This window comes from Bos grunniens, chromosome 29 (genome assembly GCF_055505025.1).
Source record: "Bos grunniens cultivar Pamir isolate PY7600 chromosome 29, Bosgru_T2T1.0, whole genome shotgun sequence".
NCBI lineage: Eukaryota > Metazoa > Chordata > Mammalia > Artiodactyla > Bovidae > Bos > Bos grunniens.
In genome coordinates, this window is record NC_141193.1 from 23,633,903 (window position 1) to 23,705,991 (window position 72,089).

A 72,089-nucleotide genomic window follows, 5' to 3' on the forward strand; every position below is an offset into this window, starting at 1 on the left:
CTGGGATGCAATCTCAAAAACAACTGAATAGAGATCATTCCAAGGCAAACCATTCAATATCACGGTAATCCAAGCCTATGCCCCAACCAGTAACACTGAAGAAGCTGAAGTTGAATGGTTCTATGAAGACCTACAAGACCTTTTAGAACTAACACCAAAAAAGGTGTCCTTTTCATTACAGAGGACTGGAGTGCAACAGTAGGAAGTCAAAAAACACCTGGAGTAACAGGCAAATTTGGCCTTGGAATACAGAATGAAGCAGGGCAAAGACTAATAGAATTTTGCCAAGAGAACGTGATGGTCATAGCAAACACACTCTTCCAACAACACAAGAGAAGCCTCTACACATGGGCATGACCAGATGGTCAACACTGAAATCAGATTGATTATATTCTTTACAGGCAAAGATGGATAAGCTCTATACAGTCAGCAAGAACAAGACCAGAAGCTGACTGTGGCTCAGATCATGAATTTCTTATTGCCAAATTCAAACTTAAATTGAAGAAAGTGGGGAAAATCACTAGACCATTCAGGCCTGACCTAAATCAAATCCCTTATGATTATACAGTGGAAGTGAGAAATAGATTTATGGGACTAGATCTGATAGATAGAGTGCCTGATGAACTATGGACGGAGGTTCGTGACACTGTACAGGAGACAGGGATCAAGACGATCCCCATGGAAAAGAAATGCAAAAAAGCAAAATGGCTGTCTGGGGGAGGCCTTACAAATAGCTGTGAAAAGAAGAGAAGTGAAAAGCAAAGGAGAAAAGGAAATATATAAGCATCTGAATGCAGAGTACCAAAGAATAGCAAGGAGAGATAAGAAAGCCTTCCTCAGTGATCAGTGCAAAGTAACAGAGGAAAACAACAGAATGGAAAAGACTAGAGATCTCTTCAAGAAAATTAGAGATACTAAGCGAACTTTGAATTTCATGCAAAGATGGGCTTGATAAAGGACAGAAATTGTATGGACCTAACAGAAGCAGAAGATATTAAGAGGAGGTGGCAAGAATACACAGAAGAACTGTATAAAAAAGATCTTCACGACCAAGCTAATCACAATGGTGTGATTACTCACCTACAGCCAGACATCCTGGAATGTGAAGTCAAGTGCGCCTTAGAAAGCATCACTACGAACAAAGCTAGTGTAGGTGATGGTATTCCAGTTGAGCTCTTTCAAATCCTGAAAGATGATGCTGTGAAAGTGCTGCACTCAATATGCCAGCAAATTTGGAAAAGTCAGCAGTGGCCTATGGCCACTGGAAAAGTGGACTGGACTGGAAAAGATCAGTTTTCATTCCAATCCCAAAGAAAGGGAATGCCAAAGAATGTTCAAACTACTGCACAATTGCACTCATCTCTGACCCGGGAGCAGTGCACTAAGAGTGGTTTAGGCAATTTAGGCTTCATGGTTGAAGTATTGGCAGTCAGATAATTATTCATATTTCCAAAATATAATAATGGCTTTTGAAGACAAACTGTAAGGGTATTTATGATTTTTTTTTAATAATCATGTGTTTTGCATATGTTCTCCATAGAATTCAAAGACAATGGGGATATGAATTAGTAGAATATATGCAAAATACAAGTAGAAATTGTAGTAAACATGAGTCAACAGTTACATTAAATAGTTGATGTAATTTTATAAAGACCAATGTGTTGCATTAACTAGCAACAGTTACATTAACTAGTTAGTGTATTTTTTTTAAAAGACCAATGTGTTTTTAGTTTAAATTTATGAAGAAGTTTTAGTTCAGTTCAGTCACTCAGTCATGTCTGACTCTTTGTGACCCCATGGACTGCAGCACACTGGGATTCCTTGTCCATCACCAACTCCTGGAGCTTACTCAAACTCATGTCCATTGAGTCAGTGATGCAAGATTAGTAGGATCACAAAAAATGGAAACTCATGTTCTTACTTAATGCTCAAGCAATAATTGGATTAGTGTGCTCAATCTGAGGTACAATACTTTATGTGATGAAGAAAAACTAGACAGCTTCATAAAAATGATATAGAAATACGCATTTTAGAATGACTGAAATAGCTGAAGACATTTTTTAGCAGAGCAAATCCGCACATGGCACATAACACTCATCTCAATGTTAAATGAATTGACTTATTTTAGAGGTATGTCTTTGTATGTCTTAAGAGATTAAAGTAACATTAACTGCTTGAAACTGTAGGGAGAAATATTTGGTTTCACAACAAAGGTTTAACATTCCAATCATCAGGTAGACCATGATCTTATAGGCAAGATGTTTGTGGTTGTTCTGAGTGGTCAATTGCATAGCAAATATTGTTTAAAGATAAGAACACCTGGTTGAATTCAATTACATTTAGCATTTATTCCAGTTCCCAAATATCATGATTTCATAATTCTTATTGGTTATGATACTAGTACTCTTGCCTGGAAAATCCCATGGATGGAGGAGCCTGGTAGGCTGCAGTCCATGGGGTCTCTAAGGGTCAGACACGACTGAGCGACTTCACTTTCACTTTTCACTTTCATGCATTGGAGAAAGCAATGGCAACCCACTCCAGTGTTCTTGCCTGGAGAATCCCAGGGATGGGGGAGCCTGGTGGGCTGCCGTCTACGGGGTCGAACAGAGTCGGACACGACTGAAGTGACTTAGCAGCAGCAGCAGCAGCATGATACTAAGTTACACAGTATTGAATTGAAATTTTAATTCAACATCATACTTACTGTCTGACCTGGGGATAATCCCTTCTACTCTTCAATTCTCTGAAAAACAAAAACTTAAATATCTGCTTTGTTTGAAAACTAAATTAAATGTTGCTTACTTGTTGCTTTTTTTCCTGATGATCCAATGGATGTTGGCAATTTGATCTCTTGTTCCTCTGCCTGTTCTAAATACAGCTTGAACATCTGGAAGTACATGGTTCAGGTTCTGTTGAAGCCAGGCTTGGAGAATTTTTTAGTGTTACTTTGCTAGCATGAGATTAGTGCAATTGTGTGGTAGTTTGAGCATTCTTTGGCATTGCCTTTCTTTGGGATTGGAATGAAAACTGACCATTTCCAGTCCAGTGGCCAGTGCTGAGTTTTCCAAACTTGCTGGCATATTGAGTGCAGCACTTTCACAGCATCATCTTTTAAGATTTGAAAGAGCTCAACTGGAATTCCATCATGTTCACTAGCTTTCAGTAGCTTTCTTCATAGTGATGCTTCCTAAGGCCCACTTGATTTCGCATTCCAGGATGTCTGGCTCTAGGTGAGTGATCACACCATCGTGGTTATCTGGGTCACAAAGATCTTTTTTTGTATAGTTCTTTTGTGTATTCTTGCCACCACTTCTTAATATCTTCTGTTTCTGTTAGGTTCATACCATTTTTGTCTTTCATTGTGCCCATCTTTGCATGAAATGTTCCCTTGGTATCTCTAATTTTCTTGAAGAAATCTCCAGTCTTTCCCATTCTATTGTTTTCCTCTAATTCTTTGCATTGATCACTGAGGAAGGCTTTCTTATTTCTCCTTGCTATTCTCTGGAACTCTGCATTCAAATGGGTATGTCTTTCCTATTCTCCTTTGCCTTTTGCTTCTCTTCTTTCCTGAGCTATTGTAAGGCCTTCTCAGACAACCATTTTGCCTCTTTTCATTTCTTTTTCTTGGGGATGGTCTTGAACACTGCCTCCTGTACAATGTCACGAACCTCTGTCCACAGTTCTACAGGCACTCTGTCTATCAGATCTAATCCCTTGAATCTATTTGCCACTTCCACTGTATAATCATAAGGGATTTGATATAGGTCATACCTCAATGCTTTAGCAGTTTTCTCTACTTTCTTTAAGTCAGAATTTGGCAATAAGCAGTTCAAAATCTGAGCCACAGTCAGCTCTCAAACTTTTTTTTTTTTTTTTTTCTGACTGTATAGTGCTTCTCTTGGAGAAGGCAATGGCAACCCACTCCAGGACTCTTGCCTGGAAAATCCCATGGGTGGAGGAGCCTGGTAGGCTGCCGTCCATGGGGTCGCTAAGAGTTAGACACAACTGAGCGACTTCACTTTCACTTTTCACTTTCATGCATTGGAGAAGAAAATGGCAACTCACTCCAGTGTTCTTGCCTGGAGAATCCCAGGGATGGCAGAGCCTGGTGGGCTGCTGTCAATGGGGTCGCACAGAGTTGGACATAACTGAGGTGACTTAGCAGCAGCAGCAGCAGCATAGTGCTTCTCTATCTTTGGCTGCGAAGACTACAGTCAATCTGATTTCAGCATTGACCATCTGGTGATGTCCACATGCAGAGTCTTCTCTTGTGTTGTTGGAAGAGGGTGTTTGCTATGACCAGTGCGGTCTCTTTTCAAAACTCTATAAGCCTTTGCCCCACTCATTCTGAACTCCAAGGCCACATTTGCCTGCTTTATTGACTATGTCAGAGACTTTGACTGTGTGGATCACAACAAACTGTGAAAATTCTTAAAGAGATGGGAATACCAGACCACCTCACCTGCCTCCTGAGAAATCTGTATGCAGGTCAAGAAGCAAAGTTAGAACTAGACATGGAAGAACAGACAGGTTCCAAATTGGGAAAGGAGTACATCAAGTCTGTATATTGTCATTCTGCTTATTTAACTTCTATGCAGAGTATATCATGAGAAATGCTGGGCTGGAAGAAGCACAAGATGGAATCAAGATAGCCAGGAGAAATATCAATAGCCTCAGATATGCAGATGAGACCACCCTTATGACAGAAAGTGAAGAGACACTAAAAAGCCTCTTGATGAAAGTGAAAGAGGAGAGTGAAAAAGTTGGCTTAAAGCTCAACATTCAGAAAACGAAGATCATGGCATCTGGTCCCATCACTTCATGGGAAATAGATGGGGAAACAGTGGAAACAGTGAGAGACTTTATTTTTGGGGGCTCCAAAATCACTGCAGGTGGTGGTTGCAGCCATGAAATTAAGACGCTACTCCTTGGAAGGAAAGTTATGACCAACGTAGACAGCATGTTAAAAGCAGAGACATTACTTTGCCAACAAAGGTCCATCTAGTCAAGGCTATGGTTCTTCCAGCAGTCATGTATGGATGTGAGCGTTGGACTGTGAAGAAAACTGAACACTGAAGAATTGATGCTTTTGAACTGTGGTGTTGGAGAAGACTCTTGAGAATCCCTTGGACTGCAAGGAGATTCAACAAATCCATCCTAAAGGAGATCAGTCCTGGGTGTTCATTGGAAGGACTGATGCTGAAGCTGAAACTCCAATACTTTGGCTACCTCATGCAAAGAGTTGTCTCATTGGAAAAGGCCCTGATGCTGGGAGGCATTGGGGGCAGAAGGAGAAGGGGCAACAGAGGATGAGATGGCTGGATGGCATCACCGACTCGATGGACATGAGTTTGGGTGAACTCCAGGAGTTGGTGATGGACAGGGAGGCCTGGCGTGCTGTGGCTCATGGGGTCGCAAAGTGTTGGACACGACTGAGCAATTGAACGAGCTGAACTGAGGCCCGTCATTGTTCTTTCCTTAAGTGGTGTCCTGCTCTTTTGACCCCATGGACTGTAGCGTAACAGGCTTCCCTGTCCTGCACTATCTCCTGGAGTTTGCTCAAACAAATGTCTATTAAGTCAATGATACTATCTAACCATCTCATCCTCTGCAGCTCCCTTCTCCTCCTGCCCTCAGTCTTTCCCCACATCAGGGTCTTTTCCAATGAGTCGGCTCTTCACATCAGGTGACCAAAGTATTGGAGTTTCAGCTTCAGCATCAGTCCTTCCAATGAATATTCAGGGTTGATTTATTTTGGGATTGACTGTTTTGATCTTTGTTTTCCAGTGGACTCTCAAGAGTATTCTCCAGCATCACAATTTGAGAAAATATATTTTCCAGACTCAGCCTTCTTGATGGTCCTACTGTCACATCGATACATGACTACTGGAAAAAACGTTACTTGGCTATGCGGACCTTTGTTGGCAATGTGACATCTCTGCTTTTTAATATGCTCTCTAGGTTTGTCATAGCTTTTTTTCCTAGGAGCAAGTTTCTTTTAATTTTGTGGCTGCAGTCACTGTCCAAAGGGATTCTGGAGCCCAGGCAAATAAAATCTGTCACTGTTTCCTCTTATTCCCCACCGATTTTCCATGGAGTGATGGCACCAGATGACAAGATCTTAGTTTTTTGAATGTTGAGTTTAGAAAGTATTTTACCACTCAATGAGATTTAAACTAGAATATAAAAATTACAAAATTACAGTTACTGACCTCATGAAATTTGAAACTTCATATTAAGGAGGTCTAATATCTATCATAATGAAACACAATATGAAAATAAAACTCGAGTGAAATCAGAGAGACATACTGTGGCCACCTGATGTGAACAGCCAACTCATTGGAAAATACCATGATGCTGGGAGAGATTGAAGGCAGGAAAAGTAGGAGAAAACAGAGGATGAGATGGTAGGATGGCATCACCAATTCAAGCGACATGTGTTTGAGCAAAGTCCGGGAGATAGAGAAGGACAGGGAAGCCTCACGTGCTGAGTTCATGTGGTCACAAACAGTTGGACATGACTGAGTGACTGAACAACAACAGAGAGAAATAGAAATTTGAAAGGGTCTCCTAATGGATTCAGAATAGAGAACATTAGTTGCAACATCTTGGAATTTTTATTAATTTCAAATAATATTCTCTATTACTTATTAGTTCTGACCTAATCTCCAAAGAATCCATCTCTCAGAGTCTGATTAATATATTTGTTGGAAAACAAGTTACTGAGACCTATTATGAAAGGATCAATTAAGGTTAGAGGTTTCTCTATTAAATATATTGTAGATAATTAAGAATTGGGGAATTCCTTGGCAGTCCAAATAACTGATATGCCATCATAATATTGACTCTGTTCATATATGTTTTTCACAGTCTAAACTTTTTTTTCAGGGCAAATTTGACATCCCTATTCCGTAGGCTATAGATCAGGGGATTTAGCATGGGCACAATGATGGTATAAAACACAGAGGACACTTTCCCTTGGTCCGTGGAGCTGACTGATGATGGCTGTAGGTACATGAATGCAGCAGATCCATAAAAAATAGCAACAGCAGCAATGTGAGAACTGCAGGTGCTGAAGGCTTTGGACCTGCCCTCCATGGAGTGGATTTGGAGGATGCTGGAAATGATGAAGATGTAGGAAGCAAGAATAACTAGAGCAGGAGTCAAAATGTTGAATGCACTCAAAACTATAACCAATAATTCATTGACATAGATGCTGGAACAGGATAGCTCCAAGAGTGGAAAGAGATCACAGAAATAATGGTTAACGATATTGGTCTTGCAGAAAAAGAGTCTCAACATAAATCCTGTATGGATTGTGGATCCAGTGATGCCCAAAATATAAACTCCCACTGTGAGGCAGAAGCAGATGTAATAAGACATGGTGATGTTGTAAAGCAAGGGGTTGCAGATGGCAACATAGCGGTCATATGCCATTGCAGCCAACATGTGACTTTCTGCAATAGCAAAAATGATGAAGAAATAAAGTTGAGTCATGCATTCAGGATAGGAGATAATATTCTTCTCTGTCACAAAGTTCACCAGCATTTTGGGGGTAATGATAGTCGACTGACAGAGATCAATAAAGGACAAGTTGGTGAGGAAATAGTACATGGGGGTGTGCAGGTGAGAACTGAGCCCAATCAGTGTGATCATGCCCAGGTTCCCCACCACCGTGACCACATAGATTCCTAGGAAGAGGAGGAAAAGGTGCAGCTGGAGTTGTGGCTGTTCTGTGAGCCCAGCGAGGATAAACTCAGTCACTGAGGATTGATTTCCGGGGTCCATTTTCTTCTCAGTCCCTTCTATATTTAAAGAGAAAATGAGAATATTTTATGCCTGTGTGTGCATGTGTGTGAGTGTCTGTGTGCACGTGTGTACGTGTGAGTGGGTGTTGGGGAGAGTAATTCTGGGTAAGTCATTGTTCAGTCTCTCACCAAAGAAGACTCATAATGCAGTGATCTCCTGAGACAATGATGTTAGTTGAACCAGAGAAAAAAATAAAATTAAAATTAATTATTTTGTAATTAAGATACTTCATAAAATTTTAAGAGAAAATACCAATTTCTAGATTTTTAACATCAGAGTGAATATTACTATTGTTACTTCTGAAGACTTTTTCTTTCTTTCCATATTCTTTACATATGTATTAATAATACTCATGTAAAATGCATAGTATTTTTATTTCACTCAGAATATATAAGTAGTGTGTGCTTTCTCTAGTAAATTAACATATAATTCATAAATATGAAAAGTAATTGTATTAATTTCAGATATTTTCTGCACTAGAATCATAACTCAAAATATCTGAAGGACCGGGGAACTATCTGTATCATTTCACCTGAGGTCTATTTCTTTAATGTCCCAACGTCCTTCTCCCTGGACTATGACCCCAGGGGGAAGAAACATAACTGCATGGCAGACATCATCCTTATACCTCAATAGGTTTTCCAGACTCAAGAACCTTCCTCCTTTATTCTAATTTTGATAACTGGGAGTCAGAATATAATGACCCCAATATAGGTCATGTATGCCACCACTGTGACCAGGGGATCAGTGTACAAAGTTTAGTTCCTGGAATTTGCACTTCATGGTTGATGGAAAAGATGAGAATACTATAATCCCACTCCCCCCACCCCAAATATGAGAAGCATTTTTGAACACAAATACTAGGTCCTGTTTATTCTGGTCTTTTTTATTAATATAATCCTATATTTTGCAGATGCTCTCTATGGAATTCAAAGATGATAGAGATGTGGATTAGTAGAGCACATGCAAAATACAATTAGAAATTTTAATGTAAACTCAGTAATTGTCAACTGTGGAATATGTTCTTTGTTTAAAGACCAACTCACTTTTAGTTTACATTTGTATAGATAATGAGTAGATTCTAGAAAATGGAAATTCATAATCTTACTTAAAACTCAAACAATAGTTTTTCATTAAAGATGCAATACTTTATCTGATAGAGAAAAACTGGAAAACTAATAAACTAGTAAAATGACCTAAACTCTGCCATATTAGAATGGTTAGACTAAGCATGTTTTTCTAGCAAAATTAAAACCCGTGTGACACCTGACAGGTATCGTTCAACATGTTGGTTTTTCCAAGAGTTATTGGGCTCATTTTATATGTCACCAATAGAATGAAGTAAAAATAATTGCTTAAAACTACTGGAGAAATATTTGGTTTCACAACAAAACAAACACTCCAACTACCAAAATACCCAGGTCTTTCAGGGAAAATGTTGATTTCATCTTAAATAAATAATTACTTAGCAGGAATTATTAATAACAGTAAGCACCTGATGCTTGGATTAAATAATCTTTAACATCTCAGTTTCACTGTTTCATAATTTTATAATTCTTAAAAAATCTGCCTGCAATGCAGGAGACAGAGGAGAATCCCTCTGTCTCAAATCACAGGTTTGATCCCTGTGTTGGGAAGATTCCCCTGGAGGAGGAAATGGCAACCCACTCCAGTATTCTTACCTGGAGAATCCCATGGACAGAGGAGTCTGGCGGGTTATTGTCTATGAGGTCACAAAGAGTTGGACATGACTTAGTGACTAAACACTCACACATAAGCCCTGATAGCAAGTTAGAATTAGTGGACTGAAGCGTCCATGAACTTCATACTTACCACAAGACCTTGAGATAATCAGATCTGCTCTCCAATTCTGAAAAAGCAAAAATCCGTTTCATGTGAAAATTAAGTAAAATGATTCTCACAAGGAGCTTAGCCCAGTCCCTGGCTCTTGGTAAGAAAATGTCAGTGTTATTTTACTGTTAACCTATTCAGCTTCTCCCTATAATATGCTTTATTTGACCAGCATTTTTATTCTTTAATCATGGCCAGAATTTTAAGTTTTCTTATCCTTAGAACATCTTCTTGTTGCTCCTTTCTACATTAATACATATAGTAATATAGAGATTTGAAATATTTTACTGAATATTAACTTCTTAAATTATGAAAATTTTCCATGGTCTCCAAAAAAGTCAAGCCAAATTATTTGTCATTTCTAGATTCACATCATCTGACAAGAAAAATTTTCTTTTTGATGTTCCAACAGGTATCACAAGTTTTATTTCACAAAAGAACATAATAAGCTCTCATTTTTGACTCATCAAATTCCTTTAACTCGTCTCACTCTATGCCCTTTATCTTATAAAATGTACTTGATTTTGAAGACCCTTTAGTTAAGGACTTTAACAGTGGAAGCCCAAGTTAATAATAAAATTTTCTATGTGCCCATGAATATATTTTTATATTATATTTAGTACATAAATAAATCTGCATCAATTATTATGGCTTATTTATTGATTTTTCTTCAGCACTAGAGTGTTTTGTTTACTCAATACAATGTTTGGCATGGTGCCTTACATACAGCAAGCATCAATAAACATGAGCTTTTAATAAAAATCATTTGAAAGATGCTTAGCTACATGTTAATATAGACTCCACATAAGTGAACAAAATTCTCACACCATCTCTGTCAAAGTGAGTAGAGAAGGAAGTGTTGGTCACGATTTTATTCAGCCAGGGACAGGAAAGTGTCCTTGCTCGTAAGGTAGTCTTTGCTCATTTGCTCTTGTTTAGTCACTCGGTCATGTCTGATTCTTTGCAAGGACTGCAGCATGGACTGTACATGCCAGGTTTGTACAGTCCGTAGACTGTAGCACGCTAGGCTTCCCTGTCCTTCACCATCTCCCAGAGTTGCACAAACTCATGTCCATTGAATCAGTGATGCTGTTCAACCATCTCCTCCTCTCCTTGCTCATAATGTAGTGTGAATATTAGAGTGAGGACAGATAGCTATTTAAAAAAGGAAGAAAGAACACCTTTCCGCATTTGTAATTGCACTTGGAGGCAGCCCTAGAGGGCTTCCCAGGTGGTGCTAGTGGTAAGGAACCTGCCTGCCAACGCAGGTAGATGTAAGAGATGCAGGTTCTATCCCTGGGTTGGGAAGATCCCCTAGAGGAGGGCATGGCAGCCCACTCCAGTATTCTTGTCTGGAGAATCCCATGGGCAGAGGAGCCTGGTGGGCTACAGTCCATGGGGTCACAAAATGTTGGACACAACTGAAGTGATTTAGCACAGAGCCACAGTTGAAGATCTAAAATCATAAAAGTCAGGGCTGGGATTCAGACACACAGTCCTTGTTCCCTGAAATTTCAGAGTTATGTGTTTCTCCCCAATGTCTCTGAAGGGCGAGGGGGATCTGATGATGTTGGTGGATAGTTCTGAATACTAACCTTGCAGGGCTGTTAGGTGTTGAGGTGTCACAGCCTAATAGCCTCCATGGTAATGATATGTCACTGGTCCTGACCTCTGATGAAAGTAATGGCTCTCAGTAAAGATTGGTTGATATGAATGATAATTTTATACTCTGCATATTGATTCTTAGAGTCTAATTAGGAAAAATGAGAGTGAACTCCCATTAGGTTCATATCCCATAAGTATCAGCTCTTGGGAAAAGAAGCAATTAGAATTTTGCTTTTCCCCCTTTGGCCCTCATGTGTTTAATAGTGTCATGTAGCTGTGATTCAGTGCTCTTGTTGGATTCTGTATTGTAAACAGGATGTGACAGACTGAGTTTGTTAGAGCTTGTAACAATTTCATGTTAGAGCTCAGTAAATTTCATGTCCACCTATCAATGAAGTAATTTCCCACTAGGTGAAAATGAGAAAATCGAGGGAAACAAACTTTATAAGTAAGATGTGAAAGCCTTTTTTTTTTTCTTTTTCATGTACAATACTAATTGTGCTTAAATATTATGATGTATTCAGAAAGCAAAAATACTTGTATTATTTTAGTATCCGTGAGGAACTGGGAGTGTACCTGATAATAGAGTGCTCAGAAATACATGGAGAATTAAATACTGGTATTTAGTTTAGAAAGGTGTGTAAGACTGAAAAAGGAGAATGGAGTCAAGAAGTCATTTCAGGATGGAAAAGCAGCATGCCACGGTCATAGGGATGAACCCAGCAATGTTGAGATCTTACAGAACTACCTGGAACAACTTAAGAGCTTTGTAGTAGATACTAACAGTTATGAAAATAGTAGTATATTTTGATTATACCCTATACGTTTTATTTTAACCAATTTCATATGTCATCCTCATCAGACGCACTGTTAACTTCAAATGTTGACTCTAGATGGAACAACATACAGTTGTTTAGGGCTAAATGTAAATATTGAAAGAGTGCAGGAGATTGCTGGTTATTCCTAATTTTCCTTCTCCCATTTTTCCTCAATAATAAATTCCCCGAATCTTAGTTGGGTGCATGGCTATCTAGACACCTTGGTATTTTCTTTTAAAAAAAATAATTTATTTATTTTAATTGGAGGCTAATTACTTTACAATATTGTGTTGGTTTTTGCCAAACATCGACATGAATCAGCCAGGGGCGCACATGTGTTCCCCATCCTGAACCCCGCTCCCACCTTCCTCCCCATCCCATCCCTCTGGGTCATCCCAGTGCACCAGCCCTGAGCACCCTGTCTCATGCATTGAACCTGGACTGGTGATCTATTTCACATATGGTAATATACATGTTTCAATGCTATTCTCTCAAAGCATCCCACCCTCACCTTCTCCCACAGAGTCCAAAAGACTGTTCTTTATAGCTGTGTCTCTTCTGTCTCGCATACAGGGCTATCGTTACCATCTTTCTAAATTCCATATATATGCATTAGTATACTGTATTGGTGTTTTTCTTTCTGACTTGCTTCACTCTGTTTAATAGGTATTTTCTTAACCTCTCTTCCAGCTAAGCTTGATCGCCTGGCCAAATTGCACCAAAGGGAAACAGGAAAAGGTAAGTTCTGTCACTTCAAGTGGTGGTCTTCAAGTTAGGGGATGTTTCCTTCCCTTCTACATCTTTTCTTCTGATGGCTGAGGGATGAAGATGCAAGATCTGCCTGGAGCTATTGTCTGAGACCAAGAGATGGATGGAAGCTAGATGTTGTAGCAGATCACAATTTAAAAGAAGTTTATGTGCCGCAGTGAGCCACTGAACCAGTCCTGAAGATCTTTAAGGCATCATGGTGCATGTGTGTGTGTGGGAGTGTGTGTGATGTACAGTGAAACCTAATTGCAGCTAAGTTTAATTGCAATTAATTTTGAAAATAAAAGAAATGCAAACTAAAGATCCTGGAGCATGCTAATTGTACATCAAGAACAGGTTTTTTTTTTTCCCTTACTTTTTTAAAGAAATTAATATAGGGTTGAATCCAAGTTAATGAGAATAAATTCTGTATGGAACATTAAGTCCATCAGAGTGCCTACTTTAGAATGCATTTACTCAGTCATGCTGTTTTCAATTACTAAAACATTTGAAAATATCTCCTGCCATAATAATGTTTAACAAATCTTACGTATTCATTAAAATCTTTCTCATTTGTAGTAGATCTCCAAGTCCTTGATTTCTATTTTTTGTGTTTTGGAAATACTCTGATATCTATTCTAATATGTTAATACCACATCTTCCACTAGTTCTCAGATTGAGATCCATAACCCTGCAGATCCATAGAAAATTCCTAAGGAGGCTTTAAATTTTTACCTTTCTTGGTACTTTTAAAGTTTGTGTGTGCTGGGACTTCCCTGATGACTCAGACAGTAAAGAATCTCCTGCAAAGCAGGAACCCCAGGTTCAATCTCTGGGTCAGGAACATCCCCTGGAGAAGGAAATGGCAACCCACTCCAGTATTCTTGCCTGGAGAATTCCATGGACAGAAGACCTGGTGGGCTACAGTCCACGGGGTCACAAAGAGTTGGACAGGACCGAGTGACACACACATTCACATTTTAAATTTTGTAACACTTTTTAAAGTTTTAAATATTTATAAATGTTTGAAAACACAAAAAATTTTCATAGTCATTTTCATATATCAAACACCAATGTAAGAAATTTACTAGCTGTTTTTTGATTAATGTGTAGTGTACTAAAATAGAAATACATGTGGGTGCTCTGGTTCAAAGAAATAACATACGGAACTCACATTCTCCCATGGATACAATGAATTTAGAGCTACATAGAAAATAATTTCCTGTGGGGTGGTTTTTTGGGGAGAGGAGGACTAGTTGATCAATTTTTACACATTGGGCAAACAAGAAAAGGCCACACTGAAGTGGATTTGAGAGGCTGAGACACAATCTTGTCATAAACCACAGCTCGCTGCAACAAACCACAGTCAGCATACTCAGAACCCTGAGCTTCTGCTTGACGAGCTAACAGCTTGAACCCCACATCTGGCACTACAACTGTTGAGACCTGAACCAAATAGAGAAGTCCACAAAACGTTTAGCAGGAAAGTGAGCAGGGCTTGTGATCATGAGACCCACAGTGCTATAGTGACACGAGAAACAGTTCTTTAAAAAGAAGTTCAATTTTTTGGTCTGCTGGGCCTTCAGTGTTGCCTGCAGGTTCAGTCGTTGTGGTGCACAGGTTTCTCTAGCTGCAGCATTTGGGCTTTGTTGCCCTATGACACGTGGGAATCTTAGGTCCCTGAGTAGGGATTGAATCCGTGTCCCCTGCATTGGAAGGCAGATCCTGAACCACTGGACCACCAGGAACATCCCCGAGAAACCACTCTTAAAACTCACATTCAGGCAGACTGAGCCACCCCAGAGCTCAGCTCAAGGCAACTCACTTTTAGAAAAGCACCTGGGCTTTTTGTGAAAGAGGCTTTTTTGCTTATTTTTAAGCATAGGCAAGAGGAATAGGCATCTGAGGAGACACACATTGAGAGCTTATTGATATACTCTCTGGGATATAGGCAAGAGGGCAGAAGGTCTGCACTCTCCCTGTCCCTCACTCGAGCTTCCAGTTATCTCCTGGAAGGGAGATCATACTCTTGTCTGGAACCCTGACTTTTGTGGCTGGGGCTCAGAGGACTGTTCATTGGAAGGACTGATGTTGAAACTGAAACTCCAATACTCTGGCCGCCTGATGCAAAGAGCCTACTCATTGGAAAAGACTCTGAGGCTGGGATTAAAGGCAAGAGGAGAATGGGACAACAGAGGATGAAATGATTGGATGGCATCACCGACTCAATGGACATGAGTTTGAGCAAACTCAGGGCCATAGTGAAGGACAGGGAAGCCCGGTGTGCTGTAGTTCATGGAGTTGCAAAGAGTCAGACATGTCTTAGCAACTGAACAATAACAATTCAGAGGACACCGCTAGGTCACCTGGCTGTGGTCATCAACCAGGCTCTTATGGTTGAATCTCAGGATTAAACTGATAGAGAAAGAGCTCAGAAATGGGAAGAATTTAACCAGGTCTTTAATAAATAATTTATAAAAAAATACTAAGAGATCATAAGAGCCATTGTTTTCATTCTATCAGTGCATCTGTACTTGTTATATCAGATAAGATAGCACACTAGCCAAAGAGCATCAATCTGGCAAATAAGATGATTTGAATTGGGAAGAGACAGAAAACACTGAGTATTTAGAATATCATGCAAATTCATAGGTACAAGATGTTAAATGAGACACAATAAAACAACGTAGGAGAAAAGATATTTCAAAGAAACAACTGACATGAAATGGTGATTATTTGTAAGTTATAGGAGGAAAGAGCATTAACCATATGACAGTGATACAGCTTAGCTGGGATGTTGGCTTTCATGAGCATCTGCTTTCATAAATAGCTATTTCTTGTCTAAAGATAAGACAATATTGTTGAGGCTGTTTTATAAAATTACTGCTACATATTGCTTTATTATATCAAGTATAACAATTGAATCTCTAATGTGTGCTCAGTTGCTCAGTCGTGTCAATTGAATCTCTAATGTGTGCTCAGTTGCTCAGTCGTGTCCAACTCTTTGCAGCCCCAAGGACTCTAACCTGCCAGACTCCTCTCTCCACGGAATTTTGCAAGCAAGAATACTGGAGTGGGTTGCCATTTCCTACTCCCGGGGATCTCCCCTAACCAGGGATCAAAACTTCATATCTGTGTCTCCTGCATTGGCAGGCATATTCTTTACCAATAGCATCACCTGGAAAGCCCCACATCTCTGAGACTCAAATGACTCTTTTTCTTTTTCTTTGATGAAGTCAGGTTTGAATATTTTTGATTATTTTCATGATATCAGAAGAAATAAATAGGAAAAAAGTATGAAAGAGATCTGGAGGAAAGAAACTCAGTCTTATAGGGAACTGAGGTGGCTTTATGTATAGAAGAAAATTCCTAGGGAGGCTTTAGATCTGCCCACAATTACCTGGGGCCAAAATATAACTCTGAGTACAATCATGGGTTCTGGAGCCAAACCCTCCACATCCTATCATTTGTTACTTTTGGGACCATGACATTTACTCATGGTCCCAAACTAAATGCCTTTCAATTTCATTTTCCTCCTAAGAGAAATAATAGTCTGATGTGCTTATATAATACTGTGAATATCAAATAAAGTTATCCATTTAAATTCTGGATATTGTGTTTTATACAAAATTATATGGATTACTACGATTAATGTCAAAATCTTCATCTTCTTCCTCTGTTTTTCTGCTGGTTTGGATTATCACTAAAAATAAAACTAAGACCACTTTATCTTCTGGAGTTTTTTTACTTTATTCATAATCACAGCCTATGATTTTACATATAAATATTACAATATAGGTTCAAGGAGTGGCCTGGATAAAATCTTGGAGATGTGTTATATAGGCAAGTATGATTGCTTTTTTCATACCCAATAAGCTTAATACATAATATACCTTAGTGAATCAAATGACTGATACGACATCATCATATTGTTTCTATTCATATACACTTTCCACTGTCTACAATTTTTTTCAGGGCGAATTTGACATCCCTATTTCGTAGACTATAGATCAGAGGGTTTAGCATGGGCACGATGATACTGTAAAACACAGAGGACACTTTCCCTTGGTCCATGGAGCTCACAGATGAAGGCTGCAGGTACATGAATGCTGCAGATCCATAGAAAACAGCAACAGCTGAGATGTGGGAACTGCAGGTGCTGAAGGCTTTGGACCTGCCCTCAGTGGAACGAATATGCAGGATGCTGGAGATGATGAAGACATATGAAGTGAGAATAGCTAAGGCAGGAGTCAGGATGTTAAATGCACTCAAGAATATAACCAATAATTCATTGACATAGATGCTGGAGCAGGAGAGCTCCAAAAGTGGGAAGAGATCACAGAAATAATGGTTAACCACCTTGTTTTTGCAGAAAAGGAGTCTCAACAAAAATCCTGTGTGAACTGTGGATCCAATGATTCCTAAAATATAAACTCCCATTGTGAGGAAGAGGCAGATGTGATAAGACATGGTGATGTTGTAAAGCAAGGGGTTGCAGATGGCAACATAGCGGTCATATGCCATTACAGCCAACATGTGACACTCTGCAATAGCAAAAGTGAGGAAGAAATAGAGCTGTGTCATGCATTCAGGGTAGGAGATGATGTTCTTCTCTGTCACAAAGTTCATCAGCATTTTGGGGGTAGTGACAGTGGAATGACAGAGATCAATAAAGGACAAATTGATGAGGAAGTAGTACATGGGGGTGTGCAGGTGAGAACTGAGCCCTATCAGTGTGATCATGCCCAGGTTCCCCACCACAGTGACCACGTAGATTCCTAGGAAGAGGAGGAAAAGGGGCAGCTGGAGTCGTGGTTGTTCTGTGAGCCCAGCAAGAATGAACTCAGTCACTGAGGAGTGATTTCCAGGGTCCATTGTCCTCTCCAAGGTTCTAAGTTTAAAAACAAGAAAATGAGTGTATATGTGTAAGAAGACATGGTCATGTGAGTGTATTTTATGAGGGGGAGGGACGGATTCTGTGGAGCTCATTATTTGATCCCTCATCAGATGACATACATAAAGCAGAAATCTCTTGTGTCTCTCCTGCTACTTGGGGACAAACGATGATTCTCGTTGAACCAGAGAAGGAAATATAAACTTCACAACCCTTAGAATTCAAACACTTCCTCACTTTTGAAGAGAAAACACCATTTATGGATTTTAAAAATCAGTCAGAATGAACATTGCTATTTTTATTTCTGAGGACCTTTTCTTTCTTCCCATATTCTATATGTGTATGTTATTCATACTCATTTAAATTAGCATAAGATTTTTATCTCACTTGAAATAAGTAATAATGGTGTATACTTTCTATAATTAACAGAAGATTCACTCCCCATGTGATCTTGTGTTTATTACATCTACTCTCCAACACTCTTAAAAACAAAAACACCAATATGCATTTTATGTGAAAATTAAGTTAAACGATTCCCACAGGGAGTTTAGTGCAGTTACTTGCTCTTTGTAAGCAAATGTCATTTTGTTTTAACCTATTGAGTTTGTCCCTGTTATATCTTTCATTTGACTGATATTTTCATTTCTAAATGATGACCAGAGTTTTAAATTTTCTTTTCCTTAGCACATCTTCTTATTGCTCCTTTCTATATACATTAACACATACAGTAAAAATAGAGATTTTAATTATTTTATTTGCTATTAGCTTTCTAAATTATCAGTATTATTTATCAATTAACAGTATTTTCCATTGTCTCTAAATATATTCAAGTCAATTTGTTATTTAAAGATGTATGTCATCTGACATACATTAGGACCTTTTTTTAAGGTCCTAATAGCTGTCACATGGTTTAATTATTTAACAAAAAAGCATGGTGCACTGTCATTTTTGACTCATTAGATTCCTTTAGCTTTTTTCTCTTTATCCCCTTTATCCTGTGAACTAAGAGTCAATATCCTTAAGTTAAGAACTTAAATAGTGGAAGGCCCAGTTAATAAAACCATTTTCTATGTGCCCCAAAATACATTTTTTATCTGGTAAAGAATTAACCTACCAATGCAGGAGACACGGGTTCGATCACTGGGTCGGGAAGATCCCCAGGAGAAGGAAATGGCAACCCAGTTCAGTATTCTTGCCTGGGAAATCCCAAGGACAGAGAAGCCTGGAGGGCTATAGTCCATTGAATTACAAAGAGTCAGACACAACTGAGTGACAACAACTCAGACACAACAACTAGACAACAACAACATGTTACATTTAATGCCTACACATCTGTATTTATTATTGAGAGTTATTTACTGGTTATTCTTCTGTACTAGATAATATTTGGCACCATGACTTACATAGAGTGAGAAGTTAACATAGACTTCATGGAAAAGGAAATGGCAACCCACTCCAGTATTCTTGCCTGCAAAATCCCATGGACAGAGGAACCTGGCATGCTGCTGTCCATCGGTCACAAAGAGTCGGACATGATAGCACCTAACCACCACCACCTCCTCCCCAAAACTTTAGAGCTATGGGTTTCTCCCCCAACTCTGAAGGTAAAAATGATTCTGATGATGGTGGTGGATAGTTCTGAGTACTAACCTTTCAGGATTTCTTGGTGTTGAGGGTCATAATCTAAAAGTCTCTGTTTTTGTGATTTTGCATCACTGGTCCTGACCTCTGGTGAAGCTGATGATCCTTAGCAAAGATGGTTGATATTAACGGTGATTTTATATTCTCAGTATTGACGCTAAGAGTCTGATGTGTAATAAGTAATGATTCTTACTTCCCTTTGGAACCTTATTCCACAAGTATCAACTCTTGGGAAAATTAGACAATTAGAATTTCTCTCTTTTCTCCATTGCATCTCAAGTGTTTAATATGGTCACATGGATGTGGTTCATTGCTCTTGTTAGATTACACATTGTAAGCAAGGATGTGATAGTTTTTAGAGCTCCAGTGAATTTCATGTCAAGTTAATTGAAAGTTCAAAATTTCAGGAAATTACAAAGACATACACTAAAGGAGTTTTCTAAAGTGATTTTTCACAAGGGAAATAATAGATAATGAGATAGCAACTTTTACATGTAAGCTTTAAAAGTTTCTGTTTTCATTTTCTCTATTAACTGTATTTATCTATCATGATACACCCATAAAACAAAAATGCTTTTAACATTTTAACTTGGGGACTGAATGCATCTGTTAGATAGTGCCATAATCCCATGAGTCCTAACAAGTCTAACAAGGAAAAATAATGACTTATTTTTCTCTGATATTATAAGAAGTATGTTGAGAAACAATATAGAGATACATGTGTTATCGAGATTATTTTAATTCTACATAAATTCTGAATTGTATTTGCTAGGAAATAAAAATTGTATATAATGTCTTTATTCAAAATACTTGTTAAATGTTATATCATTTTGAGGGAAAATTTAGTATGAAATGTGTTGATAAAGTTTACTTTTTCAGCTTTGAGATATAATTGACATGTAACATTGTATAAGCTTACTATATACAATTGATTTGATACAATTTAATATTGCAAATTGATTTCCACTATGGTTTTAGCCAGCACATCCATCATGTCACATAGTCACCATTTCCATTTTATGGTAAAAATATTTAAGATTTACTCTACTAGAAACATATAAAATGGACTTCCCTGGTGATCCAGTGGTTAAGACTCTGCACTTCCACTTCAAGGGGCTCAAGTTTAATCCCTAGTTAGGGAACTAAGATCTCACATGCCATATGGCCAAAAAAATTTAAAAAAAATTAAATAAAAAAAAGAAACATATAATACAATATATTAACTGTAGTCATTATTCTCTATATTAGATCCCCAGAGCTATTTATCTTACAACTGGAAGTTTGTGCTTTTTGACCTGCATCTCCTTATACTCCAATTGACCATCTGGTAAAAACCATTCTACTTTTGGTTTCTATGAGACCAGATTTGTCAGATTCCACATACAAGTGATATTATATGGTATTTGTCTTACTTTGTTTAACTTATTTCACTTAACCTAATGTCTCTGGGTCATTCCATGTTGTTTCAAATGACAGGATTGATTTCTTTCTCATGGCTCAATAATATTCCATTGTGTATATATCCCACATACCTTAGGCTATTTCTGTATATTGGCTAATCAAAGTTTGAAAGGCTTTAAATTATTTTTGGGTATCAAATTTTAATCTGATTTTTAAGGTATTTTTGCAAATTTCTGTGAAAAAAGGGTAGCATAAACATAGGATAGAATAATCCATAAAAACATAGGAAAATGTTGCTCATCAATAATTATCAGACCTTAGAACAATAAATATGGTACAATGTAACATAAAAAATTTTCCTTAACTTTCTGATAACTTTTATAGAATACTCACAAGCATTCTTTAATGATAAGGAGTACCATAAAAGACATCATTATTGCAGTATGTGTGAGGAACCAGAAATGTGCTAGATAATAGTGTGGAGTGGTCAGAAATACATGGACAATTGAAAACTTGCATTCATTATTGAAAGGTGTTTATAACTGAAAGGTGTGAAAAACTGGAAAAGAAGAATGGATTCAAGAAGCTATGTCAGGACTGGAAAGCAGCAAGAATGAAGTGGCAAGAATAAACTGCATTGCTGAGATATTATAGGAACTATTCCACCCAGCAGGACAAACAGTTTTCTGGCAGATCCTAATAGCTATGAAATATTAATATATTTTGCATGTTATGCATGCCATTTTAATCACAGTTCACATTATTATTCTTTTAGATACAAAGCCAAATTCAAATGTTAACTCTAGAGAGAACAACACACAGCTTTCTAGGACTAAATACAAATGCTGAAAAGAGTGGAAGACACTATTAGTTATTCCTAATTTTCTCTTTCTTCCTCAATAATAAATGCCTTGATTCTTTGTTGGGCAGGTGGCTACATAGATACCATGGTATTGCTTAGCCCTGCTTATAGCCACCTTGGACTATATGACTGGGTCACACCAAAGGGAAATAGGGGGTGAGGTCTGTCACTTCAGGCAGTTGTCTTCAAGTTGGGGGACATCCTCTCCTTCCCTGTCTTTAGTTCTGATGGCTGAGGGTTAGAGATGAAGGATGAATCTGGAACTATTGTCTGAGGCCAAATGATGGATGGAAGCTAGATGTTGAAGCAGAGCAGCAATTGGTAAGCAGCTTATGTCCCCAGTGAGCCACTGAAGCTGTCCTGAGTCACCCCTAGGTGTACGTACCATAGTATGTATGTGCTTCTGTGTGTGTGATGAACAGTCACACCTAACTGTGACTAAAACAGAAGATATAAAGTAATTTTCTGAAACCCACTCCTGTGACATCCTTGAAAATGCTAATTGTACATGAGGAATTGTACAGTTTTTAGAAATTAATATATGCTTGTATGAGAATTAATGAAAGACAAACTCTGTATGAGAGCTTTATCCAAGCTTATCATAGTGCCTAGTGTTAGAATATATTTATTGTATCATGTTCTTTCGATTATTAAAACAGTGTGCACATCTGTACTGGTATCTAAAAAATCCTATGTATTTGTTAATTTTTGTCTCATCTGTAGTAGTTCTTCTTCGAATTCTTTACCTCTCATTTTTGTGGTAAAGTTTCATTTTCACTTTGGAATCTGTGTGAAATCTACTCCAATATTTTAATAGCATATCTTCTACCAGTTCTCAAATCACTAGAGTCAGTGCAGACATGTTTTATCTTTCTTTAATCTTTTTATCTCTTTAATGCACAAATAGAGCTTCCCAGGTGGCAGTAATGGTAGAGAATCTTCCTGCCAATGGAGGAGATGTACAAGACACAGGTTTGATCTCTGAGTTGGAAAGATCCCCTGGAGGAGGAAATGGCAACCCACTCCAGTATTCTTGCCTGGAGAATCCCATGGACAAAGGTCACAGAGACTGTAGCCTAACGGTCTACAGTCCATGGGGTCACAGAGAGTCAGACATGACTGAGCATTGATCAGCAGAAATACATAAATGCATGCTCAGAAACAAACAAACAAAAATTCTCAGAAATATTCCTTCCCATCTTTCAGCCATCCATGTGAAAAAGTGTATTCAATATTGCTTGTTTAATGCATAGAGTAATAAAATAATTATTACACACATAAGCCTTATAAAACATCCTAGCAATAAAAATGGAGATTGATTTATAATATATAAAATTCATATTGGTTACACATAAACATAGACATATATACATACACATATGTATACATATGGATAGATACACATGTATACAGAGAGTTTTTATAGGATCAAAAAGTGGAGTATGAATTTGAGGAATGATTGGTATGTAGAAAGTCAAGAGGGAATTTTCCTCTAATTCTCAAAGAGAGGCATAAGATTGCCTTGCACATTATGAATTTAGGTTTTATGAAGTAAGATAAAACACTCTCTCACAGAAGTGTTACTATTACATGTCTGAAGGCAAGCTGACTTCCAAGAAAACACTACTTTAGAATTTTTAGATGAGACACATGATGTTTAAAACACAGTTTGAAAGGAAAAGTGAAAGTATTAGTCACTCAGTCGTGCCTGAATCTTTGTGACTCCAAGGACTGTAGCCCGCTTTGCTTCTCTGTCCGTGGACTTTTCCAGGCAAGAATACTAGAGTGGGTTGCCATTTCCACCACCAGGGGGTCTTCCAGGTCCAAGGATTGAATCCGTGTCTCCTGCATTGGCAGGCAGACTCTTTACTATCTGAGCCACCAGGGATTTTTACCACGTATAACATCTCATGCTGAGTCGAAGGGTAAAGAGGGTATTTATTGTTTATGTATACCTTTTTCCTCTTCAAAATAACTCAGTTGCTTTTCTATCAGATACTTTGGGGATAAGATGGGTACTTACCATTAAACAGAAAATAATTTTTCAATTTTAAATGCCTATGTGAATGAACCATCCATATGGTTATAATAATAAAAGAATATCACTTCTAAATCTAAGATTCTATAATGTGAATGGCAACAAAAAGATATATTTTTTAGAGACAAGAGAAAATAAGTACAGCATTATCAGAGAAATGGAGATGGTAGAATTATCTCAGAAATGTGGAGTAAAGAAAGCTGCACAAAGATATAAGTCAAAATACACATAATTCTTCAGGGCCATTTATAGCTGTCAATCTCTTCCACAATAGTGTGGACCATATGTATGTTCTATGACATAGAAATTATGTCTTATCACCCATCATATGCCCTTGTACTTCCTAATACATTTTATGCATAAAATAAGAATTAAAGATTGAGTTTTATAGATCGTAAATTGTTAAACATTGTTTACTTTAGAGATCTCATTTTTGGAGATATTTTTCTTATTAGTAAACAGCACCAGGCATACAAGATATTGAGAAAGTCAAAAGATACAGATCAGATGGATTTATTCCTTGAATTAAGATAAATAAATTTTGGAATTTCCCTGGCAATCCAGTGATTAGGACTCAACACTTTCACTGCAGTAGACCTGAGTTCAGTTCTTGGTTGGGGGAACTAAGATCCTGCAAGTCACACATTGCATCCAAAAAATAAAAAATTAAAAATAAAAAAATAATTTTTAAAAGATGAATAAGTCTTGACTAAAAAAATTCCATATTCCACGTGTATAATAATCCACATGAAGGCCTTTGGATATTGTTTTAATGTTTAGAGATAATACAGAATTTTATGGACATGTGGACACTGGCACATCCTCAAACAGTGCTGCTCTCCATATGATAACACTATGAGTCCAGTCCTCTCCCTGCCACATCCATCCCAAATAATCAAGTTTTAATAGTAGCAATGATCTCACTATTTGTGGACAAAAATTCCTGTGTCTGGACTATTTCCTTACCAAACTTTCTCAGGAAATCATAAATTTCTTCCAAGGTAAAATACTCTTTTTCACAGGAAACTTAATTTTCAAAGATTTTATTAAAGGCAATTTAGACATTGTTATTCCTCAGGCTGTAGATCAGGGCATTCAGCATGGGCACAATAATGGTCTAAAACACAGAGGACACTTTCCCTTGTTCCATGGAGCTGACTGATGAAGGCTGCAGGTGCATGAACGCTGCAGATCCATAGAAAATAGTGACAGCTGAGATGTGGGAGCTGCATGTGCTGAAGGCTTTGGACCTGCCCTCCTTGGAGTGGATTTGGAGGATGCTTGAGATGATGAAGATGTAGGAGCTGAGGATGGTCAGGATTGGAGTGAGGATATTAAATGCACTGAAACACAAAATAACAACTCATTGATGTAAGTACTGGAACAGGAGAGCTCCAGTAGAGGAAAAAGATCACAGAGGTAATGGTTGATCACATCAGCCTGGCAGAAAAGCACTCTTAGCATGCAGCCTGTGTGAGCTGTGGCACCAGCCAAGCCCATGATATAAACCCCGACTACCATGCAAGAACAGAGCTGAAAAGACATGGTGACATTGTAAAGCAAGGGGTTACAGATGGCAACATAGCGATCATATGCCAGTACAGCCAACATATGACATTCTGATACAACAAAACGAGGAAGAAGAAGAGTTGAGTCACACATGCTGGGTAGGAGATAGTATTCCTCTCTGTCACAAAGCTCACCAGCATTTGGGGGTAATGACAGTGGACTGACAGAGGTCAATGAAGGACAAGCTGCTGAGGAAATAGTACATGGGGGTGTGCAGGCGAGAACTGAGCCCAGTCAGTGTGATCATGACCAGGTTTCCCACCACCGTGACCACATAGATTCCTAGGAAGAGGAGGAAAAGGGGCAGCTGGAGTCCTGGATGCTCTGTTAGCCCAGCAAGGATGAACTCAGTCACTGAGGAGTGATTTCCTGCTGCCATTTTCCTCTGGGAATTTATTGAAGAACTGAAGAATTGAAGTGGATATTTATTGTCTTATAACACAATAATGTGTAATATAAAACCAAGACTTTTCAAGCAGATAGCTCCAGTTCTCTGTCTGTTCCTGATCTACATTAGTGGTCAAAGTGCATCTCAGTAACATAGGACATGTAAATATTAATAAATATAAGATAGAATGCTCCTTTGTTTGTTCTATGTTATCAAACCAAAGCACTCTCCCTGTGGGTCTCGGTATTGACCAGTCCCTAGACAGCCAAAGAAATTTTCTGTTAACTTTATTATAAGAACTTTCCATGATTTGTTTTCATTCCTCTCAACTCTTCTACAGAGCAAATACTAGTATGCCTATTTTACATGCTGGATAACTAATATAGTGGTTAGATATGTTCCCACAGTTAGGCATATAAAAAGTACATGATCAAGCATACAAAATAAGGCCTTTCTGTCTCACTTTCCATCTCTTCTTTTAGCTACTCATATCTGCCCTTCTATTTCTATCTCTTTGTCATATCAGAGCAACCATTTACTAATGTAAGTGGGAAAATTAATATAAAGTACTGACAGTAGTGTATCAATAACTGATCCTTTGCAGTGAATACCTTCACTATGGTCACCTTTTCAAAAATAATGAGAATTCAGAAGTGTGAAATATTAAAGCCTAAACTCATCCACCCTAAAATCTCTTATGGAATATTCACCATGTGCTAAATACTTTGTATGACCTCTTATGGTCCTGGGCTTAGGTTCTGGGAAACCAGAGCTTCAGAATGTCAATCTTTCATGATCCTTAGGCTATAACAACAGTATGGGTGTGGTCTTGGTGTCTTTGTACTCACCTTCAAATTCACCTTCAAACCAAAACACTCCCCCATAGGCACAAGAGACCAAAGCAGAAAGAATATTTGCATCTTTGTATCTTTGGGATATGGGGGAAGAAGGCTGATGATTCCATGCACAGCACAGTGTGATGACTTCAAAAGAAAGAGACCCAAGAAGTATCATCAGAGGTTATCGGTGTATCAAAACTGATTACTATTTATTCAGTGCATACTATGTGTTGTGAAAGGCTTTTTAAAAATGGTGTCCCAGAAATCTTATGAGTGTATTATCCCCATTATATAGATGAAGATGCCATTAATAAATTCAGAGCCTTAAGTGATTTGTTAGCCATGACTGGTTTTTCAATGTAAATGTGGATAATGATTTCCTAAGAGTACAGATAAAAAAAAGAAATTGACATAGCCATAAGAAACAGAAGTGGTAATTAAGGACTTGTGCTAATACTGATGTCTTCTGGAAATACTATTTCAAAGTCAAAACATGCATAAAACCTGTCCTAGATGCAAAGAGCTTAAAGCTAGAAAAATTTATAATCATAATACCAACATTTATTTTCTGCCACCCTCTTGTTATTGACACTTTTCATCCATAGACAGAAATTTCAGTTACGATTATGAAGATCATCATTTCAGAGTAAGGTCCTCTTAATCTTTAGCTAGCAAGACACTGCAAAATTGTGATTTTTATAAAAGTTACTTTTGTAGAATTTAGTGATAACAGCAGGTAAAACTGTTCACCTTTTTAAATACAAATTTACTTTTTTTAAAAAAGTGGAACTTGCACTTTAAGATATTATTTTGAGAATTATTCCATGGTACTGTACACTTAGACTTGTACTGAAAAAATATTATGCAAATATGTCTTATGGTACCATAAAAGAAATCATTATGAAATTTGTAGATGATATTAACATAGAGACTAACAGACACTTTTATGATGATAATGATTCTAAGAAGATACTATTAGCCTGTGGATCTGATAGCCTTTGATATTATAAAGAATTTAACAGTCTGTAAGTACAGTTTGCTGTGGACACTTAGGATAGAGAGATGAATAAGATAGAATCCCTACACTTCAGAATTTTACAGTCTAGAGAGAGTAGAGGGGCCAGACTAGACAATGTGATAAATGATTGAACAGATCCTCCAGAACATGGTGACTATGGTGCTAACCCAGGGTAGGGGTCAATGAAGGCTTCCAAAAGAAAGCTGAATCTGGAAGGATATAAGTAGGAATAAGTGAGGTCTGCAAAAAACATTCAAAATTGGAAAGCGCTGGCCTAACGAATCTGTGTTCAAAACATCTGGATGAAGAGAAAACACATCACTGCCAATGATTTCATTAAAAAGAACATAGCACTCGAAATTAAGGTAGTGATAATCACACAAGAAAAAAAATACATCTGGTGAATTGTGCTTAGTTCTGGGAGCTATAATTTACAATGGTGAATTTTAGATTATAATTATCCAAGACAACAATATTTGGATCAAAATACTTTACTCCAAGTACCTACACAACTAATAACATGAATTGGAATTAGATTTATTGTTTGTTACCTCAAAGGACAGAGCTGCAGTCCATAAAATACGTGTTTCAATAGCAAGACTGTCTTACCATTATATGGGTCTGAATATAATAAGGGCTGAATTATGAAAAAGATAGTTTTCTGCATTCAGAGGTTTTACATTGAGAAGTGAGTAACCATTTTTAGATAGCAATCATTTTTAGGAAGTCTCTGTAATTGTGTGTGAAGTGGTTCAGTCAGTTCAGTTCAGTTGCTCAGTCGTGTCCGATTCTTTGTGACCCTATGAATCACAGCACGCCAGGCCTCCCTGTCCATCACCAACTCCCGGAGATCACTCAAACTCATGTCCATTGAGTCGGTGATGCCATCCAGCCATCTCATCCTCTGTCGTCCCCTTCTCCTCCTGCCCCCAATCCCTCCCAGCATCAGGATCTTTTCCAATGAGTCAACTCTTCGCATCAGGTGGCCAAAGTACTGGAGTTTCAGCTTTAACATCAGTCCTTTCAATGAGCACCCAGGACTGATCTCCTTCAGAATGGACTGGTTGGATCTCCTTGCAGTCCAAGGGACTCTCAAGAGTCTTCTCCAACACCACAGTTCAAAAGCATCAATTCTTTGGCACTCAGCTTGCTTCACAGTCCAACTCTCACATCCATACATGACCACTGGAAAAACCATAGCCTTGACTAGATGGACCTTTGTTGGCCAAGTAATGTCTCTGCTTTTGAATATGCTATCTAGGTTGGTCATAGCTTTCCTTCCAAGGAGTAAGCATTTTTTAATTTCATGGCTGCATTCACCATCTGCAGTGATTTTGGAGCCCCCCCAAATAAAGCCTGACTTGTTTCCACTGTTTCCCCATCTATTTCCCAGGAAGTGATGGGGCCAGATGCCATGATCTTAGTTTTCTGAATGTTGAGCTTTAAGCCAGCTTTTCCACTCTCCTCTTTCACTTTCATCAAGAGGCTTTTTAGGGCCTCTTCACTTTCTGCCATAAGGGTGGTGTCATCTGGATATCTGAGGTTATTGATATTTCTCCTGGCAATCTTGATTTTTCTGAGATTAAAAAATTCTGGAACAGGTGAAGTTCAGATACTCACCCTTTACTTGGAAACCTTAGGTTGGGTTGAATGTCTGCTTTAGAGCAAGTGCTGTCTAGGGAAATCTTGATGATGGTAGGGACTGTTCAAGATAGAAATTCCTATGCTGCCTTTCACTGGGTGTTCAAATTCAGATCTTGATTAGCATTGTTTGTAGAGATACTATGAATCAAGGGTCATGACTCCTTATTGTAGCTTCCTCATAATGCTACCAGAGATGCTTGTCAAAGTGACATGCTTTTATTTAAGATTTCAATATATAAGAGGTATTAATATTATCAAAAACATGTAGGATGCTATTGGAAACTCCCTTAAGATTTCCTTTCACCAGAGATGAGCTATTGTAGTATAGGAGCAATTAAAATTTGCTTTTTCTGTTCTTTGTTGATAATATCATTAGCTCTCTTGTGTGTAATACTCTAAGTGTTGAGCCAGTAGACAGTCATTAGTTTAAGTGCTGAATTAAAGCCTGCAGACATTTCTCTAGATGGTCTTTGGAAACAACTTCCTATATGAATATAATTTCTGAAATATTTTAAACCATGAATTCAATCTTTTTCTGTTTATTTGAGGTTTGGGGAATATTTAATTGTATCTAATTATTAGTAGTAAACACCTCATTAGCACAGTAGGTAATGTGTTGGTTTTGTTAGTTGTAGCTACTTTATATAGTTTTCAAACATTTTATTTTTATGTACATAAGTCAATTATTTATAACCAGGATTTACTGAGCACTTACTATGCACTACATCTAATATTAATCTTGTTATATTTGTTAACTCATTCAATTCTCACTATAGCTCAGCGTGGAAGATGATATTAGGTTGAAAAGTGAAGCATTAGTTGTTAAGTCATTTCCAACTATTTGTGACCCCATGGACTGTAGCCTGACAGATTCCTCTGTCCAAGTGATTCTCCAAGCAAGAACACTGGAATGGGTAGCCATTCCCCTCTCCAGGGGATCTTTCTGACCCAGGGATTGAACCCAAGTCTCCTGCATCACAGGCAGATTCTTTACCATAAGAGCAGATTCTTTCCCTAATATTCAGGGAAGTCATGAATATTAGGTTGAATCAGGTAGCAAATTGATGTGATTAAACCTAATACATATGGAATACTTAAAAAATAAAGAAGCTGAGACACAGAAAGATTAGCTAATTTTCCCAACCTTATCAGGTTAGTAAGTTGTAGTTTGGTTTATTCATAAATAATTATGTTTTTTATATTACATATATTTTAAAGCAGTCAATAATTTATTAATTCAGGAGACATGCAACACACCATAGTAGGTGTTAGGAGAAAAACTCAGAGATGCAAACTGTATGTTTTTAAATATGTCTACAATAGTACTTCATGCATTATATACAGCAAACAATCATATAGCACTCGTGCTGTGCTTGTGCTGCCCTTAGTCACTCAGTTTTGTCTAACTCTTTGCTGCCCCATGGACTGTAGCCCACCAGGCTTCTCTGCCCATGGGGATTCTCCATACAAGAATACTGGAGTGGGTTGCCATGCCCTCCTCTATGGGATCTTCCCAACCCAGGGATCAAAACCAGATCTCCCACATGGCAGGCAGATTCTTTACCATCTGAGCCACAAGAGAAGCTCAAGAATACTGGAGTGGGTAGCTATCCCTTTTCCAGGGGAACTTCCTGACCCAGGAATCTAACTGGGGTCTCCTACATTGCAGGCATATTCTTCACCAGCTGAGCTACCCAGGAAGCCCACATCACTTGGTTTGTGTCAAATAGCTTTTTAAGTACTCTTCTTTATCCTCATTTGTTTTGTATATACTAGAATTATTCTCATCTTGTAGATAAGGAAACTGAATAGAAAGTTTTATGAAGACATTATAAATAATATTGGGCTGGGATTATAATGATGAACAAATTAAATATATAAGGATTGCTGTTTAATGCTCTTCTGAACACCTCAATATGGTAGCCACTATTCTTGTAAGCCATTCAAAATGTAACTAAAGTACATCAAATTTAAAATTCATTGTTTTTCTGTTATATTGACATATTTTAAGTACTCAGTAGTCACATGTAGCCAATGGTTAGTGTATTGGAGAAGGCAAATATTGATCATCAGACCTATTTCCAAAAATTCTATTGGATAGTATTGGTTCAGTAGAAGAGGGAGAAATTGATGAAAAGATTCATCAAATTTAAAACCATAAAAATGATAAGGATGATAGGTCCACAGTGCTATGAGTCTGTCATTGATGGCTTCAAGCATCTAAGCATTTGCCTGCATAGAGGTGACCACTCAGGTGATAGTCTTGGACCCAGAAGGTCAGTTCCAAGGGCAAGTTATATTCATCTTGAGAGTGAAGTGGGAAAAATGTGGAGGAGTTCTGAGACAGCATATGAAACTAAAATGTCTTCTTGCCTAAATGCAATGGACTGACTGATGGTTTCTGTTTTGTGCTTCTAATAGATGTTGTTACATTTGTACATTGGAAATTTTCCAGCATTCCTGCTCTATAGTCTTTCCCACATGCATTCAACATTTGACTCACTGGATAAAAGTATAGTTGACCCTTGCACAATGGCAGAAGTTAAAGGGATACTGATTCACAAGCCATTGAAAATACAGGCGTGACTTCTCAGTCCTCCATTCTCATAAAGCAGCCTGGGGTCATATAGTAACTTAGTAAATGATTGCTGGAAGAAAAAAATTGCATATAAGTGGACATAGGCAGTTCGGACCTGTGCTTTTTAAGAGTCAAGTGTATAAGAACATATTTATCTTGATTTGTATTATAAAATTGTTTTTACAGAGGGTGGAAAAAATTTTTAAGCCAGTATATTCAGCCTGTGAATAAATCGAGCTGCTTTATCTATATCTCTGTGCTTTTGCTAATTCTGCTCCCTTAATCCCTTAATTGTTTTGATTTCAGAACTAATTCTTATTTCTCTGCTTAACATCTCATTTAATGTTTTTTTCTGCACTGGAAATTGTCCCTGACATCTTGCTCATTTTGCAATAAATATCCCTCTTCAGTTCAGTTCAGTCAGTTCAGTCGCTCAGTCATGTCTGACTCTCTATGACCACATGGACTGCAGCATGCCAGGTTTCCTGTCCAGTACCAACTTCCAGAGTATGCTCAAACTCATGTCCATTGAGTCATCTCGTCCTCTGTCATCCCCTTTTCCTCATGCCTTCAATCTTCCCTAGCATCAGGGTCTTTTCCAATGTCAGTTCTTCGCAACAGATGGCCAAAGTATTGGAGTTTCAGCTTCAGAATCAGTCCTTTCAATGAATATTCAGGACTGATTTCCTTTAGGATTGACTGTTTGCTCTCCTTGCAGTACAAAGGACTCAGAAGAGTCTTCTCCAGCATCTCCAGTTAAAAAACATCAATTATTTAGTGCCCAGCTTTCTTTATAGTCCAACTCTCACATCCATACATGACTGCTAGAAAAAATCACAGCTTTGACTTGATGGACCTTTGTTAGCTTCAGTGGTCTCTTAAACTCCTGTGTATTTGTGTGTCATTGCAATAAACTTGTTTGGGGCAGGATCAATGTCTTATCTGACTCATAAGTCCAGTTCCCGTCATATGCAGAATATAGAAATGATACTCAAAAAACACTTGTTGAAGGAATCAATAGAGTTTACCTGTATGTGAATTGACAAAAATTACTTACCAAAAGCAGCAGAATTAAAATGTAGTTTGTTAATATGTAGTTTAATTATTTAATATTATTTTATTAATTGACTAGAATAGCTGTGAAAAGAAGAGAAGCGAAAAGCAAAGGAGAAAAGAAGAGATATAAGCATTTGAATGCAGAGTTCCAAAGAATAGCAAGGAGAGATAAGACAGCCTTCCTCAGCTATCAATGCAAAGAAATAGAGGAAAACAACAGAATGGGAAAGACTAGAGATCTCTTCAAGAAAATTAGAGATACCAAGGGAACATTTCATGCAAAGATAGGCTCGATAAAGGACAGAAATGGTATGGACCTAACAGAAGCAGAAGATATTAAGAAGAGGTGGCAAGAATACACAGAAGAACTGTACAAAAAAGATCTTCACAACTGAGATAATCACCATGGTGTGATCACTCACCTAGAGCCAGACATCCTGGAATGTGAAGTCAAGTGGGCCTTAGGAAGCATCACTAGGAACAAAGCTAGTGGAGGTGATGGCATTCCAGTTGAGCTATTTCAAATCCTGAAAGAGGATGCTGTGAAAGTGCTGCACTCAATATGACAAATTGGAAAACTCAGTAGTGGCCACAGGACTGGAAAAGGTCAGTTCTTATTCCAATCCCAAAGAAAGGCAATGCCGAAGAATGCTCAAACTACCACGAAATTGTACTCATCTCACATGCTAGTAAAGTAATGCTCCAAATTCTCCAAGCCAGGCTTCAGCAATATGTGAACCGTGAACTTGCAGATGTTCAAGCTGGTTTTAGAAAAGTCAGAGGAACCAGAGATCAAATTGCCAACATCCGCTGGATCATGGAAAAAGCAAGAGAGTTCCAGAAAAATATCTATTTCTGCTTTATTGACTATGCCAAAGCCTTTGATTGTGTGCATCACAATCAATTGTGGAAAATTCTGAAAGACATAGGAATACCAGACCACCTGACCTGCCTCTTGAGAAACCTATATGCAGGTCAGGAAGCCACAGTTAGAACTGGATATGGAACAACAGACTGGTTCCAAGTAGGAAAAGGAGTACGTCAAGGCTGTATATTGTCAACGTGCTTATTTAACTTATATGCAGAGTACATCATGAGAAACGCTGGGCTGGAAGAAGCATAGGCTGGAATCAAGATTGCTGGGAGAAATATCAATCACCGCAGATATGCAGATGACACAACCCTTATGGTAGAAAGTGAAAAGGAACTAAAAAGCCTCTTGATGAAAGTGAAAGTGGAGAGTGAAAAAGTTGGCTTAAAGCTCAGTATTCAGAAAACGAAGATCATGGCATCTGGTTGCATCACTTCATGGGAAATAGATGGGGAAACAGTGGAAACCGTGTCAGACTTTATTTTTTGGGCTCCAAAATCACTGCAGATGATGACTGCAGCCATGAAATTAAATGACACTTACTCCTTGGAAGGAAAGCTATGACCAATCTAAATAGCATATTCAAAAGCAGAGACATTACTTTGCCAACAAAGGTCCGTCTAGTCAAGGCTATGGTTTTTCCAGTGGTCATGTATGGATGTGAGAGTTGGACTGTGAAGCAAGCTGAGCACCAAAGAATTGATGCTTTTGCACTGTGCTGTTGGAGAAGACTCTTGAGGCCCTTGGATGGCAAGGAAATCCAACCAGTCCATTCTAAAGGAGATCAGTCCTGGGTGTTCTTTGGAAGGAATGATGCTAAAGCTGAAGCTCCAGTACTTTGGCCACCTCACGCTATGAGTTGACTCATTGGGCAAGACTCTGATGCCTGGAGGGATTGGGGGCAGGAGGAGAAAGGGACGACAGAGGATGAGACGGCTGGATGGCATCACCGACTCGATGGACATGAGTCTGAATGGACTCCTGGAGTTAGTGATGGACAGGGAGGTCTGGCATGCTGCAATTCATGGGGTCACAGAGTCGGACACGACTGAGTGACTGAACTGAACTGAAAACAGTATCATAATGTCACAGTGCTATATTAAAAAGTGAATAGGTTAACCATCTATGTTTATTAGTTTTGTTTCTTCTTGTGTGAACTTTCAAAATATTTCATTATATATTTGAAATGATCATATTTGTGTGATGTTTCTTATTCTACTCAGTTTTACCCTCTCTGTAATTTTTACTTTAACCATGTGAAAATTTTGAAATACCCTAATTCATGTCAACATCTATAGTATTTGTTCTTGTGGGTGCAATTCTTCCTTCAATTGCTAAGTTCCTTCTGTGAACCCAGCACATATGAAATATACACAGAAATCAGAAACACAGCCATAGCACCCAAGGAGCTTAGAAGACACAATGTAGTGTAATCTGTATAACATTAGGGTTTTATGATCTAAAGTTAGAGAACAAAGGAAACATAATTTAAATCATTTTGTGGGAATCAGGTCAGACTTTCGCAGAGGGATTTTAGTAGATGAAATAGAAATGAACTGCATTTCAAAGACTTGGAACCACAACTCAAAGACACCAAACTGTAATAGTGTTTTTTGTTTTTGTTCGTTTGTTTTTTGAGAAGTAACAAATATCTTGGTAATTTTGAACTGAAGAGGAAAATAGAGACTGGACATTTAGATGCAGACAGGTAATACAAATTATTTTACATATTAAAAAGTTTGTTTTATTCTAAAGTTAATGGATAGACATGAAAACATTAAAAGCCTGAGAGTAATGTCATCAGATGATCTTTCACACTGTTAAATGCAAAATGGAGACTGGACTTGAGAATTTTCTGAAAAGCCAAAACTATTTAATCCATGTAATTAAGTAAAGCAATTCTAGCTCAATTCATGAACTTAAGTGAGACTTAATTTAAGCTATTTCTTATAAATGCCTCTGATAATCATGAAAGAAGGCTTCTAAGTGGCATTGTAGTAGAGAATCCACCTGTCAATACAGGAGATGCAAAAGAAGCAGGTGGATCCCTGGGTTGGGAAGATCCCCTGGAGTAGGAAAAGGCAACCCACTCCAGTACTCTTGCCTGGAAAATTCCATGGGCAGGGGAGACTGGCAGACTATAGTCCATGGGGTAGCAAAGAGTCAGACATAACTGGGACACACACAATCATGAAAGCAGCTTAAGTAATCTTCCTAAAATTGGGATGAGTGTTAATGCAAGTTTGTGCACAGTGAGGCCAAGTCAACTGAAATGTTAGGAGTTTGAAGCAGAGAAAGGTTTATTGTAAGGTAATGCAAGGAGACAGGTGACTCATGAACTTAGAAGCCCCTAGCTCCCCAAAAGAGTTAAGCAATGCACTCTTAAAAAGCAGATGGCAGAGAGGGGTCACAGGGTACGTGATCAGCTCCTGCACAGTTCTTTGGCTGAAGGTGAGGGAACAGTGTGGTGTCACAGAGGTTAATTTAAATCAGACATTACTTTGCCAACAAAGGTCCATCTAGTCAAAGCTATGGTTTTTCCTGTAGTCATGTATTCATGTGAGAGTTGGACTATAAAGAAAGCTGAGCACTGAAGAATCGATGCTTTTGAACTGTGGTGTTAGAGAAGACTCTTGAGAATCCCTTGGACAGCAAGGAGATCCAAGCAGTCCATCCTAAAGGAAATCAGTCCTGAATATTCATTGGAAGGACTGATGCTGAATACTTTGGCCACCTGATGTGAAGAATTGACTCATTGGAAAAGACCCCGATGCTGGGAAAGATTGAAGGCAGGAGGAGAAGGGGATGACAGAGGATGAGATGGTTGGGTGGCATCACTGACTCAGTGGACATGGGTTTAAGTAAACTTTGGGAGTTGGTGATGGACGGGGAGGCCGAGCAGGCTCCAGTCCATGGGGCTGCACAGAGTTGGACATGGCTGAGCAACTGAACTGAACTGAACTTAGGCTTCAGGAGGCCTGGGGTTGTGCACTCTTGATTATCAAGTTGTTAATATCCTCCATTTGGGATGGAGCGGGTATTCACATCTGCAAAACAACTCAGGAATTCTGCATTGAATACTGCTATCTAGGTACTAAGAGAGGAGCCAAGGAAGACAGGCTGTTCCAGGAATGCCCAACAGGATCCTGCTCAAACACTTGAGATGGTCGCTTGCGACCAGTGTAAGGTACGGAGCTAGAGTAGGCGAGGTTCAGAAGAAGAATGAGACTGGCACTCTACAGGAACAGATCACCTTTAATGAGGCGAGAAGGGGCAGCGGTCAGATTAGCCAGCAGCTGGAGAATCCCAGGGACGTGGGAGGCTGGTGGGCTGCCATGTATGGGGTCGCACAGAGTGAACAGAGTCGGATACGACTGAAGCGACTTAGCAGCAGCAGCAGCAGCTGCTCTTATTTAAGAAAAGAGTAAGTATATATAGACATGTATGTAGAAAGCTACTGTTTTAAGGGGGCCTGTTCTTTTCCAAGGTTGTTGGGAGTAGTTATCTCTTAAATGGCTGAGACAAGCAGTTCTGGAGATCGACAGAGGCTGGGCCAGCTTAGAGCTGGGCATAATAAACCTAATGTCTATTTTTTTTCAGGTGGGAGAGTTCTTTGTTTTGCCTAGAATGATGGGGAGGACCTAGACTGGAGTTTTAACTCTAGGCTACCTTGAACCATGCAACTTTCCTTCACTCCAGACTTTAAGAAATATATATGTGTATATATATATATATATAAAGAGAAAGAAATGTGGGCACCATTAATGTTCAGGGATTTTTTTTGCTGATAAATGAGGGTCAGGGGTTTGTAGTCTGGGAGGAAGGAAGTCTAAGGCCCATAGTGTTGATTTTCTATTTTTGCCATCAGGGTTTTAAGCAAAAGAACAGTCTTGACTTGGTCTTGAGAGATGGCCTAAATCTGTTCTTGGAGAAACCTTTGAAAGAGATTGAAGAGACAGGGTCCAAATAAGACGAATAAAATGATAAGTACCAATGGTCCCAAGAAAGGGAGTAACCAAGGGAGGGACTGTTGGAACAGGTTTTGGGGATTGTCAAGGTTTTCTAACTCTTTTTTGCGGTGTTCAATTCTGTCTCTAAGTTCTTTGACTTTGTCCTGGACTATGTCCATTTCTTTAACAAAATAGCAGCAGTCTTTTTCTAGAAAAAGGCAGGTCTCTCCCTTTTCTGTGGTGAGAAGGTCTAAGGCTCATCTATTTTGTAAGGCCACAGAAGCTAATGAGTTAATTTGTCTTTGGACTGAAATGAAGAACTCTGTTACTTGCTCCATATCTTCATTGAGTTTTTGGGACAGCTTGTAGTAAAAATGAGCCGAGGTCGAGATGTCCCCAGTCTCAGTGTCTAGGGCATTGTGGAGTTCTGCCAGCAGAGGGGAGTGTAGGAAACTTGGTATGGGAGGAGATTCAAGGGGGAGTCCAGGAGGCAGCATGGGCCTTCCGCACATCACCTCAAAGGGGCTCAGCCCCAGGGGCTTTCGGGCAAAGCCCACACTCTGAGGAGAAGAATCAGCAAAAGTTTAGTCCAATCTAGATGTACCTTGAGGGTTAATTTAGTAAGAGGTTTTTTTTTTTCTGATTATTCTATTCATCCTTTCTACATTTTCTGAGGACTGGGGATGATATGGAATGTGAAATTTTCAGGGTATCTGTAAGAATTGGACAAGTTGTTGGGTGACCTTGCACGTAAATTTCAGGCCCTTATCAGACTGTAGGGATGAAGGCAGACCAAACCTGGGGGTAATTTCTGTGAGGAAGATTTGGGTCACAGTGTGGGCTCTTTTGTTTGTAGTGGGAAATGCTTTTACCAATCTCGAAAAAGTGTCCACAAGGACCAGGAGGTATCTGAATCTCTGAACTGGGGGCATATGAGTAAGTCTATCTGCCAATCTTGTGCTGGGAGGCTGCCTCGCATTTGATGGGTTGGAAAGGAGGTAGGTTTAAGGTTGGAATTGGAATTAATACATTGACATATTTGACAGGAGTAGGTAAGGTTATCTAAATATTGTTGGTCAGCCATGGATATGGGGAAGTGGTTACGGAGGAACTGTTGGAGTGTCTTGGACGAGGGATGAAAGAGTGAGTGTAGATAAGAGAGGATTTTTCTGGTGGTGGGAGGGTCGGAAGGAGTCAGAGCTAAGATGACAGGGGACTGGAGGGAGGGGTGGGACGGGGCTACCTCTTTTGCCTTCTGGTCTGCAGCATTGTTGTAGGCTAATATGAGACTTCTCTTTTGATGCCCCTTACAGCAGAGGATGGCGGCTTTGTTTGGTAAGTGTTGCTTCTAGAAGTTTGTGGCTCAAGTCTGAATTAATAATGGGGGATCCCTTTTGGGTTAGGAAACCTCTCTCTCTCTGTAGCCTACCAGGTCCCTCTGTCCAAGGAATTCTCCAAGCAAGAATACTGGAATGGTTGGGTTGCTATGTCCTCCAGGGTATCTTCCAGACCCAGGGATTGAAACTGCTTCTGCATATCCTGCATTGGCAGGCAGGCACGTTCTTTACCACTGACTCAGCAATCAAATTATTGGGCATATACCCTGAGAAAACCATAATTGAAAAAGACACATTTACCCCAGTTTTACTGTAGCACCATTTACAATAGTCAGGATGCAAAAGCGACCTAGCTGTCCATTGGCAGGTAAATGGATTAAGAAGTTGTGGTACATATATGGAGAAGGAAATGGCAACCCACTCCAGTGTTCTTGCCTGGAGAATCCCAGGGACGGGGGAGCCTGGTGGGCTGTCGTCTCTGGGGTCGCACTGGGTTGGACACGACTGAAGCGACTTAGCAGCAGCAGGTACATATATACATTGAAATATTACTCAGCCATAAAAAGGAACACATAAGAGTCAGTTCTAGTGAGCTAGATGAACCTAGGGCCAATTATACAGAAGAGTGAAGTAAGTCAGAAAGAGAAATAAATATCGTATGTGTGCTGTGCTTAGTTGCTTGGTCGTGTCTGACTCTTTGTGTCCCCATAGACTGTAGCCCACCAGGATCCTCTGTCCGTGGGGATTCTCCAGGCAAGAATACTAGAGTACCTATCCCTTCTTCAGGGGAACTTCCCAACCCTGGAATCAAACCAGGGTCTCCTGCATTGCAGGCAGATTCTTTACCAGCTGAACTACCAGGATTAAAACATATCTTTGGAAACTAGAAAAACAGTACTGATGAACCTATTTACAGGGAAGGAATGGAACACGGACATAGAGAAAAAACTTGTGAACAAAGTTGGGGAAAGAGAGGGTGGGACCAATGGAGAGAATAGGATTGACGTGCATTCCCTATCATGTGTAAAATGGGTAGATGATGAGAAGCTGCTACATAGCACTATATAAACACTGCCCAGCCTGGCACTCTGTGACAACCTGGATGGGTGGGATGATGGGGAGAGGGAGGCTCAAGAGGGAGGATAAATATATGATTGTTATTATTTGCAATGTTGTATGGGGGAAACCAACAATACATTGTAAAGTGATTATGCCCCAGATGTCCTTTTGTTTTTGGAAGTGGACATAGACTCCAAGAGATGAGAAAGAAAGTAAATATCAGAACACACATTACTCTGCCTTGGGGATTAAGAAGAATACTTAACTAGTAGTATATTGTGTCTCAAAAGATCTGTGACACAGAATGGAAAGAAAAACTCATTAATTTTTAATGTCAGGGAGCTCATTAACTTGAAAGGAAATCACAAGGGAGAGAATTATTTTCTGTGCTTCTAATCAATTTTCCCAGAACTACAGGGTATGAAATACATTCTACTTGAGTTAATTGATTGCTTCGGAGCTTGTTAAGGTGTATATTATCCTTGCAAGTGAAGAAGACCTTCTGGGGAAATTCTCAAATAGAAATTATGGCCTGTCCCCTTAGCATGTCAAAGACTGAGGACCACAGTGATGGATACTGTCTTCTTCCTTGTCAGAAACTTTGACCTTCTAAGGACTGTAAGGTAGAAGGAGTCCTAAGGTTCAGTGGCAGTGAGGCATCACAGAAAAAGAAGGTGAGGGTTGAATCACCTATGTCTCAATTCCTTTCAAACCTCAGACTATATAAATCGAGGGTTCTGTGGAATACCACCTATTTATTGTTCTTTTCAGCCCTGATCCTGAACAGAGCCTGGAGAGAGGAAGAATGATGTGCAGAGACACTGGGAGTCTACCAGTATTTTTTAAGCACAGAGACAAACAAGAGGATTAAGGACAGAAAAAAGAAAATGAGGAATCTGCGGGAATAGTCATTACAAGTCTTGCATTTTGGATGCTTTGATGAGTCTCTTTAGACAACCCTGTGGTTATAAAAAGATCCAGCTATCACTCGGGAAACAGGGAAAGTCCATGAAGGTCCATTGTGAATCTGAGTTTCTGCCCCTGTTCCTACAGATCACGACTGTGTAGTAAATGAATATGGAAAATGCTTCCTCTGTGACTGAGTTTATCCTTATGGGATTGACAGAACAACCTAAACTCCAGTTACCCCTGTTTTTCCTGTTTCTTCTGAACTACCTGGTCACTGGGTTGGGAAATTTATGCTTGATGATTCTAATTTGTCTAAATTCACACCTGCACACCCCCATGTACTTTTTTCTGTTCAATCTCTCTTTTATTGATCTCTGTTACTCATCTGTCTTTAACCCCAAAATGCTAATGAACTTTATTTCCAAGAGGAATGTCATCTCCTTTACAGGATGTATGTCTCAGCTGTTTTTCTTCTGCTTTTTTGTCGGCTCTGAGTGCTATGTGTTGACAGCCATGGCCTATGATCGCTACGTGGCCATCTGTAAGCCCTTGTTGTATACAATGGCCATGTCCCCTCAGGTGTGTTCTCTGCTGATGTCTGGTTCGTATGTGATGGGGTTTGCTGGAGCCACGGTCCACACAGGGTGTATGATGAGGCTGATCTTTTGTGGTTCCAGCATCATTAGCCATTATATGTGTGACATTCTCCCACTCCTCCAGCTCTCCTGCAGCAGCACTTATGCCAATGAGATCCTGGTTTCTGCTGTTGTGGGGACAGTTGTCATAGTATCTAGCCTCATTATCTTAACTTCTTATGCTTTGATTCTTTTCAATATTCTTCATATACCATCATCTAAAGGTTGGTCTAAAGCCTTGAGCACCTGTGGGTCCCATATTACAACAGTTGGTCTATTCTATGGATTTGGGCTGCTCACTCATGTCAGGCCACCGTCTTCTAGTTTTGTAGAGCAGGGAAAATTTTTCTCAGTGCTTTACACTAATGTGGTACCCATGCTGAACCCTCTCATTTATAGCCTCAGGAACAAGGATGTCAAAATTGCTGTGAAGAAAACCTTGAAGAGAATCACAAAATGAATGAAACCAGTTATGCCACCTTTTCTTTATTTTTTTAAGTCTTTTTCTTGCTCCACTGTATCCTCTTCCTCTTATTCTTTTGTCACACTCTTCATTTGTCTTTCTAATGTCCTCTTGGCAGGATTTAATCTCTAGTGTCTGATGTCTTTTCTTCTCTTGCCCCTTAATGTAACCTGTGGGCCTATTTAACTGGAGAATCATCTTCAGCCCTAAGTGATCCCATAGCAGTTGCAGGGTAGGGACCAATAACCTTTCCCATCTGATGATAACACTATTATTTTCCTTGTGTGTCTGTTCATCCAAGGTATGCCATAGAGTAGTCTGCAGTCTGAGCAATTTTTTTCTTTCTTGATTTCATTACATAGAGCCCTTTCCTGTATCAGTGCTGTCGTTACTTATGGTTCCATTAAAACTGAGACATACTGACAAAAATGTGGACACGGTAAAGATGTAAAAATTCCCCAAATTTTTCTGGATTCTTTTAGTAATAGCTCCTATTCTGTATCTTAAGTGCCATACAGGTAAAGAAATTGAACACTTTATTGAACCATAGTTCTTTATTCTTGAGGGTACTTGAAAATGAATAAGCTAAATTATTCTGTCGGCCTTTCTCAATCCACACTAATAACATATGCCTCTTTTTATTGTATTGGTCAATTGATACGCTGTCATAAAATATGATTGAAATTGTTATCAACTTGCATATCAGTGGATTCTGATATTGATTAAAAGTTAAACAGTGATATTTTTGACTATAGAATTCATTATCAAATGTAAGGTCAAGATTCATTGTCTAATTATGTAAGAGCACCTCCCTTTTGCAAAGAAAGATGTGTTTCCCGCTTTTCAACACAAAACAAAAATATTTGACAGAAACATTGTCCTGTTGATATTTATTCTTTTAGTTCGTAAACTTGACTCCTTCCCTTTATTAGAGGAAAAATTAAATCTCTAGGAAGTAATATGTTCTAGAATTTTATAAATGGTCTTAAAAGATAAGTCTCCTTATCTGATTTTTTGCTAAGGAAATAGTTCTATGACTTGCTCAGAATCAAATAGCTAAAAATGCAGAGACCAGTTTTTGAATCCCCTGTTCATCTTGTGAAAAAATGGAAGGAAAGAAACAACTGTGAAGAAAAAGATGGAACTTCCAGAGAATTGTTTCTGAATGAGCTTGCAAGTGGAAATTTTTCAGTGTGGAGGTATTTCAAAAAGCTAGAAATAGAAATACCATATGTCCCAGTAATTCCACTCCTGGGTATATATCTGAAAAATATGAAAACACTAATTCAAAAAGATATTTGTACCCCAATATTCAGCATAGCATTATTTACAATTGCCGAGATATGGGAGCATCCTAAATCTCCATCAACAGATGAAGGGAAAAGATGTGGTAAATAGATAAAATGGAATATTACTCATCCATCAAAAGAATGAAAACTCCCCATTTACAGCAACATCAATGGACTTGGAAGGTATTGTGGTAAGTGGAATAAATCAGGCAGAAAAAGACACATATGGTATCACTTATATGTGGAATCTGAAAACTGTAACAAATTAGTGAATAGAACAGAAGAGAAAGATTCACTGATTAAGAGAACAAATTTATGGTCACCTGTGGGGAGAGGGAAGTGGAGACAGGCAGTATAGGGATAGGTGATGAAGACATACAAAATATTATGTATAAACTAAGTTATAACAATAGAATGTACAACACGGGACATATAGCCAAGATTTTATAATAACTATAAATGGAATATAACCTCTAAGAATTGTGAATCTCGTAGCTCATATAATGCATATCAAAAACACTTCAATAAAAATAGAAAAAAATGAATTCTTGATTGGTAATTGATATTTCATTATTAAAACCGGATAGAAAATATTATATTCCACATACAAGTACACATTTCCATTAAGATTATGATGATATTTTGTATGGAAATATTATCTAATAGATAAAAGGATCATAATTCTGGTTTGTTGTTGTTCAGTCGCTCAGTTGTTTCTGACTCTTTGCAACCCCATTGACTGTAACACCCAAGATTTCCCTGTCCTTCACCATCTCCTGGAGCTTGCTCAAACTCATGTCCTTTGAGTTGGTGATGCCATCCAACCATTGTCATCTGTCATCCCCTCTCCTCCCGCTTCCAATCTTTCCCAGCATCAGGGTCTTTTCTAATGAGTCAACTCTTTTCTAATGAGTCGTCACTTTGCATCAGGTGATCAAAGTATTGTATTAAGTTCTTCTTTAAATATGAGTATTTTGACTTTTTAGATAATTTACATTAACGTGATAATATTGAAAATACCTGTTTTTCTTATTTATTCATCAAACATAACAGCCATACTGAAAAGTTCACTGAACATTCATTTGCTGCAGCTGCTAAGTTGTTCAATTGTGTTTGACTGTGTGCAACCCTATAGATGGCATCCCACCAGGCTCCTCTGTCCCTGAGATTCTCCAGGCAAGAATACTGGAGTGGGTTGCCATTTCCTTCTCCAATGCATAAAAGTGAAAAGTGACAGTTAAGTCACTCAGTCGTGTCTGACTCTTCGCAACCCCATGGACTGTAGCCTACCTGGCTCCTCTGCCCATGGGATTTTCCAGGCAAGCCTACTGGAGTGGGTTGCCATTTCCTTCTCCAGAACATTCATTTATGTTTTGGTAAATAATGAAAACTTCAATTTAACGTCTACCAAGGTCATAAAATATTTCCACCATAGTTTAGTCAGTGCTTTTAGCTGTATTTTCCCCATGTGTATTTGTCCTTGAAAATCTAGCTGAATGATATGAGATAGGTAAGTTTTAGAAGAGCTTATTTAGTCATATGAGGGTGAGTGAACTTCGTGCTGTCACTGACTTTTGCTGGCTGTCTTTTTACTTGGAGAAATATTTGTGTAAATAGACATATATATAGTTGAAAACTGAGATAACATATATCATAGTTTGTGAGTTTTTGGTAGTTTTCTTAATGAAATACTTGACAGATATATTTTAGAGTCCACAGAGTCATGTACATATTGTACACAAAATATTTTGGAAATAAATTATTAGATAAGTTTAGACAGCTATATAGGTCTTTCATTCTAAATTTTCTCATGCCAGATGGATTTACCTCCCTTGATTCCTGTACCTGTAATCTTATATCTGGCCTTTCAGAATATTATATTAACTCTTTGTGGTTTGTCTAAGACCCTTTTCTTATCATTTTTGAACTAAAAACATATTTTCATGCTGGAATTTATTTTTTAAATGCATTTTTATTGAAGTATAGCTGATTCACAATATTATTTTCATGTATACAGGATAGTGATTCAGTGTTTTTACTGATTATACTCCATTAATATTTATTACAAGATAATGGCTATAATTCCTTGTGCTATAAAATATCTTCTGCTGCTGCTAAGTCACTTCAGTTGTATCCAACACTGTGTGGCCCCATAGATGGCAGCCCACCAGGCTCCCCCGTCCCTGGGATTCTCCAGGCAAGAACAATGGAGTGGGCTGCCATTTCCTTCTCCAGTGCATGAAAGTGAAATGTGAAAGTGAAGTCACTCAGTCGTGTCTGACTCTTAGCGACCCCATGGATTGCAGCCCACCAGGCTCCTCTGTCCATGGGATTTTCCAGGCAAGAGTACTGGAGTGGGGTGCCATTGCCTTCTCTGAAAATATCTTCTAGTTGTTTATTTTCTTCACACATAGTCATTTGTGTTTCTTAATCCTGTACCCCTATCATTCTCCTCCTCTTTTAGTTACATCTAGTTTTTTTTTTTCTTTTCTTTGTGAATTTCTCTCTGTTTTGAAGTATACATTTCTTTGTTTTATTTTTAAAATTCACATATAAGTGGTATCTTATTGTGTATTTCTACATGAGAATTATTTCACTAATCATAAAATTGTCTAGATCCATGTATGTATTTGAAAGTGGAAAACTTTCATTCTTTTTACGGCTGTGTAATATCCCATTGTATGTATATCCATTTGGTTGTTTATGGAGACATGGGTGGCTTTCATTTCTTGGCTATTGTAAATAGTGTTGCAATGAATTTTGATGTGCATGTTTCTTTTTTTTTGTATTAATGCTTTATTTTTCTCCAGTTATATCCCCTGGTGTGGAATTGCAGGATATGTGGTAATTCAATTTTTACTTTTTTAAAAATTAATTAATTTATTTTAGTTGGATGATAATTACTTTACAATATTGTGGTGGTTTTTGCCATACATTGACATGAATCAGCCATGGGTGTACATGTGTCCCCCGATCCTGAATCCTCCTCCACCTGCTTCCCCATACCATCCCTCTGGGCTGTCCCAGTGCACCGGCTTTGACTGCCCTGTTTTATGCATCAAATTTGGACTGGTAATCTATTTCGCATATGGTAATATACATATTTCAGAGCTATTCTCTCAAATCATCCCACCCTCGCCTTCTCCCACAGAGTCCAAAGTCTGGTCTTTATATCTGTGTCTGTTTTGCTGTCTTATATATATGATCATCATGACCATCTTTTTAAATTCCATATATATGCGTTAGCATACCGTATTGGTATTTTTCTTTCTGATTTACTTCACTCTGGATAATAGGCTTCAGTTTCATCCGCCTTCTTAGAACTGACATAAAAGCATTCTTTTTTATTAATGGAGTAATATTCTATTGTGTGTATGTACCACAGCTTTGTTATCCAAACGTCTGCCAATGGACATCTAGGTTGCTTCCATGTCCTAGCTATTGTAAACAGTGCTGAAATGAACATTAGGGTGCACGTGTCTCTCTCAATTCTGGTTTCCTCCGTGTGTATGCCCAACAGTGGGATTGCTCGGTCATATGGGAGTTTTATTTCCAGCTTTTAAAGGAATCTCCACACAGTTCTGCATAGTGGCTGTACTAGTTTGAATTCCCACCAACAATGTAAGAAGGCTCCCTTTTCCCCACACCCTCTCCAGCAGGTATTTTTTGTATACTTTTATTATTGTTTGTAGATTTTTTGATAGCAGCCATTCTGACTGGTGTGAGATGGTACTTCATTGTGGTTTTGATTTGCATTTCTCTGATAATGAGTGATGGTGAGCATCTTTTTATGTGTTTGTTAGCCATCTGTATGTCTTCTTGGGAGAAATGTCTGTTTAGGTCTTTGGCCCATTTTTTGATTGGGTCGTTTATTTTTCTGGTATTGGGTTGTATGAGCTGTTTGTATATTTTTTAGATTAATTATTTGTCAGTTGCTTCGTTTGCTATTATTTTCTCTCATTCCGAAGGCTGTCTTTTCACCCTGCTTATAGTTTCCTTCATTTTGCAAAAGCTTTTAAGTTTAATTAGGCCCCATTTATTTTTGCTTTTATTTCCATTTCTCAGGGAAGTAGGTCATAGAGGATCTTGTTTTGATTTATGTAAGAGAGTGTTCTGCCTATATTTTCCTCTAAGAGCTTTGTATTTTCTGGTCTTTAATTTAGATCTATAATCCGTTTTGAGTTTATTTTTGTGTATGGTATTAGAAAGTGTTCTAGTTTCATTCTGTTACAGGTGGTTGACCAGTTTTCCCAGCACCACTTGTTAAAGAGATTGTCTTTTCTCCATTGCATATTTTTTCCTCCTTTATCAAAGATAAAGTGTCCATAGTTGCATGTATTTATCTCTGGGTTTTTGGTTTTGTTCCATGGATCTATATTTCTGTCTGTGTCAGTACCATACTGCCTTAATGACTATAGCTTTGTAGTATAGTCTAAAGTCAGGCAGGTTAATGCCTCCAGTTCCATTCTTCTTTCTCAAGCTTGATTTGGCTATTCAAGGTTTTTTGTGTTTCCATATAAATTGTGAAATTATTTGTTCTAGTTCTCTGAAAATACTGTTTGTAGCTTTATAAGGATTACATTGAATCCATAGATTTCTTTGGGTAGTAAACTCACTCATTTTCACTATATTGATTCTTCCAGTCCATGAACACGGTATATTTCTCCATCTATTAGTGTCCTCTTTGATTTCTTTCACCAGTGTTTTATAGTTTTCTATATAAAGGTCTTTTGTTTCTTTAGGTAAATTTATTCCCAAGTATTTTGTTCTTTTTGTCTCAATGGTGAATGGGATTGTTTCCTTGATTTATCTTTCTGTTTTCTCATTGTTAGTATATCAGAACGCAAGGGATTTCTTTGTATTAATTTTACATCCTGTAACTTCACTATATTCATTGATTAGCTCCAGTAATTTTCTGGTGGTGTCTTTGGGTTTTCAATGTAGAGGATCATGTCATCTGCAAACAATGAGAGTTTTACTTCTTTTCCAATCTGGATTCCTATTATTTCTTTTTCTTCTCTGATTGCTGTGGCTAAAACATACAAAACTATGTTGAAGAATAGTGGTGAGAGTGGACACCCTTGTCTTGTTCCTGACTTTAGTGGGAATGCTTTCAATTTTTCGCCATTGAGGATAATGTCTGGTGTGGGTTTATCTATGTGGCTTTTATTATTTTGAGATATGTTTCTTCTATGCCTGCTTTCTGGAGAGTTTTTGTCATAAATTGGTGTTGAATTTTGTCAAAGATTGTCTGTGCATCTATTGGAAGAAATGGACAAATTCTTGGAAAAGTATAATCTTTTAAAACTGAACCAAGAAATAAAAAATCTTAACATACCCATCACAAGCATGGAAATCAAAACTGTAATCAAAAATCTCTCAAAAAACAAAAGCCCAGTACCAGATGTCTTCACAGGTGAATTCTACCAAAAATTTAGAGAATAGCTAACACCTATCCTATTCAAACTCTTCCAGAAAATTGTATAGGAAGGTAAATTCCCAAACTCATTCTATGAGGCCACCATCACCCTAATACCAAAACCAGACAAAGATGCCACACACACACACACACACACACACACACAAACTACAGGCCAATATCACTGATGAACATAGATGCAAAAATCCTCAACAAAATAATTCTAACAAACAGAATCCAACAACATATTAAAAAGATCATACATCGTGACCAAGTAGGTTTTTTTTTTTCTAATTTTATTTTATTTTTAATCTTTACATAATTGTATTAGTTTTGCCAAATATCAAAATGAATCCGCCACAGGTATACATGTGTTCCCCATCCCGAACCCTCCTCCCTCCTCCCTCCTCATACCAACCCTCTGGGTTTATCCCTGGGATGCAAGGATTCTTCAGTATTTGCAAATAAATCAATGTGATACACCACATTAACAATTTTTAGTTTTTTGAAGAACTTCTGTATTGTTTTCCATTGTGGTGAACCAATTTACATTCACACCATTATACAAGGGTTCAATTTCCCTCACATTCTTTCAACATTTGCTATTTTTTGTCTTTTTGATGATAGAAATTCTGACAGGTGTGAGGTAATATGTCATGGTTTTGATTTGCATTTCCCAGGAGATTTGCAAGGGTGAGCATCCTTTTATGCACTTGTTGGCCATCTGTATGTTTTCCTTGGAACAAATGTCTATTCAGTTCTTCCACTCATTTCTTAATTTGGTTACTTTTTTCCTTGATATTGATTTGTATGAGCTGCATATATATTTTGAATATTAACCACTTGCTGGATATGTAATTTGTAATCATTTTCTCCTATTCATTAGACTGATTTTTTATTCTGTTGATAATCACCTTTGCTGTGCTACAGTTTAAAGTTTAACTAGGTCACATTTATGCATTTTTCTTTTTATTTCATTTGCCTTTGGAAACGCATTGAAAAAAAATATTGCTAGCATTATTTCAAGGAGTGTTCTGCCTAAGTTTTCGTCTAAAAGCTTCATGACCTCAGACTTTAATTTAGGCTTTCAACCTATTTTGAGGTAATTTTTCATATGGTTTGAGGGAATGTGCTAATCTCATTGCTTTACATGAATTTCTTCAGTTTTCCAGCATCACTTCTTGAAGAGACTGTATTTTGTCCATTGCATATTTTTGACTCCTTGTCATTATTTAATTAAGCATAGTTGTTTGAATTTATTACCAGGCCCTCTGTTCTGTTTTATTGATATATGTGTTTGTTTTTGTGCAAGTTCCACACTGTTAATATTGCTATAGCTTTGTATATAGCAATATAGTATAGTCTGAAGTCTGGGAGGGTGATACACCCAGCTGGTTCTTTTTTCTTAAGATGGCTTTCACAGTTTGAAGTCTTCTGTTGTTCCATATTAATTTTACGATGATTATTTTTAGTTCTTTAATAAATATCATGGGTGGGAACTGCCTTAAACTTGTAGATTGTTTTTGGTAAATGGCCATTAATATTAATTCTTCTAATCCATAAATATGTGGGATATTGTTCCATTTCTTTGTATATTCTTCAGTTTTCTTCATCCATGTTTTATCTTTTCAGAGTATAGTACTTTCCCCTTTTTGGTAAGTTTATCCCTGGGTAAGTTCTCCTTTGCATGTGGTTTAAATGGGATTTTTAAGTGTTATTTTTTGAATATTTCATTAATTTTTATGGAAAAGAATTTTGCATATTAACCTTATGCTAATTAACAAATCCAAATTTCTTGCCTTCATTAATTAGTTCTGATAGCTTCTGAGCAGAGACTTTAAGGTTTTCTATAAAAGTATCAGGGCATCTGCAAACAGTGACAGTTTTCCTTCTTCTCTTCTAATTTGGATGCCTTTTTTTTTTTTTTCTGTTTCTTATATGATTTGTATGGCTAGATCTACCAATACTGTGTTACATAGAAATAGTGAGATTAGTGTTTTTTGTCTTGTTCCTGATTTTAAAGGAAAGGTTTCCAGCTTTTCACCACTGAGTATGATGAAAGTTGTCTTACATGGCCTTTATTATGTTGAAATATATTTCTTCTTTACCCACCATCATGAGAGTTTTTACCATTATTGGATGTTGAATTTTGTGGAATGTATTTTCTGCATCCATTGAGATGGTCATATGACTTTTATCCTTCCTTTTGTTAATCTGATGTATCAGTGGAAAGTTGCTCCAGTATTCTTGCTGGGAAAATCCCATGGACAGAGCCTGGCTGGCTATAGTCCACAGTAACAAAGAGTTGAACATGACTGAGTGACTAATCACACACACACACACACACACACACACACTGCATATTGATTTAACTGAGAATATTGAGCCAACCATGCATCCATGGAAAAAATTCTACTTAATCGTAGTATATAATCTATTTCATGTATTGTTGAATTCATTTTGGTATTTCATTGAGGGCTTTTGCATTTACATTCCTCAGAGGTATTGGCCTGTAATTTTTTGAAGTGTCTTTGGTTCTGCTTTCAGCATAGTGGTGGCCTTTTAGAATGAGTCTGAGAGTTCTCCATTCTTTTCAATTTTTTGGAATAGTTTGAAAAGCCTAGGTGTTAGCTCTTCTTCATAGGTTTGGTAAAGTTTCCCCATGAAGCTGTTCAGTCCTGAACTTTTGTTTGCTGGGAGACATCTTTTATTGCAACTTTAATTTTGCTACTACTGATCAGTCCGTTTACATTGTCTGCTTCTTTTAGATCCTATCTTTCCTGGTTGAGTGTTTCTAGAAATCTATCCATTTCTTATTGGTTGTCCATTGAGTTGGTCTGCAACAGTTCATGGTATTTGCTTATAAATTATTTGTATCTCTATGAAGTCAGTTGTTATTTCTCTTGTTTCTTTTCTTACTTTGTTTATTTGAGTCCTCTTTCCTTTCTTTTTGGTAAGCATGGCTAACAGTTTATCACTTTTTATTATATTTAAAGAAAAGCTAACTCTTTTGTCCATTAACATTTCTGTTTTTTTCTATCTATATTTTGTTTATTTATTCTCTGACCTTAGCCATGGTTTGTTATTTGAGATTTGTTTTGTTTCTTGAGGAGTGCCTGTATTACATACTACACACATCTGTATAGTTTATTGAGTATAGAAATTAATTTTGGGTTTATAGATACTTGTCAGCTGAAACAAGACCAGGAGCTGACTGTGGCTCAGATCATGAACTCCTTATTGGCAAATTCAGACTTAAATTGAAGAAAGTAAGGGAAATGACTAGAATATTCAGGTATGACCTAAATAAAATCCCTTATGATTATACAGTGGAAGTGAGAAATAGATTTAAGGGACCAAATCTGATAGACAGAGTGCCTGATGAAATATGTATGGAGGTTCGTGACATACAGGAGACAGGGATCAAGACCATCCCCATGGAAAAGAAATGCAAAAAAGCAAAATGGCTGTCTGAGGAGGCCTTACAAATAGCTGTGAAAAGAAGAGAAGTGAAAAGCAAAGGAGAAAAGGAAAGATATAAGCATCTGAATGCAGAGTTCCAAAAAATAGCAAGAAGAGATAAGAAAGCCTTCCTCAGTGATCAATGCAAAGAAATAGAGGGAAGCAACAGAATGGGAAAGACTAGAGATTTCTTCAAGAAAATTAGAGATACCAAGGGAACATTTCATGCGAAGATGGGCTCAATAAAGGACAGACATGATATGGACCTAACAGAAGCAGAAGATACTAAGAAGAGGTGGCAAGAATACACAGAAGAACTGTACAAAAAAGATCTTCATGACCAAGATAATCACAATGGTGTGATCACTCACCTCGAGCCAGACATCCTGGAATGTGAAGTCAAGTGGGCCTTAGGAAGAATCACTAGGAACAAAGCTAGTGGAGGTGATGGAATTCCAGTTGAGCTATTTCAAATCCTGAAAGATGATGCTGTGAAAGTGCTGCACTCAATATGCCAGCAAATTTGGAAAACTCAGTAGTGGCCACAGGACTGGAAAAGGTCAGTTTTCATTCCAATTCCAAAGAAAGGAAATGCCAAAGAATGCTCAAACCATGGCACAATTGCACTTATCTCACAAGCTCATAAAGTAATGTTTAAAATTCTCCAAGTCAGGCTTCAGCAATACGTGAACTATGAACTTCCAGATGTTCAAGCTGGTTTTAGAAAAGGCAGAGGAACCAGAGATCAAAGTGTCAACATCCGCTGGATCATTGCAACAGCAAGAAAGTCCCAGAAAAACATCTATTTCTGCTTTATTGACTATGCCAAAGCCTTTGACTGTGTGGATCACAATAAACTGTGGAAAATTCTGAAGGAGACTGGAATACCAGACCACCGGACCTGCCTCTTGAGAAACCTATACGCAGGTCAGGAAGCAACAGTTAGAACTGGATATGGAACAACAGACTGGTTTCGAATAGGTAAAGGGGTACATCAAGGCTGTATTTGTCACCCTGCTTATTTAACTTATATGCAGAGTACATCATGAGAAACGCTGGGGTGGAAGAAGCACAAGCTGGAATCAAGATTTCCAGGAGAAATATCAATAACCTAAGATGTGCAGATGACACCACCTTTATAGCAGAAAGTGAAGAGGAACTAAAAAGCCTCTTGATGAAAGTGAAAGAGGAGAGTGAAAAAGTTGGCTTGAGGCTCAACATTCAGAAAACTAAGATCTTGGCATCCGGTCCCATTACTTCATGGCAAATAGATGGGAAAACAGTGGAAACAGTGTCATACGTTCTATTTTTGGGCTCCAAAGTCACTGCAGATAGTGATTGCAGCCATGGAATTAAAAGATGCTTACTCCTTGGAAGGAAAGTTATGACCAACCTAGATAGCATATTCAAAAGCAGAGATATTACTTTGCCAACAAAGGTCCGTCTAGTCAAGGCTGTGGTTTTTCCAGTAGTCATGTTGGATGTGAGAGTTGAACTGTGAAGAAAGCTGAGTGCTGAAGAATTGATGCTTTTGGACTGTGGTGTTGGAGAAGACTCTTGAGAGTTCCTTGGACTGTAAGGAGATTCAACAAATCCATCCTAAAGGAGATCAGTCCTGGGTGTTCACTGGAAGGACTGATGCTGAGACTGAATCTCCAATACTTTGGCCACCTCATGCGAAGAATTGACTCATTGGAAAAGACCCTGATGCTGGGAGGGATTGGGGGCAGGAGGAGAAGGGGGTGACAGAGGATGAGATGGCTCAATGGCATCACCGACTTGGTGCACATGAGTTTGGGCCAACTCCAGGAGCTGATGATGGACAGGCAGGCCTGGCGTGCTGCGATTCATGCTGTTGCAAAGAGTCGGACATGATATATGACTGAACTAAACTGGATAGACAAACAAGATGGTGGAGAAGTAGGTGGGTGTAGAGAATATCTCTCTCCATGGATACATCTGGAATACACCTTCAGACACAGATGTTTATGCAGAAAACCAGCTGAGAGCAGACAGGAGTATCTGACCAGCAGAAAATAATATATAGAAGACACAAACTCAATAGGACAAAGGAACTAGAGGGAAAAACAGGAGTGTTAGTAGGACTGGACCTACCCTCCGCTGGTTGGGGAACTGAAGCATGGGTCTGAGCCCCACATTGGCCCAATTGTCTGAATCAGAGGAGAAACATTTTAAGACTGAGAGTGAAACAACTGATCTGTGGCAGCATAAATGGAAAGATAATCAGACAGTCCTTGTCACAGCCATATATACCCCAGACAGGGATGCAAGTCCTCTGGAAGGTGCAGTGGCTGAAAGCTGGAGTTTAGGGATTATGGAGCAATCCCATGGCTAGGGCTGCTTTTGACTGTGAAGAGACAGATCAAGGGGGTGTGAGGGAGGAGATTGTGGTGGGAAATGCCTGTGGAGGAAAGCCAGGCAGCCGTGGAACCAAGGCGATGTTGCCGAGTCATGCCTAGGGGTTGGAGCCATCACCATAACCTCTCTCTCCACAGATGCAAGCAATGGCAGCTGAACAATAGAGAGACTGGCCCATCAAACACCTGATGCACTGAACTAAAGAGTAGGAACCCAACCAGGATACCCCTGTAAGTGCTTGATATGTGATATACTGAATAGGATCCCAGCCAGGTTGGTCCGTCTATGTGCCTGATGTGCCAAACAACAGAGAAGGACCCAAGGAAGGACACCCTCTAAGTGCCTGAATGGGTAGCACTATGGAGAAAGACTGGATAGAGAGGCCTTCTGATCGCCATCTACAAGAGGCTCGAGAAAGACTCTGATAGGGCTATAACTCCTGTGACAGAGGCAGTCTGCATCCCTGCTCACTTGGCACTGCCAGGGTCCCCACAAGCCAAGCAGCTGTGCCGCCTTCACACTCAAACTTCACTGAGGCAGAGCTGCGATAGGCAAAAATATTCTTGTGTCTATGCATGCAGGGTCACTTCTGTCGTGTCCAACTCTTTGTGACCCTGTGGACTGTGGCCTGCCAGGCTTCTTTGTCACAGGGGTTCTTCAGGCAAGAATAATGGTGTATATTGGCCAATACTGGTTGCCATACTCTTCTGGAGCACTATATTTCCTGTTGCCCTAGCTGCCAATTCCCCTGAGTACCTGGAGTTGCCAGAACCCCTGCAATCCAAGCAGCTGCACCACCTCCACACCTGGCCCTCAATGGGGCAGACCCAACTCCTCCAGGGAAACTGCAGGAGCAAACCCCAGTGGACAACCCACATGCAGAGGTGGAAATAAAACCACAGTTGAAACCCAGAGGTGGTGTGGCTAAGGAAGAAGACCCAAAACATTCCCACCAGCTGTACAAGCTGCAGATTAAATCCACATAACCAACTAGGCAGACTCTTTGTCTATGGAATATATAAAAGGACACTGAGAGCTCCCACAAAAGAAAACGCACTAGTTCTGAGAGCTGTGGACATTGGAGGCAAGAACACACAGGAGCAGGGCCAGATTAGAATCTGAGCTGCCCCCACAGCAGATCCAGAGACCAGCACAGTGTTGGAGGGCATCCTAGGGAGGTGAGGTGGACTGTGACTCCCAGTGAGGGAAAAGACTCAGACAGCGGTGACTCAAGAAAATCATTTATTATTCTTATGTTTTGACTTGTTCTTTAGATTCTTTTGGATTAATTTTTTTTCTTTTCCTTTGCCCCCAGTTGTAGTTATCAATTTTATTGGCACTGTGAAATCTAATTAGGCTTTTGAGGTGTTTTTTTTGGGGGGGGGGTCACTTTTTTTTGTTGTTGTTGTTACAAACTTCTGCATCTATGTCAGGATTTTGCAGTTCTGTGGAGTTTTCCTTTTTTATTTTTTTCTGTCTTCTTCCTTTTTCTTCTTTCTTTCAATTTTCTCTTTTTTTTGTTTTAATTTTTTAAACCTATTATATTTTTTCTATACTTATTCCTTTGTTTGCTTTTCCCACTGTTCTCTTCCCTTGCAGTTAATCTTTAATGTATATAAATCTTCTTTATCTACCTCTACTTTATCTACCTCTACCTCTATCTATTCTTTATTCCTTTACTTTTTTTCCTTTTCTCTCAACATATTTGTTAGTTTTGTTTTCATTGCTTTATTCCTCACATGGAAACTTGCTTTAGTTTTGTTTTCCAGTTTGTGTTTTAGTTAGTTTTGTTCTCAACTGCTAAATATAATTTTTTTATTTCTTTTGTTTGCTGGGTCAATCTACTATATTTTAGTTGGATTGTTTTGATTTTGCTTATGGGTGTATATGTGTATACTCCATTAAATTAATTATTATTTGCCTGGTTTTGTAACTGCCATTTGTCTGGGGTTGATCTTTGGTTTCTTATTTTTTGGTGTTTGTTTTAATGTCACTTAATGCCATAATAGACCATTTGTGAAATCTTCACTCCTGAACAGACATCAAGCCCTGAGCCTTTGGAGTGGGAGCTCTGACTCCAAGACCCTAGACTACCAGAGAAATAACCATAGGGAGTATCAAATAGTGAGAACTTACACAAAAGAAACTGCTTGAATACAAGACCTGGCATCACCAATCATCAGTAGCACCCTGTGCAGGACACCTCATTGAAACAATAAACAAAGCAAAAATACAAACCCAATCATCAGCAGACCAGGATTAACACCTTACTCAGCCATGCCCATCAGAGTTAAAAAAAAAAAAAAGAAAGAAAGCAAACAAACCTCTGGGACAATATCAAATGTACCAACTTTCAAATTATAGGGGTCCCAGAAGGAGAAGAGAGAGAGAAAAAAAAAAAGATATGAAAAAATTTTGGAAGTAATTATGGTGGAATATATCTCCAACATGGAAAAGAAAATAGTCAATCATGTCCAAGAGGCACAAAGAGTCCTAAACAGGATAATCCCAAGGAGAAACATGCCAAGACACATACTAATCAAACTAACAAAGACTAATCAAAAAGAAAGAATATTAAAAGTAACAAGGGAAAAGCAACAGGTAGTATACAAGGGAAACCCCATATGTTTAATAGCTGATTTTTCAGCAGAAACCTTGCAGGTCAGAAGGGAATGACAGTATATATTTAAAGTACTGAAAGGGAAAAATCTACAATGAAGATTATTGTACCCAGCAAGGATCTCATTCCAAATTGATGGAGAAATCAAAAGTTTTTCAGACAAGCAAAAGTTACGAGAATTAAGTACCACCAAACCAGCTTTACAACAAATGTTAAAGAGAATTATATCGTGAAGAAATGCAAGAGAAGAAAAAGATCTACAAAATCAACCCCAAACAATTAAGAGAACATCAATAGGTACATATATATCAATAATTACTTTACATATAAGCGGAATAAACGCTTCAACTGAAAGACACAGACTGGCTGATGGATGCAAGACCCATATATATACTGTCTGCAAGAAACCCACTCAGACCTAAAGACAAATATAGACTGAAAGTGAGAGTATGGAAAAATATATCCCATGCAAACGGGAAGCAAAAGAAAGCTAGAGTAGCAAACTTCATATCAGACAAAATAGACCTTAAAATAAATAAGATTGCAAGAGATAAGGAAGGACACTACATAATGATCAAGGGATCAATCCAAGAGGAAGACATAACAATTGTAAATATCTATGCACCCAACATAGGAGCACCTCAGTGCATAAGACACAACACTGCTGCTGCTACTGCTAAGTTGCTTCAGTCATGTCCGACTCTGTGCAACCCCATAGACGGCAGCCCACCAGGCTCCCCCATCCCTGGGATTTTCCAGGCAAGAATACTGGAGTGGGTTGCCATTTCCTTCTCCAATGCATGAAAGTGAAAAGTGAAAGTGAAGTCGCTCAGTCGTGTCCAACTCTTAGCGACCCCATGGACTGCAGCCCACCAGGCTCCTCTGCCCATGGAATTTTCCAGGCAAGAGCACTGGAGTGGGGTGCCATTGCCTTGTCCAAGACACAGCACTAGCAGACATAAAAGGAGAAATTGACAGTAACACAAGAGTAGGAGACTTTAAAACCCCACTCACACCAATGGACACATCATCAAAGCAGAAAATTAATAAGGAAACACAAGTCTTAAATGATACATTAGATGAGATGGATCTCATTGATATCTTCAGGACATTCCATCCAAATGCAGAAGAATACACCTTCTTCTCATGTGCACATGGAACATTCTCCAGGATAGACAACATCATGGGTCACAAATCAAACCTCAGTAAATTTAAGAAAATTGAAATCATATCAGCCATCTTCTCTGACCACAGCGCTATGAGACTAGATATCAGTTACAAGAAAAAAACTGCCAAAAGCACAAACAAATGGAGATTAAGCAATATTTTTACAGGTTACTGAAGAAATAAAAAAGGAAATAAAAAAATTCTAGATACAGAGTCCAAAAGACTGTTCTATACATCTGTGTCTCTTTTGCTGATGTGTGACAGAACCAACACAATATTGTAAAGTAATTAGCCTGAAATTAAAAGCAATAAGTTAAAAAAAGTACAGCAGTATATGTTGAATTAAAGAGAAAAAAATCCTAGATACAAATGACAATGAAAATGAGACAATTCAAAACCTATGGGATGCAGCAAAAGCAGTTCTAAAAGGGAAGTTCATAGCAATGCAATCCCACCAGAATTAACAAGAAAAACATCAAATAGACATCCTAACTTTACACCTAGAACAACTATAAAAAGAAGAATGAGAAACCCCAAAATTAGTAAATGGAAAGAAATCATAAAGATCAGAGAAGACTTAATTGAAAAATAAATTAAAGAAAGAATAGTAAAGATTAATTAATCTAAAAGCCGTTTCTTTGAGATTAAAAAAATAAAATTTGACAAACATTTAGCCAGACTCATCATGTAAAAAAGAGAGAAGAATCAAATCAACAAAATTAGGAATGAAAAAGGAGAGGTTACAACAGACAATGCAGAAATACAAACAATTATGAGACTTTTACGAACAATTATATGGCGATAAAATGGATAACCTGGAAGAAATGGACAGATTTTTAGAAAAGTTCAATCTTCCAAGACTGACTGAGGAAGAAATAGAAATTATGAACAAGCCAATTACAAGCACTGAAATTGGAAGCTGTGATCAAAAATCTCCCCAAAAAACAAAAGCCCAGGACCAGATGGTTTTATAGGAGAATTCTATCAAACATTTAGAGAAGTGCTGATGCCTATCCTTCTAAAACTCTTTCAAAAATTGCAGAGGAAGCAACAATTCCAAACTCATTCTATGAGGTCACCATCATCCTGATACCAAAACCAGACAAAGACAACACAAAAAAAGAAAACTAAAGGCCAATATCACTGATGAACATAGATGCAAAAATCCTCAACAAAATTTTAGCAAGCAGAATTCAGCAACACATCAAAAAGCTCATACACAATGATCAAGTTGGGTTTTTTCCAGGAAAGCAAGCATTCTTCAATATACACAAATCAAATAATCTCAACAGATGCATAAAAAGCCTTTGACAATATTCAGCACCCATTTATGATTAAAACTTCAAAAACGGTCATAGAAGGAACCTACCTCAACATAGTAAATGCCATATATGATAAGCCTACAGCAGACATTTTTTTAGTGGTGAAAAACTGAAAGCATTCCCCCTAAGATCAGAAACAAGACAAGGGTGCCCACTTTCACCACTATTATTCAACACATTTCTGGAATTCCTAGCTACAGCAATCAGAGAAGAAAAAGAAATAAAAGGAATCCAGATCAGAGAAGAAGACATAAAGCTCTCAGTGCTTGCAGATGACATGATACTGTATGTAGAAAACCCTAAAGATAGTATCAGAAAATTACTAGAGCTAATCAGTGAATTTAACAACCTTGCAGGGTATAAAATCAATACACAGAAAACACCTGCATTTCTATATACTAACAATGAAAAATCAGAAAGAGAAATTAAGAAATCAATCCCATTCACCATTTCAACAAAAAGAATAAAATATCCTGGAAGAAACTTACCTAAGAGGACAAAAGGACTGTACACAGAAAATTATAAGGCACTGATGAAAGAAATCAAAGATGACATAAACAGTTGGACAGATATTCCATACTCCTGGGTAGGAAGACTCAATATTGTGAAAACGACTATTCTACCAAAGGCAATCCACAGATTCAATGCAATCATTACCAAATTACCAATGGCATTTTAACAGAACTAGAACAAAAAATTTCACAATTCATATGGAAGCACAAAATCCCCAAATAGCCAAAGCAGTCTTGAGAAAGAAGAATGGATGGATCAACCTTCCTGACTTCAGTATATACTACAAAGCTACAGTCATCAAGGCCAGATAGTACTAACATAAAAACAGAAATATAGATCAATGGTACAAGATAGAAAGCCCAGAAATAAACCATTCACCTATGGGTACCTTATTTTTGACAAAGGAGGCAAGAAAACAAAATGGGGCAAAGACAGCCTCTTCAATAAATGGTGTTGGGAAAACTGGATAGCTACATGTAAAAGAATGAAGTTGGAAAAATTTCAAACACCATACACAAAGATGAAGGCAAAATGGATTATAGGCAGAGATGTAAGGCCAGAAGCTATAAAACTCTTAGAGGAAAACATAGAATGCTTCATGACATAAATCAAACGATGATCCTCTATGACCCACCTCCTAGAGCAACAGAAATAAAAACAAAAGTAAAGAAGTGGGACCTGATTAACCTAAAAACTTTTGCACAGCAAAGGAAACTACGCACGGTGAAAAGACAACCCCCAGAATGGGAGAAAATAATAGCAAATGAAACAACTGACAAAGGATTAACTTCCAAAATATACAAGCAGCTCATACAACTCAACACCAGGAAAACAAACAACCCAATCAAAAAATAGGGGAAAGACCTAAACAGACATTTCTCCAAAGAAGACATACAGAAGACTATCAAACACATGAAAAGATTCTCAATATCCCTCATTATTAGAGAAATGCAAATCAAAACTACAATGAGATATCACTTGACACTAGTCAGAATGTCCATCATCAAAAAGTCTACAAACAATAAATGCTGGAGAGGGTGTAGAGAAAAGGGAATGCTCTTGCACTGTTGGTGGGAATGTAATTGATACAGCCACTATGAAAGATGGTATGGAGATTCTTTTAAAAACTAGGAATAAAACCACCTTATGACCCAGCTCCTAGGCGTATACCCTGAAGAAACCAAAATTGAAAAAGACATATGTATCCCATTGTTCATTACAGCACTATTTACAATGGCTAGATAGTGGAAGCAACCTAGATGTCCATCAACAGATGAATGGGTAAAGAAGTATGGTACATATGCACAATGGAATATTACTCAGCCATAAAAAGGAACACATTTGAGACAGTTCTAATGAGGTGGATGAACCTAGAGCCTATGTACAGAGTGAAGTTAATCAGAAAGAGAAAGATGAATATTGTATTCTAACATATATACGGAATCTAGAAAAATGGTACAGAAGAATTTATTTACAGGGCAGCAATGGAAAAACAGACATAGAGAATAGACTTATGGACATGGGGAGAGGGGAGGAGAGGGTGAGATGTATGGAAAGAGTAACATGGAATCTTACATTACCATATGTAAAATAGATAGCCATTGGTAATTTGGCTCAGGAAACTAAAACAGGGGCTCTGAATCAACCTAGAGGGTTGGGATGAGGAGGGAGATGCTAGGGAGTTTCAGAAGGGAGGGGATATATGTATACCTATGGCTGATTCACGCTGAGGTTTGACAGAAAACAACAAAATTCTGTAAAGCAATTATCCTTCAATTGCAAATAAATTAAAAACAAGAAAACACCTCAACATTCAGAAAGCTAAGATCATGACATCTGGTCCTATCAGTTCATGGCAAATATTGGGGAGATGTTGTAAACAGTGAGAGACTTTATTTTTGGGGGGCTCCAAAATCACTGCAGATGGTCACTGCAGCCATGAAATTAAAAGACACTTGCTCCTTGGAAGAAAAGCTATGACCAACCTAGACAGCATATTAAAATGAAGAGACGTTACTTTGACAGCAAATGTCCATATAGTCAAAGTTATAATTTTTTCCAGTAGTCATGTATGGATGTGAGAGTTGGACCATAAAGAAAGCTGAGTGCTGAAGAACTGATACTTTTGAACTGTGGTGTTGGAGAAGACTCTTCAGAGTCCCTTGGACAGCTAGGAGATCCAACCAGTCAATCCTAAAGGAAATCAGTCCTGAATATTCACTGGAAGGACCTGATACTGAAGCTGAAACTCCAATATTTTGGCCACCTGATATGAAGGACTGACTCATTAGAAAAGACCCTGATGGTGGGAAAGATTGAAGGTGGGAGGAGAAGGGGACACAGAGGATGAGATGGTTGGATGGCATCACTGACTCTATGGACATGAGTTTGAGCAAACTCTGGGAGCTGGTGATGGACAGGGAGGCCTGGTGTGCTGCCATCCACGGGGTTCCAAAGAGTCAGACAAGGCTTAACGACTGAACTGACTGACTCACTTCAGAGAAATATTTGATTTATATAACACAGAGAAAGACAACCTTCTGGGATGTTATTGAAGTAAAAGTACTGGCATAAAATGATGTGTGTATACTGGTGTTTATTTTGTCATTGCTTTTGATGATAAAAACTGGAAGTATATAAAATCTCTGTCTATGTGAGATGGTTGGATAAATTATGTTTACAGCATAGAACATTGAAGAGGTTTCAATGAAGTTGTTTTAAATGGTCAGAAATGTTCTTCAAAATAAGAGGTGAGATACTCTTTTAAACAATATTTCTTTTAAGTCAAGGACATAGCCCCTCTAAATGTATTTGAGTATATCGAACAAGTAAGAAATATGAGAGGGTATGCTAGGTTTAAACTTGTGCAACTGGGTTGATGAACTGGAGGGTAGCTGTGAAAAGAAATGGATTGCTATGTAAAAGGGGAAGGAGGAGGATCCTGGGAAGAGGGCAAATAGGAAGCACTGCAAATATTTCCCCACTTAAAAATAATTGCACTGCCAGAATCTATCTTATATAACTATTTTGGAGCTGTGTAGTCTGTTGAAGCCTCACAACTTCCAGGACACTTGGACAGTTAATTGTGGTTGATTTCAGTCATTTCACTGTAGTGCAGCTAACTATGCCCAATCACAACTCTCTGGCTAATCCATCTGCATATGTTCCTGTTGAACTTTGCAAGAATGCTTATGGGAGCCAGGTGGTAAATAGGACATTTTCCTCCAAATATCCAATGTCTATTCTCTGATTATTGATGGTTCCTTCTGAATCAGAGGTGCAGAGAGGACAGCAGCCATAATTGGTGCATCTCCCCACCATGGCTTTGCCCCTCCCTCCCCCAGCCCAGCTGAAGTGAGTTTCAGGAGTTTCAGTACCTTATATCCCTCCCATCTTCATTTTTTTTTTTTTTTTGTCTTTTGGAAGCCAGACATTAAAGACTTGGACTTTTAAGAGGCATACACACAAAAAATTAGAAAGTCTTCATGCATGTACAGTGAGAGGTGCAGGCTTAAACAGACCACGGAAGAACTTGTTTTGCCTGAGACTAGCCCTCAGCACAGAGATTGCCTATAACAAGGTATACCTGTGGCAGATTCATTTCGATATTTGGCAAAATTAATACAATATTGTAAAGTTTAAAAATAAAATTAAAAAAAAAACTACAAATATAAAAAGGGAGATTAAGATAGCAGAGTAGGAAGACAGTGGGTTCACCTTCCCTGAAGAACATATCAGACTACAACCACACATAGAGCAACTCCTGCTGAAATCAGCCTGGGGACTAGCAGAACAGCTGTTCACAACCAAGGCTGTAAAGAGAGACCCACATGGAGTCTGGTTGGAATGTAAACTGATACAGCCATTATGGGAAACATTATTGAGGTTTCTTAGAAAAGTAAAAATGGAATCACTGTATGATCCAGCAATTACTACTCTGGGTATATATCTGAAGAAAATTAAAACACTAATTCCAACCCCATTGTTCATAGCAGCATTATTTATAACTGCCAAGATATGGAAGCAACATAAGTGTCCATTAGTAAATGAATGGGATGAAGCAGATTTGGAATATATATGCAGTAGGTACTAATCAGTCAAAAAATTTTTTTCTTATTTGCAAGATTGGTGGACTTGGGAAGTTATTATGCTTAGTGAAATAAGTCATATAGAGAAAGACAAATTCTACATTTTTCACTTATAAATGAAATATAAAAATTTAAATGAATGAATAACTATGCTTAGTATAACTAATGTGAGACTAATATAACAATGTAAATCAACTATGCTTTCATTAAAAAGTAATTAATTAATTAACATTTCTAGGATTAATGTTAAGGAGGTTAGCACCTGTGTTTTCTTCTAGAAATTTTATGCTTTCAGGTCTTTCACTTAATTCTTTAATCCATTTTGAATTAATTTTTGTGTTTGGTGTAAGATAATGGTCTAATTTTACTCTTTTGTTTGCCACAGATATTTATTTGATTCATTTTTGGTAGGTTGTGTGTTTCTAGGAAAATCTCTTCTATACTCTTGATATGTTTCTTAGAGCAATTTTTTTTTCTTTTAAGTTAGTTCTGATATTATTTAAGAAAAAAGTTCTCATCAGAGGGAGCTTTTTACTTAGATTATTGCTGAAACAATTTCCAATTGAGACTATTTCTCTTCACTGATAGGGACTGTTTCATACCTCATAACTCTATTCCTTAATACACAAGGACAATTAACACATTAATTTTTTTTCACACAAGGTTGTAGTTCTGATACAGAAGAAAAGCTTATTTTAGGATACTCGAAATTTTAAGAAATCTGTCCCCTAAAAACTGGTGTCCTTTCTTTCCTTTGCCAAGAGTTATGTTTTAGACTATGTAGATAATTTATCTGTATGAACTAGTGAATCTAAGAGGAAACCTTTTTCCTATAAGTCATTGATAGGACTTTTGATATGCATTGTAGGGTAAACCCCAGATAACTGCACTACTCTTCTAATAATACATGTACGGTAACACTGGGACTTGCTAGGGCACATTTCTAAGTTCTGTTGTCTAGAAATGCAATTATCCATTGCCTTTGCCCCCAGGATTTCTATTCTTTTAGTCTGTTTAAAAATTCAAAATATGACAAGATTTGACTAAAAGAACATCCCTCAATCATGGCTACTTGCTTTGAAATGGGGAGTTTTGGTTGTCAAAATAATTCTTGTGAAGAGAGTCTGGTGTCTCTTTTTAAAATCACAAACATTTATGGAATTTCCTAGAAGGCTATCTAATTGCAATTCATATAATTAATAATTGTCTATTTATTTGAATTCTTTTCCATAATGCTACACCATGAATTTCTTCATTCTACCTAATTGTGTGAGGATAGCATTTTCAAAATCCAATGCGATATACTGGAATGATCCTAAACATAGATCTTAGGTTGTTGATACAAAGAATGAAGGAAAAAATTCAAAGTGAAACCTAAAATTAAAATGTCAAAATGTGTAGTCTTTGAGTGAAGATTACTATAGACTGAATGTTTGTGTCCTCCTGAAATTCATATGTTGAAACCTAATCCTCAATGTGACGGCCTTAGGAGGTGAGACCTGTGGTAGTTGATTACATCATAAGGATAGAGTTCTCATGGATGGGATCAGTGCTTTTGTAAAAGAGACAGCAGAGAGGTCTCCTTTCTCTTTTGTCCTGAGATGATATAGCAAGAAATGGCAGGCTGTGAACCGGGAAGAGGGACCTCATCAGACACCGAATCTTCCAAGGCCTTGATTCTGGATTTCCTTGGATCCAGAACTTTGAGAAATAAACTTTGTTTTTTTATAAGGCCCTCAATCTGTAGATTTTACTGTGTGTGTGTGTGTGTGTGTGTGTGTGTGTGTGTGTGTGTGTGTGTTAGTTCTCCGTCATGTCTGATTCTGCCACCCTATGGGGTGGAACCTGCCAGGCTTCTCTGTCCTGAATTCCCATGGAATTCTCCAGGCAAGAATGCTGGAGTGGGTTGCCATTCCCTTCTCCAGGGGATCTTCTCAACCCAGGGATCGAACCTGGGTTTCCTGCATTGTAGACAGATACTTTAACATCTGAGCCACCAGGGAAGCCCCAGATTTTATTGTAGCAGCCAAAATGAGCTTCCCTAGTAGCTCAGATGGTAAATCATCTGACTGCAATGCAGGAGACCCGGGTTCAATCCCTGGGTCGGGAAGATCCCCTGGAGAAGGAAATATTAACCCACTCCAGTATCCTTACCTGGAAAATCCCATGGACAGAAGAGCCTGGCAGGCTGTACAGTCCATGTGGTCACAAAGAGTAGGACATGACTGAGCGACTAACACACAGCCAACATGGAATCATACAATGTCTTTTAATCTTTTCAATATTTCTCCCTTTAGAGTTGCCTTGCAAAAAATATCCCATAATTGTGTAGCACAGGTCATTGTTCTGGGTTTTGAATTGTAACCACTTGTTATTCTGTGCAGTTTGACAAATTTTAGAGTCTGGTACTTTCTTTTACTACTTAGGGGACCTTGCTATATAGGCAAAAATGATATTGTTTTTCCTTACTAAATGTTGTTTATTTCTATGTTGTGTCTGACTCTTCTGTGACCCCATGGACTCTAGCCCAGCAGACTCCTCTGTCCATGGGATTTCCCAGGAAATAATACTGGAGTGGGTTGCCAGTTTCTTCTCCAGTGTATCTTCCTGACCCAGGAATTGAACCACATCTCCTTTGCAGGTAGATTCTTTACTATTGAGTCACTAAGGTAGCCCTACTAAATATGTGTGTGTGCAAATAAACATGTATGTATTCTTTAGGCTTCCCTAGTGGCTCAGGTAGTAAAGAATCCTCCTGCAGTGAAAGAGGTGTGGGTTCAATCCCTAGGTTTGTAAGATACCCTGGAGAAGGAGAAACCTGTTCCAGTATTCTTGCCTGGAGAATTCCACAGACAGAGGAGCCTGGCAGACTATAGTCAATGGGGTGACAAAGAGTCGGACATGACTGAGTGACATTCTACATTCTCTCTATTCTATTTTTCAGCTCCATGATTTCTGCTTAGTATTTTTAAGTTTTCTGTATCTTTGTGAAAATCTCACTTTATTTATGTATTATTCTCTAATTACAGTAAGCGTGATACTTTTTTGAATTCTGTGTCAGGTAATTTACATATCCATTCCATTAAAGTTAGTTTGGAGTACTTTATCTTAAACTCCTTTGGAAAATATTTCAACTAGTTTTCATGGAACAACAGACTGGTTCCAAACAGGAAAAGGAGTACGTCAAGGCTGTATATTGTCACTCTGCTTATTTAGCTTATATGCAGAGTACATCATGAGAAACACTGGGCTGGAAGAAGCACAAGCTGGAATCAAGATTGCCGGGAGAAATATCAATAACCTCAGATATGCAGATGACACCACCCTTATGGCAGAAAGTGAAGAACTGTGGAAAATAATACACACACAAGATTTCTGGGACATAAGACAGTGATACAGCTTAGCTGGGATGTTGGCTTTCATGAGCATCTGCTTTCATAAATAGCTGGAACTAGTTTTCATCTTCATTGACTCTGCTTTGGTGTCTGCATGTTACACCAAACACTCGCCTGTCCTAATTTTCATGGGCTGGCCTTGTGCTGGAGAAAGCACTAATAAGCCTGGCCAGTGTGGACCGCTCAGCCTTTGTGTTAGTTCAGCCTTCTCTCTTTGTTCTTAGTGGGCTTCCAGGTATTTCAAGTATGCCTGGCCCTGTCAGTGCTGTAAAACAAGCAAGGCCGAAGCCAAGTCCACATGCGGCCCCCAGCTATGCTGTGTCCTGAGATGTATGGTGCACTTCCTTCCTCTCCAGGGAAAGCTGTAAGAGAGGGGTTTTCAGTACTTTGTTCTCTGCTGATCTGGTGAGGGGGAGCTATAGTGACTTCCAGCCCTGGGTGGTTCTCTCTCACCCAGGATAGCTACTAATTCTTTATCCTGGGTCTCATATGCTTTCTGACATACAGGCTGTCTTGAAGCCAGTCTCACTGCAGATGGTGATCGCAGCCATGAAATTAAAAGACGTTTACTCCTTGGGGGGAAGGCGCCAAGATGGCGGAGGAGTAGGACGGGGAAAACACTTTCTCCCCCACAAATTCATCAAAAGAGCATTTAAACGCCGAGTAAATTCCACAAAACAACTTCTGAATGCCGGCAGAGGACATCAGGCACCCAGAAAAGCAACCCAACTCCTCGAAAGGAGGTAGGAAAAAATATTAAAGACAATAAAAGAGACAAAAGAGGGAGGGACGGAGTTCCGTCCCGGGAAGGGAGTCTTAAAAAGAGAGAAGTTTCCAAACACCAGGAAACCTTCTCACTGCCGAATCCGTGCCGAGCTTTGGAAGCACAGAGGACAACATAACAGGGAGAAAAAATAAATAAACAATTAAAACTCGCAGATTGCGAGCCCTACGGTAACTCCTCCAGCGGAGAAGCAGCGCAGACGCCTGCATCCGCCATTAGCAAGCGGGGGCTGGGCAGGGAGGCGCGGCACGGGCTGCATCGCTTAGAGTAAGAATCTGGCCCGAATACCCTGAGCGCTATCTGAGCGAAATAATTTGGGCTAGCAAACCAGACTGTGGGATATCTACCATGCGAAAAGCCAGCCCTAACCTAAGACACCGCCAGCCCGCGTACGGAACAAAGGACTAAACAGAGGTAGCCGGCGGCAAACCTTCCCCCTCCGCTGACAGGCAGCCAGAGCCGGAAGGGGGCAATCGCAGCCCCAGAGAGACATTATCTATAAAACTGGCTTCTTTGCTAACTAAAACTTATTGGGGGTCTGGACGGTCAACATCTGCCTGAGAAGGTGCGCCGGTTTTACACCCAGATAACCAAGTGGCGGGGAGGCGATAAGTCGCAGCATTGGCGCTCGCCAAACACCTCATCACCTGAGCTGCACGGACCTGGGAAGAGCACAAAACGCAGCCCCAGCTGAGTCTGCGCCTCTGAGGACTACCTGAGTGCCTGAACCTGAGTGGCTTGGACCTGGGAGGTGCATGCAACCCAGGGCCAGCCTCGGATTGTTCCCGGCGGAACAACCTAGAGCCTGAGCAGTGTGGGCAGGGAGGCTACACGCACCGTGAGCGGGGGCAGACCCAGTGTGGCTGAGGCACTGCGAGCGCACGCCAGTGTCATTTGTTAGCAGCATCCCTCCCTCCCTCCCCATAGCGCGACTGAACAAAGAGAAGAAATACAGCTCCACCCACCAGAACACCGACACAAGCTTCCCTAACCAGGAAACCTTGACAAGCCACCTCTACATACCCACACACAGCGAGGAAACGCCACAGTAAAGAGAACTCCACAAACTGCCAGAATACAGAAAGGACTCCCAAACTCAGCAATTTAAACAAGATGAAGAGACAGAGGAATACCCAGCAGATAAAGGAACAGGATAAATGCCCACCAAACCAAACAAAAGAGGAAGAGATAGGGAATCTACCTGATAAAGAATTCCAAATAATGATAGTGAAATTGATCCAAAATCTTGAAATTAAAATGGAATCACAGATAAATAGCTTGGAGACAAGGATTGAGAAGATGCAAGAAAGGTTTAACAAGGACCTAGAAGAAATAAAAAAGAGTCAATATATAATGAATAATGCAATAAATGAAATTAAAAACACTCTGGAGCCAACAAATAGTAGAATAACAGAGGCAGAAGATAGGATTAGTGAATTAGAAGATAGAATGGTAGAAATAAATGAATCAGAGAGGATAAAAGAAAAACGAATTAAAAGAAATGAGGATAATCTCAGAGACCTCCAGGACAATATTAAACGCTACAACATTCGAATCATAGGGGTTCCAGAAGAAGAAGACAAAAAGAAAGACCATGAGAAAATACTTGAGGAGGTAATAGTTGAAAACTTCCCTAAAATGGGGAAGGAAATAATCACCCAAGTCCAAGAAACCCAGAGAGTCCCAAACAGGATAAACCCAAGGAGAAACACCCCAAGACACATATTAATCAAATTAACAAAGATCAAACACAAAGAACAAATATTAAAAGCAGCAAGGGAAAAACAACAAATAACACACAAGGGAATTCCCATAAGGATAACAGCTGATCTTTCAATAGAAACTCTTCAAGCCAGGAGGGAATGGCAAGACATACTTAAAATGATGAAAGAAAATAACCTACAGCCCAGATTATTGTACCCAGCAAGGATCTCATTCAAGTATGAAGGAGAAATCAAAAGCTTTTCAGACAAGCAAAAGCTGAGAGAATTCTGCACCACCAAACCAGCTCTCCAACAAATACTAAAGGATATTCTCTAGACAGGAAACACAAAAATGGTGTATAAACTCGAACCTAAAACAATAAAGTAAATGGCAACGGGATCATACTTATTAGTAATTACCTTAAACGTAAATGGGTTGAATGCCCCAACCAAAAGACAAAGACTGGCTGAATGGATACAAAAACAAGACCCCTACATATGTTGTCTACAAGAGACCCACCTCAAAACAGGGGACACATACAGACTGAAAGTGAAGGGCTGGAAAAAGATTTTCCATGCAAATTGGGACCAAAAGAAAGCAGGAGTCACAATACTCGTATCAGATAAATTAGACTTTAAAACAAAGGCTGTGAAAAGAGACAAAGAAGGTCACTACATAATGATCAAAGGATCAATCCAAGAAGAAGATATAATAATTATAAATATATATCCACCCAACATGGGAGCACCGCAGTATGTAAGACAAATCCTAACAAGTATGAAAGGAGAAATTAACAATAACACAATAATAGTGGGAGACTTTAATACCCCACTCACACTTATGGATAGATCAACTAAACAGAAAATTAACAAGGAAAAAAAAAAAACAAACATGTATCTATAAAGCTCACTAAAGCAAAGCACAGTAAAATGAGGTATGGCAATAAAAGGCATTAAATTTATCAAATAAAAAAATAAAAAAATAAAAAAAAAAAAAAAAAAAAAAAAGACGTTTACTCCTTGGAAGGAAAGTTATGACCAACCTAGATAGCATATTACAAAGCAGAGACATTACTTTGCCAATAAAGGTCCGTCTAGTCAAGGCTATGGTTCTTCCAGTGATCATGTATGGATGTGAGATTTGGACTGTGAAGCAAGCTGAGCACCAAAGAATTGATGCTTTTGAACTGTGGTGTTGGAGAAGACTCTTGAGAGTCCCTTGGACTGCAAGGAGATCCAACCAGTCCATCCTAAAGGAGATCAGTCCTGAGTGTTCATTGGAAGGACTGATGCTGAAGCTGAAACTCCAATGAGGATCCCTTTCCCATCTTTCCTGGAACCTATGTTGGACACTACAACAAAATTCTTGCCCTGCAGGCAAAGGCTTATGTAGTACTGGTGTTTTTCTTTGCAGACCTTAGTGTGTGACAGTCGCAAACTGTCAGACAAGACTGAGCAACTGAACAAAAACAAAAACAAAAAAAAAAAAAGAAGAAGAAGAGGAGGTGGGATGAATTAGGACATCAGGACTGATATATAAACGCTACTATGTATAATATAGATAACTAAGGAGAACCTACTGTATAGCACAAGAACCTCTATTCAATTCTCTGTAGTGAGCTAACTGGGAAGGAAATTTAAAAAAAATGATTGGTTATATCATTACATATAACTGATTCACTTTTCTGTACAGCAAGAAACTAACACAGCATTGTACAAAACAATTATACTGAAATAAAAATTAACTAAAAAATGAAACCCATTAGACACCATCTATGTGCTAGACCAGTGATATTCAATTTAAATATACTTCAAGTACTTTTACATGTGATTTCAAATTTTCTGCTAGCCGAATTAAAAAGGTAAAAGAGAAAGATGTGACATTAATTACAATAATGATTCATGTAACTCAATATACCCAAAATATTATCACTTCATTGCACAACCAATATAAAAATTAAGA

General features: G+C 38.5%; 3 protein-coding genes and 1 pseudogene across 3 annotated transcripts; 1 reads left to right on the forward strand and 3 right to left on the reverse strand.

Moving 5' to 3' along the window:
• Positions 1-6,601: 6,601 nt before the first annotated feature.
• Positions 6,602-7,969, reverse strand: LOC147342319 (olfactory receptor 8G3-like). The gene has a single exon (XM_086384343.1). It carries the CDS (start codon positions 7,789-7,791, stop codon positions 6,868-6,870), a length of 924 nt encoding a protein of 307 aa, XP_086240469.1. The 5' UTR covers positions 7,792-7,969; the 3' UTR covers positions 6,602-6,867.
• Positions 7,970-16,772: 8,803 nt separating this feature from the next.
• LOC147342320 (olfactory receptor 8G2-like) lies at positions 16,773-17,708 on the reverse strand. The gene has a single exon (XM_086384344.1). The coding sequence runs from the start codon at positions 17,706-17,708 to the stop codon at positions 16,773-16,775; it is 936 nt and encodes a 311-aa protein (XP_086240470.1).
• Positions 17,709-24,696: 6,988 nt separating this feature from the next.
• On the reverse strand, positions 24,697-25,617 carry LOC147342321 (olfactory receptor 8G2-like; annotated as a pseudogene).
• Positions 25,618-41,025: 15,408 nt separating this feature from the next.
• Positions 41,026-41,982, forward strand: LOC147342322 (olfactory receptor 8C8-like). Its single transcript, XM_086384345.1, has one exon. The coding sequence runs from the start codon at positions 41,050-41,052 to the stop codon at positions 41,980-41,982; it is 933 nt and encodes a 310-aa protein (XP_086240471.1). The 5' UTR covers positions 41,026-41,049.
• The last annotated feature ends 30,107 nt before the right edge of the window (positions 41,983-72,089 follow it).

What these genes read in the sequence shown, in the direction of transcription:
- LOC147342319 (XM_086384343.1), bottom strand. Translation starts at nt 7,791, where the DNA reads ATGGACCCCGGAAATCAATCCTCAGTGACTGAGTTTATCCTCGCTGGG.
- LOC147342322 (XM_086384345.1), top strand. Translation starts at nt 41,050, where the DNA reads ATGAATATGGAAAATGCTTCCTCTGTGACTGAGTTTATCCTTATGGGA.
- LOC147342320 (XM_086384344.1), bottom strand. Translation starts at nt 17,708, where the DNA reads ATGGACCCTGGAAATCACTCCTCAGTGACTGAGTTCATTCTTGCTGGG.